We start from the raw sequence: 63,794 nt of genomic DNA, 5'->3' as shown, positions 1-63,794 counted from the left end.
TGCCATAACCTGGTGAGTACCATTCAGCTGTAGGCCCTGGTTGCTATCTTTGATTTTCCTTATAGTGTATTCCAGGACAAAGTTGAATAATAATGGCGACATCGCATCTTGTTTCATTCCATTCTCGACGTGAAAGCTCGTGGACAAGAAGTTTCCTAGCCAGGCTTTACTTTGAGATTCATTTAAACATATTTTAATTCCTTTGGGCTACTACTACTACTACTACTACTACTACTACTACTAATAATAATAATAATAATAATAATAATAATAATAATAATAATAATAATAATAATAATAATAATAAATGAAATGAAATCTTTCAGTTTTACGTCCCACGATTATCCGGTTAGGCTAAAGGAGACGGTGATGATGAGAAATGAATGAAATGATGGAGTGAAGAAAGTGGTAGGAAATGGGAGAACCCCAAGAAAACCCACGAGCACGGTGTTTGTCCACCATAAAGTCCACACGGCGCGAGCTGGGATCGAACCAGGAACCTCAAGCACTGGAGGCGAACGCTGAGCCACCGCACCCCCTAATAATAATAATAATAATAATAATAATAATAATAATAATAATAATAATAATAATAATAATAATAATAATAATAATAATAAAGACTACGGCTAGACCAGCGATCTTCAAATCTACACATTTTGTTGTATAGTGTTTTATTTTCAACCCAAATAAATAAGATTTACCAAACACGCTTTGTCAAAAATCTTGCTTTGTTTTGTTTGAGTACTATTTATTAACTCAACCTCGCCTTACAAACTAGATACAATCTTTCTAACATTATGTAAAGATCAATACATTATCATCATCATAGGTATTCTGCAATTATTGGCAGGTCACTTTGCCGCAACTGAGAAGCTTCCATGCTCCACAGTCTTCCGATAACCTCTTCATCTTCACGTACGATTTCTCTGTTTTGATATCATCCATCAATTGTAGCCTCATTCACCCTCTCTCTCTCTTTCCTACCACCATACCCTCTAGCACGTCCCTCATGATACCATTCCTTGTCTCAACCAGTTTCTCTTTCTCTTTTTAATAATACCTAAAATGTTCTTTTATCCCCCACCATTTCCAACATCCTATCATTCGTTTCCCGCTCCACCCAGCTAATTCTCTCAATTCTTTTCCACACCCACATTTCGGAAGTTTCCAGTCCTTTTTCATCATTTTTGCGTAATGTCCATGTTTCTGCCACATACAGTACAATATTGCATACGAATCATTTGCTGCTTTCGTCATAATTTCAAGGTTTATTTCTGCCAGTAGATTGCATTTCCTTGCTTATCTTTCACGCAGGCACGTAGCCAGGATTCCGTGAAGGGGGGGGGGGCCGTGACATGAAATACTGTGGTCACCACACCAGGGGCTCGACCATTCTAAACTATTTTACTGGAACATATATTGGTTATTTTAGCCAGGATTTCGTAACGGGCGGGGGGGGGGGGAGGAAGCGTGACATGAAATTCTGAAGGCCCAGGAGCTCGATCACTCTAAACTATTAACATATATTGGTTTGTTAGGACAATAAAATGAGGATATGTTGCTGAATATTTTAATAACAGACTATGAAGAAATCTCGAGTGAAAGAATAGAAAAACGTATTGAAAAAGATTTTACAATATTTAAGTTGTTCCTCTGTTCATTCAAATATAATAATTGTCCTTTCATTATGACCTGAACTATTATGAAAAGTACATACTCAATAATGTCTTGTGAAATATTTTACAATATCTGCGTTCCTTTCTGTGTTGAATCAAATGTTAACAGAACTTTCTTTCCACATAATTTTTTGTTTTTATTATTCCGTCAACTACTGTCTGTTCCAAATGACAGGTTAAAGGAGCAGTTGAAAATTGTTTTTGAAATAACGTGTTTAATACTGCAAGGATGCGATGACGAAAAATTATGATTAAAAAATGTCCACGCTGTTACACGACGGCACTATGCTTTCGGACGCTTGAAATCTCCCTTACTAGTACCAGAAATTATGAGAATTCTGTAACTTTTCAAGAAATTTCAAATTCCCTGACTCTTCTAGAATATCTCGCTCACCTCGCTACCATGTATTTCAAATAATACAAATCTCCTCATAAGAAAGAGTAACCAAAAGCTTTCTGTATTTATTATTTTTTTTTTTAATTTTTAACGCTGATCTTCCTTTTTATCATTTCATGTAGTTTCATCCTTTCTTAATTTTTTCATTTCTGGTATCGAAGGTGAGGGTCCGAATCCCCTGGACTCTTCTCTTGGCTACGTGCCTGTTTCACGCTTCCCTCTCCCCAGGGTGTCTCTAGATTGGGAACCACTAGGCAAATCACTACATTCACCACAATCAGTGTTTCTTTCAGAAAAAAATGTTCTGGGGATACATTATTTTGATACAGCACTATTCTATTTATTATTATGTTATAGACATATTATTTTGGTCTCCTCCGTGGGGCATTCTCAGAGCTCCGAGGGGCAGTGTATCCCCAAAATATGTCTGGAAGAAACACTGATCACAATCTATATTATAAAATAGAAAATCACTATGTTTGTGACTCTTATTCTCTTGAACCACCCGACCGATCTCGGTCAAATTTTCAACATAAATAAGGTTCGGATCTGGGATGGTTTCGATAATTTCACTTTGACGGTGTAACTTAGGAGAAAGGGAGGGAAAGATACCCATATTCGTATCCATAGTTTTTGTGGTCTCTGAGACAAAAAGTGACAGTTCCGATGCCGTTTAAATCCAAATTCAACCCTTTATGTCCAAATTGAAACGGATTCTCTCCGTGCGAAGAACGGACAATCTGTTAGTACTTTATAAAAGGAAAAAAAGAAATTATACAGTTCAAATGGGTCTAAAGCAGCAACAGTAATTTCCCCACGTTTACTTGGAATGAAAACATGTACATTATATTAAAGCTAATTTAATATTAATACATTCTTGAAGCTTTACTTTGTAGCCAACAAGAATAAAGTGGATCAAATGTAGCAAATAGATTTCGTTTGTAAACATTGTTGTGAATAGGAAAAAAAAGGTTTTCTGCAATCGGTTCAAGAGATATTTTTCTTTCTATTTCAATAAACACCATTTACAGCGTTTCAGAAACATTTCTCAGGTGTGTAAACAAGTTGTCATTGTATGGTATTTCGATCTGTTTAAACGACAGCCTGGCACGGCTAATGTTCTTCTTTGCTTTTTAGATGGTCAATGGAGATTATAAACGCAAGGGCGAGGTTGTTGATTATTTGCTTTTCATGAATCGCGACTTAGTGCGTCACTATCTTCTTAAGAGGCATTTTAACTCAGAAAATTTCACCCTCTATTCATGTTACTTATTGTAGTTATCTTGTTTTTATTTACTCAATAAAAATTCAGTTCAATATTCAACACATAATTTCATTTTATTCCATAGTGCAGGTTGCCAGTGCGTTGTCAAAAAATTCAGCTAATACTCACTTAATTCAAAGAGTTTATGCAATTATGCAATCCCTATCGAAGATCCCTGTATACGTGGACACAAGCAAATTAGGCTGTGATAACAAATGCTTCAGTTTTTTCTCCCTCGCTTCTTCGTCGCATTGCACTATGACCTTCCTTATTACTTGTCTAGCTTCGCTGTGTATAGTTTGCCCTCTCTTACGCTGTGAAGCCATTGTCAAATGAATAATAAGCAACAAAACCGCAACCACAACAGCATACAACAAATAACCATCTCACACTAACTCTTCAGAATGACATTCATGTGACAAATTTTTAACCCTGGCAACGCTGACATATAAAAGGAGGGTAAGGGAGTATTGCAAGAGTATTGTTGAAATTTTTCCCCCTTTACCTCAGCCCCCGCTGGTAAACAAGCTAGCTCCCTATAATACCTAGAGGTCACCACCCGTCCCGAATTTGTCCGAACAGTCCCGATTTTGGAGAAAATGTCCCACATCCCGAAGTGGTTCTGTTGGGACTTGAACCATTTCAGTCTTTACGTCCATCAGTGTTGTCAGGTCTGCAGTCTTTTATAATCGGTGAATTTATCTAGAAAATATTATTTTAATAAAAATACTGATTTTCACAGATATTATCATTTATTAATCTCAAAACGCTCATGTCACATTGTTTATCATGCTATGTTCTCATTTTTATTAGCAAATATTTCAGCTAAGAACATCTGGTATCATAGATGGACACTAGATGATGCTGTGAATAAGGTAAATTGACTGGTATCATTCACATCGCTTTTAACTCCCTCAAATGTAATATATATATATATATATATATATATATATATATATATATATATATATATATATATATATATATATATATATATATATATATATATATATATATATTTGTTAACACCTAAAAGGAAATCAGGTTTGAAAGTGTTAAAAATGCCCCGACTTCCATGCATATTTATGTTGCTGACTATTATTATTACTTTATTAGTTCCATGTTATTATATAGAGCCTTAAAAAATAAAAGGAAACCTTAAAACAGTGGCAAGCAGGTGTTAAACATGTAGTATTAAATGATACAACGCCTAGATGATTTCAGTTGCCTTATTTCTCAAGTACATTTGAGCTCCTGTTCAGGCTCGTATCCATGGGGGTTCTAGGGGGGCCGCCCCACTAAATTTTTGCTGTGCCCCCTAAAATTTTCACTTAAGGCTTGGAAATGAACTACAATATTGTGAAGATATGTGTATTTGGACACACAATGAAGCATTTATTTCGGACTTCGGGACATTTTATTTTAAAATTCTATGCAGTGAAAAGCATCATCGTTTATTTAATGTTGAGTCACTTTTCATTTTTTCTATATTTCTTTACTTTTCCTACAAGGAAATTTTCTTGCTGTCTGTTTATTCCTTCTACACATGTAATTTCTTAATCAATAAAACCGACAGATTGTTTCCCTGTCAGCATTCCTATCATCACCTCACCTCTGGTTAATCTATGAGTATGCACTTTTTCACGTCACTGGAGAAACAGTCAACGATCCAGGATATGAACCCGGAAGAGACATCGAACAAAACCATGCAAATACTTTTGGAAGAGGTAGTCCGGATTGTATTGAGACGAATCAACATGTAAGAACGCGAGCTACAATTTCGAGCTTATGCGATAAGCTTTACCTTTCTCTAGCATAGAGAACACTTTGTCTTAGCTAACGTTATAGCTGTCGACCACGATGGATAGTTCGCTAAAGATCAATTTCGATTTTGATTGAATTTACTGTCTTCGCAATTCTGGTTTTCCTGTTCGGATTTCGATGATACTTAATTTGCGACTACTTGGACGCCCAGCAGACCAGAGAGAAACTGGTGAACGGACATCAATCCATTGGAAGGGTCATCGAAGAGGAAACACCGAGATTTGCCAGTAAGTGCGAGTAGATTAACCTGTCTCGAAAGTCATTCTTTTCTCACCCTCTTCAACCCCTTTAACATCACATTCTGTTTCTTTTCTACATGCTCGATTTAATTTATATGCAACCCAGGTCAAATCCCGTACTTCATGCTCTATCAAATTCAATGTTTACAAAATCCTGGGCGCTACTTGTCAGTTCTGACATCCCCATTGCACAATTAGCTAACAAGTTATCTGAGCTTTCAGACTGACAAGGAGAGGCTGCAAATGGCGGAGACAGTGACGACGCCAGAGGGGGGGCAAGGGGGGCGAGCGCCCCCCTAGTAGCTACTTCTGCCCCCCTGACTGCCACCTAGACTGCCCCCCCAGACACCTACAATCTTTAAATATTCTACATGTAGTATTTTATATCAGTATCATAACCAATCTCTTGTCAAATTGTAGTCTACTTCCCATGCATTTACTATGTGGTAGATTAGTCCTCAAACTTTCTTCTTTGAGGGTCTGGGTAGGCACGCATATTTCTGTTTTTTTATTTAGCGCCTTTTGAGGTAAATTTTAGTTATACTTCTTTCTTGTGATTTTTAATTATTGTGCCTAGCGAACAATAGTAGATTTGGATCTTTGGATAACTTGTTTTCTTCTCATTGGATCACCTTCGATTGGAAACAAAAGAAAGGTAAAACAAGTTACGTAACTTGTTTGTATTTATCCAGGTTTGAAGTTTTCAGTTCCATATTTTGTTTCAATTAAAGGTTCTATACTTCTTTTTTATGAAACATTATTCTCGGCTTTCAATATTCAGAGAATGTGCTTATAACAGCTTAGTTTGCAACTACCAGGCCTTAATTTTTTTGAAGGGGATAAAAAGAGTTGTCTTTTCCCTTCCTGCAAATGATAATAATAAATTTATGGAATTAAATTGATTCCCAATAAAACGTATTGTCACAGTGCTGATCTTTAGTTAGTAATTGGTTTATACTAGTGCTCCCTTACTTATTTTGTTTCAAAGTACTGACATGACGTCTACCGTATTGACTAGGAACTGCTGAAAAATTCGTAGCTCACCCCAGAAGTTTTACTTCTACACTTCCCCCGAGAGTCAATATACTACCTTGTACACTGCTCCAGTTTTTGCAGAAAAGTTAAAAAAAATCTGAAGATTTCCTCGCACCACTGTAAACTGTTTGTAGTACTACCCCTATCAGATCTAAAATGGCGTCCTTTCAAGTTTTGTTTAAGTTTGGAAAATAAGTACACGTAATAGTTACACTGAGCTAAATCTGCGGAATAAGAATGGTGATCTAGATATTGAAATCCTAGATTATGCAATATCAGTTGTGTTCGCAGGGGCTCTATGGACAGGTGTATTCTCCTGAAGGAACAGAATTCCTTTCTTTTCATTTTCCGCGGCATTGAACTTTGAATTTTTCTTTCAGTTTTGTGAGTAATGTAGAGATTCTGGATTAAATATCAGACCTTTGCGGAGGTAGTCTATGAGTACCACTCCATACTTATCCCAGAAGAATGTTGCAAAAAGTTTCTCAACCTTCTTCTGTATTTTGAATTTCTTGTGACGATGGAGAAATGAGTGCTACTACTCCATTGACTGTTGTTTCGACGCTTCGACTCAGGATCATAGTGGTACAACCATATTTTATCTATGGTTACTATTCGTGAGCGAAATTGATCAGCATTACGGTCAAATTGGAAGAAGATTTCTCTTAATGCTGTCACTCTTTTATTCTCCTGACACATTTTTTGGGAACCCATTATGTCGAGAGCATACCCAAATCAATCTGAATTATGCTACCGAGTTCCAAAGAAATACTCAGAATCTCTGACACAAGTTTTGCTGAGAAGGTAAAAACCGAGAAAGCGGGGTGCAGCCAGACTCCAGACTATAATAAGTATATTGTGAGTTTACTATACAGTTTAAAAACTATATAAATAATAGCTTAAATTATTTTTGTCACTCAAAAACTGGGGTGGCCTAGGCCCTCCGGCCCCGGGCTATATCCACCACTGGCTGAAATGCTGCAATTTTCAAGAATAATGTCACAAATTGCATCCGTGATTTCGGGAAGAGTCACTGCTTTTAATCATCCTAGATGTAAAGCATAATTTGTTGAGAAATCGACATGTTTATACTAAGCCACTTCCTTCTCCACCACTGTATATAACGGAGGAGAGTCCCGTGGTGTTTCACTGATTTCCTAATTAATTTACTTCGGTGACTTTCCTTGGTGGAACAAAAATGTTATAACAGTTAGGATCTGGATGTTCGTGAAATTATCTGTTTGGTCACACATAATCACTTCAGAGGCCTGATAAACAATAAGAATTTCATTATTAATATGAAAATTTGTATTTGTACATACAGAGATATGTTTTTCTAAACTACGGTTTCATTTTTCTACCTAATACCTACACTCCTTCTGGATTGGACTACGACATTTTCAGCAGTTCCTCGTAAATTCTCTCTCTCTCCCTGTCTGTCTCTCTCTCTCTCTCTCTCTCTCTCTCTCTCTCTCTATATATATATATATATATATATATATATATATATATATATATATATATATATATATATATATATATATAGCATATAGTACTAGACGAATGTGTTACTTTAGCATACGCGAAAGTAATTCAATTTATGTTTAGGCTTCAAAAGTTTCATTGAAAAATATTTCATATGCAGACGTTACTAATTTGTTAGTTACCAATTTTACTTGAAATAAGTTTAATTTATAATCATATAGGTCTAATATAAAACAGCAACGAAATACACAATGCAATGTAAAATAAATCAAACGTAATAAATATGTCATTTTTGGTATGGCAAATAGCCGCCCCCCTGAAAATGTATGTGCCCCTCCTTTGCCCCCCTAAGAACTTAAAGCTGGCGTCGTCACTGGGCGGAGATGTGGTTTTAACCCTTAATCTTGTGCACTGCACATACGGTGAGGCATGAAGTGATAAAACTATTACATGGTTGGATCGGACTCCCCCTAACTTCTACCAGTCTCCCTACATTTTTGGGCTGGCTACCGGCCTGTCCCTCTTCATTGAAAGATTTCTTGGTCACCTGCTTTTCTTTTCTTCTTCTTCTTTTTTTAAGGACCGCCTTGGTTAACCCGAATCTCGAATAATCAGGCCCTACTGTAATACTATTGTTAGCGTTACCGTGTTCCGAAAAGCTAATATGGAGATATTTATATTTGGAATATATTGTCCCCTTATTTTTCTGATATGCTCGCTTGAAAGCATATTATAAACACAATAAAATGAAAAATTATATCATGGAATGTGTAGATTAAACGGTTTAAAATTTTAAATATGTCAATTTATTCTCAAAATATTAGCACTGCAAAATACGTGGTCGGAAATCACTACCCTCAAAATGGAGACATGCTGTCATAAATGTTTACGTATGATAACCATTAACAGGAGTGCGAGGCAAAATGGCGTCAGGATGGAAACAACTGTCTCTAGCTCCAGTTTAGTGCAATATTTTGTTGGTAATTTTTGTTAACACTTGTTTATTTTGGATACAAATTTTAAAAAGTGTGGACATTCCTTGAGTCACTATTTTTCATATTCACGATAATTTAACTGTATAACCAACCATATTGTTTAACACAGGCAATTTAGGGGCTGTATGCCTGCATCATTTTCGTTATAGCTTGAGTTCTGACCAAGACGATTGTTAGTGTAATTAGTTTAATTTTGTTTGATACAATTTTATAGCAATTACTTTATAGCAATTTATAGTGTAATAGTTGACATGGTTAATGGCTGCGACCAGTGGCGTATTTACGATTTTGTTTCGGGTTCTTTGCTAACTTTCGCGGGGGCGCTTTGATTGAAAATGTGCAAATTCTGGTATTTCATATATTTCAGATATTTCATATATTTCATATATTTTACTATAGTAATTAAAATTTCGGGGGTCTTAAGCCCGGAAGCCCCCCCTAAATACGCCACTGGCTGCGACACTTGTTTTATAGATCTAAATGCCACAAAGTGGTTATAAGAATAAGAACCATTAATATTGGAGAGTTTTTACTTAGCTAAAAAAGAGAGAACAAATAACGAAAGCGAAAAATAAATTCTTAAAATTACTTTCTGACAAGAAGAAAATCATAAAACATTTAAAATAAACATGCAACAGAGCAAGAACAAAAGAGCTTAGTGTTAAGTTGTACATTTTTTATTGGTTTTTGAATGACATAGCAGCGAAGACAGCAAATCCATTCTTTTGTACTAATTTCTGTCACTGTTACGATTTCTCTTATTATGTCAATGGCACTAAAAGTTGAAAAAAGAAGAAGAAGAAGAGGGAAAGCTATTAACAGAAAAGAAGACTATAAAAGTTGTCACGTAAAAAGCTGTCAGAAGAAGAAGAAGAAAACTCGCTCAAGTGTTAATAATGTTTCCACCTCTCACGAGCACAGTATATTGATCTTCAAATGTATTTTAGCAGGTAGATACTTATTGATTAACGTCTACACACTGTATATATGTATGATCAATGGGTATTTCTCTGACATTGAGGCTTTGTTGTGTTCATGTCAATGTTTATGCATGCCTAGGAGAGCGAGCGGCGGAACGTCTCACGGAGGGAATTATCTCCTCCTTAAGTCTTGTTCCCCGTTTAATCCAGTTCGGGAGCATATGCGTAAAGGCCACTGAGGGGCAGTGGCGGATCCAGGGGGTGATCTGGGCAATTTCCCCCTCCAGAAGAGGAAACTTTCTTATTTTATCTATAAAGAAAACCCATTCCAGAGTTTGGAGCTCTTAAAAGTAGTTCTAAATAGCAGTATAAAAGCCCACCGCGCCCCCCTCCCCCAGAATTCCGTCCTGAATCTGCCTGTTAGTGAGGGAAGGTCACTCGGGAACCTTTCATGAGTACTTAGTATTCGAAATATAATAATTATAACTAGGCTTAAAACTTGTGTGTCTATATACACTAATCTAATAGGGACTGCTATTGGTCCCGGAAAGTCCGGGACAGTCACGGAATCTAGATTTGTGTTCCGGCGTCCCGAAAATTTTTCTCGGAACGCTTAAATGCACCGGATTTCAGCGAAGAAGAAAGGAAAGGAATATATATATATATATACAGGATTGAGGATTGGGTGTATAAATAAAAATTAGAACTTTGCTTTACACTGTCAAAAGTTGAAAAAAAAACTCATGCTGACATAAGCATACATGCGAATTATTGAGTTATTAGTTTGTTAAGAATAACATAAATAAAGTGTAAATGAACGAAAGAAATTCTTTGAAGATAAGAAACGCTGCCAGAACATATTGCTAGTGAATTAACCGTTCTTACAAAGAAGAAGAAGATGATGATACAGTGATACAGCACGGACAAAACAGGTGAAAGGAAATATCATTCCTTGAATGAGCTAAAACAGACTCTGAAAGACACGAAACATAACAGATCCTGGGAAATTTTAAAAAAAAAAAAAAAAATACCGAGGGGAAGGGTAAATCATCTGCTTACGCTTGCTTAACTAGGGAGAAGGTCTACTAAAATGACTAAAAATGTGATTACATAGTACTTGAACAACTCTATCTAATGAAAGAAAGTAAATTAGTAGGCCTACATAACACTCCTTTTCATTTTAAGCATTTCAAAAATTCACGTAATTTGGTGGCGTCCCGGATTTTCAGTTTTGAAATATGGCAATCCTAAATATGAATAGTGTCGTATTGAAAAATAGCTAGCCACATTTATTATTATTATTATTATTATTATTATTATTATTATTATTATTATTATTATTATTATTATTATTATTATTATTATTATTATTTTCTCCACAGAACAAGCGATTTGGCACCAAATATTTTGAGTGACTAGTTACGCAGATTTGTATATACTGGTACATATTAAAGTTGGTAAGAGTTAATAAATAAAAGTTGTAATTTTAAGAAAAGTAATTCACCATAGTTACCTCGGTTTCAATGAACACCAGAGCCGCGGTGACTCAGTGGGGTAGAGCGTTCACCTCTGGTACCTGGGGTCCCTGGTTCGATCCCAGCTCGCGTTAAGTGAACTTTGTGGCAGACAAACACCGTCAGCGTGGGTTTTCTCTGGGTTCTCCCGTTTCTTCCCACTTTCTTCATTCCGCCATTTCACTCATTATTTCATCATCACCGTCCCCCTTTAGCCTAGCCGGCATAATCATGGGACATAATACTCAAAGATTTCATTTCATTTCATTTCCACGAACGGTATCACTGACGCACCACAGTTTGTAGACCTCGACAGAGGCGGATTAGCTCGAGGCCGGGGACCACGGCCCCCTAGTTTTTTTCAGTTATTAAAATAATTGAAGCTATTACTTATATTTTTTTGAAAGTTTATAGTAAACTCATTATATATACTTATCATAGTCTGGGTTCTGGTTAACCCCCTCCAGTTTTTACTTTCTAGATCCGCCTCTGGGAGGACCTGGATGACTCACCTGAAAAAAAAAAACAAAGAACTGAAAAGCAAAACATTATATATATATATCGGATGTTGCAAAATAAGTGTTACAACTCTTGGGAGGTGAATCCTGCCACTGAGACAAGAAAAAAAGTTCTCTTGTACTTTCGGCTATCGGACATAGTTTCAGATTTACAAGGTGCCGAAAGCGTGGGAAAATGACTTTCGGACGCCAATAGTTCGGAAACCATCCAACGTAAAGAGGGCGGGTAAAAAATTCACTGAAGAAGTCATACCTGCTGTATTGAATTTTGCATGTTTCACAATCCTACCATGCACGCGCAAGGGATTCCCCAAAGGAACGTAGGGAGTCCCGAATAATCTGCTAAATGAAAGTTGGTCTAAATGGATATGAATTGATGGGGTTTCTACCAGGTAACAATAATTCGTTTGTATTAAGTCGATATCTGGAACAAATACAAAATGGCGAACACTTTCATGCTCGTTGTGTGGGGTTGCATAATCGCCAGGTACGGATGCTAGTAGTGTTGTAAATAGAAAAAAAAACATTCGTTTTTTTCAGAAATGTACGTTTTTTTTAGAAAAAAAACATTGCCTCTCGTTTTTTTCTAAATTTCGTTTTTTTTTCAAATTGTCATTTGTAATGTATCTTACGTCATTTAAGTCTGAAGTATTTTTATGTAGGTGTAATTAGCATAAAATGCAACATAAATTAAACACTAGAAACTGATGCGGTACAAATATTTTACAATTTATATGAGTAGTGTACCTACTAAGAATCCGGGTTTCTGTATTGTTTCACCAATATCAACGAAGAAATAAAAGTAGAAATGAACATTTGTTTTGTTTTTTTTTTTTTTTTTTTTTCGTGAAAGTAGGCCTTTAATAAGTACGAAAATAATATAACGAACAGTATAAAACGCAAATAACTTGTCTAAAGGTAAAAACTAAAACTAATTTGCCTACTAATATTTTTCTGAATATCATATAAATAATTTGTCGACTTGATATATGATTTGCATTGCTGGCTCTATCACATTTGCAACACGTGCATTTCCACGGGGCTGCAATATCTGTCATAAGTATTTTATTTAAAATAAATATTTCTTGTTGGAGACAGACTTCATGATCATGGTAGCTAAATTTACTAAGCTGACCTTCTATTTGAATACTACATTCATAAATTATGTTTAGGTCTCATTAGTTTAACTCTCATGATCAGTGCTAAAGCAAATGGTAAAATAAATCCCAGAATAAACTGCTTGATTGTTGTCAAATACAGGAACTCAATTCTCGAATGCCTGCCCCCTTTGGTTAGTTAGCAGAGCTTCTCTTGTCTTTGTCGCAAATAGGATCGTTATCATTGAAGGTGGAAACACTTAAAAAAAAAAAAATAACAGATGTAGAAGGAAAATCAAGAAATAAAGGTAAAAGAGCTAGTTGCACTATAATTGAAAAACTGATATGTTGAGATTGAAACTTGATATTGAATTCTATAAAATGGATTACCATCTTTCAGATGTATTTGCTTTATCTTTCACTAACATAATAGATTAATATTTAAAGAAAAAAACAGACACAACAATATTGTATTTGTAGTAAGTATATAAGCCTTTCTGAGTGCGAGTGTAGTTTTCCTCCCTTTCGTTGTTCATGCTGGAGTAGTATACTTAAAATCGTGACTTTTAAGATTTGTTCTTTCTGGAGAAAGAGGGAGGCGGCAAATTACGTCATTGCGCGGGCGAAAAATTGCCTTGGGCCGGCCCGATGATATCTACACTCATGTCCAAAATGATTGTCGCATATCTATAACTGTCTTCTTGTAAGAATATAATATGATAATGATTTTTCAGGGTACTTTTAATACTGATGCTGTGTGTATAATCTAAAAATGTATATTTATGGTAAATTTCAAAGGAAAAGAATTATAAATACAAAAATGAGAAAGAGTAAAAGAAAATGTTGTTAAATGGACAAGAAAGTTTCGTTTTCGTTTTATTGTTCTTATTTACTGCTGTTTTGACATGAAATTTTCCACATACATGTCTTTGCCGATTATACACACACTAACATTATAAGAAATACCAGGCGGATTCGTTATCAAATTATATTCCTAGAACAACATATTTATAGACATGGAACAATAATTTTGGACATGAGTGTACATACAAGACATGAATATAGAATGACATAATTTGAAGTAATGCAGGGTGTTTCAAAATGAATATTAGGGTTTTGAAACTTTGTAGTATCTATTACAATTAACTTACAATTATAAGCATTATCAAATGAAAGAATGACTCAAACAGTTTTGAACACACGCATGCCATGCATTGTTTCCTCTGTCTGCCGTTAGAAAGAGCAAGTAGCAAAGATGGAGACTAGAGACCAGAAAGCTTTGTGTGTTTTAATTTTGCAAAGACTGAATCTGTAGTTACAGTGCAACCGTCTGTATGAATTGAATGTTTTGTGCCATATGGCGGAAAGTTTATGGACCTTTCTCGCCTATTGACTCAGTGTGTGCCATGTGACGAATGAAGCTCACATCGAACACTTGAAGCAAAAACTGTTTGAGGTGTTCTTTTATTTGATGTATTGTTTATAATTGTGCGTAAAATGTAATAAGTACTACGAAGACTTAATTCCCCGATATTCATTTTGAAACACCCTGCATTTCTCAGCATCAGTATTGGAACTTAGATGTGAAAAGGAGAGATTATGATTGTTTACAACAACGATATTATTATTAGTCAAGACTATAATTACTACAACAACACAAGTTAGTAGTCAAAAAAATGTAATTAAATGTACACTCGTAACCCTTTCGGACCCACATGGCCAAAGTGGCACATACGCGTGTGTCACTTTTTTAATCCGCTCCTGTATGGTCACTAATTAAGATATCGGTATATATTTTTTTGCCAAATATGGTTGGTCCATAGTTTATCATTTTAGTTTCTTCTTCTTCTGTGTGTCGAATTTCCTTCTCAAATTTCACCCGTCAAAAATTCAAGAATTTTCGAATTTTCTTTATTACTTTTCTCCTGTAGCTTCATTCGTTGTAGGGAGACCTCCTTAAGACTTGTCAGGTAGATACGTCGGATGGATACCTAATTGTTGACATCAATTGGATGGGCTCGCGCGCAGTGTTGCCAACTACGGAAATTAAAATCTCCTTAAATTTGGGCAAAAAATTCGAAATTTTTGTTATAAACCTACTTATACGTCCCAATGCAAGTCAACTTACACCAGTCGAACATTTGTTCTTACTGAACAAACTCGGGTACATATCGTTACAGTGGAGTAATTAGGGGACGCACGAAAAATTCGGATTTAGGTTCTAACTCTTGATTTTCCCTACTTTTCTGTTTATCGAAATATATTTTTGGTAATTAAAAGCATTGTTTCTTAAATATCGCCATGATACTTGTAGGATATATTAGTAATGTACCAGTGATTATTTTAAGATAGTTTTCGTCTGTCTGGTAGCAGTGTTGCCAGCTACGGAAAATTTTAATTCAAGATGTTAGGGAAAATTACGTGTTTTGTCTGTTATATCCCTCTTGTTGACTACATAGGAACAAAAGTACCAGTATCTCAAAGTCTTGTCTTTGCCCTTCACAACGCACTATAGAAAGTTTCAATACGATAGTTAGGGGAAGTACAGTTGAGGCTTACAGTAGACCTTGTTCTCTAGGTGGAAAGATAATTGATTTTTTTACGTAGACTGAAATATTTTTTAATGATCTGCTTACTTTATTAGATATCGTCACAATACTTGTAGGGTATATAATAGGGATACCAAAGCTTCTTTTAAGATAGTTTGTGTGAGTCTGCTAGCACTGTTGCCAGCTACAGAAAATTTTAATTTCCGATTTTAGGAGGAAATTTTGGAAAAATTCCCTTTTTGTCTCTATTATTTCCCTCTTGTTGGGTACATTCGAACAAACGTACCACTGTCTGAAAGCCTCGTCCTTAGCCGACACAGCGCACGATAAAAAGTTTCGGTAGAATAATTAGGGGAAGTACAGTTGTGGCTTATAATAAACCATGTTCTGTAAATGGTAAGAAAATTGTGCATTTCTGAGTTAGAATGAGATTTTTTTTTTTTTAATTTCATGTTTACTTTGTTAGATATCGCAATGATACTTGTAAGATACATTCTTATGGTACCAATTTTTACTTTCAGATAGTTTACGTATGTTTTATGGCAATATTTCCAGCCAAAACAATTAATTCCCGATTTTAAGTGAAAAATTCGGCAAATTTCCCTTTCCCCTCTATTATTTCCCTCTTGCTCGCTACGTTGGAACAAATGTACCACTACCTGAAAGCCTTCTCTTTAGCCTACAGAACACACCATAAAAAGTTTCAAATAGGATAATTAGAGAAGCTGTAGCGTCGGCATATCTGTTGATTTTTGCTTTTGAGGCGTAAAAAGTGTCAAAATTTCATGTGTATGGAAACAATTTTTTTTCTTTCTCTCTTTCAATGGAAGTCAGCGACTTCAGGATTTCACTGTATCTTGTCAACGCACCAAAGAATCTTTTTAGGTGACTTAGACCCATATGGCAACAGTGGTGCTAGATACAAAAAATCTTGAATTTTGGTTAGGGATTTCTTGTAAATTTTCACCCCTACATTTCCCTCAGTAATTTCCCACCCGCTCGCAACACTGCAATGTAACGTACACCAAAAAATAGCCACATTCCTTTTCTAAAAAACAAGGTCTTAACCATATCAATAGGGTAAATGGTTTTTGAGGAATACGTCACTAACTGACAAAGTAGGAAAACGCCAAAAATGATCTGGGTCCGAAAGGAATAATCACACGATTTTGCTCGTATATGTACAAGAAAACAAACGATTTGTAAGTTACGAGGGCTTCGACTCAAGTTCTATTGATTATTTCAATAATCTTCAACATACATCAATAAATAATAGCTGCCAGAAAAAAAAACAGACATTTGAAAAAAAACATGAAAAAGAACGATGTTTTTTATTGAAAAAAAACTTCACAGAAAAAAACCGTTTTTTTACAACACTAGATGCTAGCTAACAGTGAGGTTCTGAATATTAAGTGTAGCGAATTTGTACTCAAATGCTCTAGAAACACATCTGGAGTGTCGGTAGAGCACAACAGATGAAGCAGGGTGATTCACATGTATGGAACACGTAACGAAAAATGCCCAGAAATGCACTCATACTCAGTAAACGTGAGTTCAAAACATCGGAAATGTAAGGATTAGCGTCAAGAACATGAAAGTCAATTCACCAATAATATTCCCTCAAACCGACGCAATATGATGTACAGGTTGCATACCAATAAGGATGCAACAACTGAGGACAAGTTGAAATTGTGCAAGGAAACTCACTAAGAAACTGGGTAAACTAAATGAATGTCTCTAGTGGGATCACATGATCGATATTGAAATGCGGACAATTTTTGTTTTGATATCGATATGTAGCTAGTGGCGAAATGTCAACATGTGCCACTACTGCTGGGACACCGTCCCACGTGGGAAAAATAGGAAAATAACTACTCGGGTCTTGAATCTGAGGCCGTGGGCTCCCAGTAGGATTGGAAACTGCGGCCACGCGAGCGAAAGCGAGCGCTCTAGCCCTGAGGCTCGAGGGAGCCTGACTTTCTCTGTAGACATTTCTTTGAGGAGTACCCACTTTGTTTCGCAAGCGCTCTTGTACAGCCTCCCGAAATGCTTGTGTGTTTCATTTTCTTGCTCCTACTGCACAGTTGTAAACAATCAGAGATTTAAGACGTTTCTTCCTATTTCACATGTCGTTTTATTTTCCATATGTATGGTGTTCCAGCTGTAGTGTTACATGTACCAAATTGGTTCATTTTCGTCTTTGTCTTGGCATGTGTACTGTGTGTAAGATACATATTTCTGGAGGTATTTTGATGTCGAGTACGTCATATGTCCCAGAAGACGTGAGACATGATACAAGTTTGTTATTTTCACGCTCTTTCTCAATTTGGACCATGGATTAAGAGATTTCTTTTCATATGTGTCGACTTTGGGAAAATGTCCCAAACGAAGTGGGACATTGATACAATCGTGTTCTAGTTACGTTCTACCAAAAAGTGCACCAGATGTAATAGCAGAATGTACAACGTTATTTTCCTAGTTTTCGCATGTGAGACGGTGTCCCAGCAGTAGTGGGACATGTTGACATTTGTCCATTAGCTACATGTCGATATCAACACTCACATTGGCCACATTTCAATATCGATCATGCGATCCCACTAGAGACACCCAGTTTCTTAGTGAGTCCCTTTGCACAATTTGAACTTGGCCTCAGTTGTTGCATCCTTATTGGTATGCAACCTGTACATCATATTGCGTCGGTTTGAGGGAATATTATTGGTGAATTGGTTTTCATGTTCTTGACGCTAATCCTTACATTTCCGATGTTTTGAACTCACGTTTACTGAGTATGAGTGCATTTCTGGGCATTTTTCGTTACGTGTTCCATACATGTGAATCACCCTGCTTCATCTGTTGTGCTCTACCGACACTCCAGATGTGTTTCTAGAGCATTTGAGTACAAATTCGCTACACTTAATATTCAGAACCTCACTGTTAGCTAGCATCCGTACCTGGTGATTATGCAACCCCACACAACGAGCATGAAAGTGTTCGCCATTTTGTATTTGTTCCAGATATCGACTTAATACAAACGAATTATTGTTACCTGGTAGAAACCCCATCAATTCATATCCATTTAGACCAACTTTCATTTAGCAGATTATTCGGGACTCCCTACGTTCCTTTGGGGAATCCCTTGCGCGTGCATGGTAGGATTGTGAAACATGCAAAATTCAATACAGCAGGTATGACTTCTTCAGTGAATTTTTTACCCGCCCTCTTTACGTTGGATAGTTTCCGAACTATTGGCGTCCGAAAGTCATTTTCCCACGCTTTCGGCACCTTGTAGATACGAAACTATGTCCGATAGCCGAAAGTTCAAGAGAACTTTTTTTTTTCTTGTCTCAGTGGGTGGCAGGATTCACCTCCCAAGAGTTGTAACACTTATTTTGCAACCACCCGATATATATATATAACCTAATTATGTTATGCTTAACCTAATAAAGTAATTAACGCGACATAACGCTCAGTATGCTGTGCTTATTACGTAAAAAAAAAAAAAAAAAAAAAAACGAAACCTGATTTAGGGGCAGTTCAAAAATTTTCTGGCTCCTGATTCAAAAACTAATCGTTGGTCAAGATCACAATCTTTTGATGCATTTTTCTTTTATCATTCCTAAAATTGTTGTTTAATGAACTACTACATGAAGTATGTATTACGTTTGCTTTTCTTCCTGAAGAAAAGCAGGCGCTTCGGTTAGCTGCACATGAAATATTAATTCATTCGTCACGTACAGGTAAGCAGCTTATAAGTAATGCGTGTCTCACTGTTAGGAGATATCAAACAACAATGCATGCAAGTGTAACTTAGCAGTGTATATTTTTCATATAGGGTATATAGACTATAAATAAATAAATAAACTCTTGCAGCAGAATAAAAAATGAAAATGAATAAATATATCAAGTCTAACGATCCATGATTATGCTGTTGTAGGCTAAGGGAAGCGAGTGAATGATGGCGGAAGGACTGGTGGAATGGGAAAGTGGGAGGAAACTGGAGTACCCCTTTAAAAACCCCACGGACACGATGTTCCCGTGGTCTGACAAAGTTAATTGGGCAGGGATCGAACCAGGGACCCAACGCACCAGAGGCAATAAGCATGAAATTGTTTCACATCGTACGGATCTTCCATAACGAGCTTAGCTTACACGTTCCACTAGGACTTCCTAATGAAATGTTGAACATAAAATGAGGATTCGAAGAATGAATTGTATTGGTAGCTATTTCGGATATAAACAAATTACACAAACGTTAACATATTCGACATATTTTTAAATATATAGAACAAATCAATCACAAGTATTAATCGGTTGGCTACCAATTACAACTTACATAGCAAGTACGCGGTTTATCGGGTCATTAATATTCAATTTCAGAAAATCAATGTAGAAAGTTTCATATTTGAACAAAGTGTTTTTTCTGCTAACAGAAGATTTCTCCATTGTGCATTATCGTGAGCTAAGTAAATCGTTAGCTTTGTAGTACTCGATTCATGCAATTAACTACTTCAGGTAGCTCGTAGTATTCACAATGTGGCCAGTGATTTGGGCACAAAACCTCGCGGACCAAAATCTAGCTTTGCCAAACCTCGCCGTCTAAAACCAAATCTCACCTTATCCAAAATCTCTCCTTGCCAAAACCTCGCGTTCGTAAATCTCGCGACACAGAATCTCGCCTGCTCTAATAATCTTTTCGACCAAAACCAAAGGAGTCGTTTTTCTTGTATTGAGGTCCTGAACACGTAAACTATGTGAAGTTTAACGATTGTTTTATTGAGTGTAGGCACCCTATGACGAACTCCACTAATTACCTTTAATTAATCCTATCTTCATAATTAAGCCTTTCCGACCAAAGTCAAAGGTAAGTGTTCTTCTTGGTTTAGGTCCCCAACACGTATTGTGAACTTTGTTCGTTATTTTATTCAGTGTAGTCACCCAAGACTTCAAATCCAAGAATTGGAGATTATGGGTTTATTTTACATGTATATGTCCACTCATTTTAAACCCGTCAATATTTTTACACTTCTAATCTCTAAACTAAATATGTTACTTAAGTCTCTTCTCGTTGTTGTTGTTGTTTTTCTTCTTCTTCTTCTTCTTCTTCTTCTTATTCTTATTCTTATTCTTATTATTATTATTATTATTATTATTATTATTATTATTATTATTATTATTATTATTATTATTATTATTGTAATACGGAATTGAATCTCATAGGGTAAATTCTATGGAGAGGTTTCAGCCAGCAAGGTTTTGGCCAAGTGAGATTTTGGTCGGCCAGATTTTCGCCCACGAAGTTTCGAAGTTTTGACTAGGCGAGATTTTGGCCCGCAGTGTTTTGGGCGACGGGGTTTTGCACACGCGAAATTTTGGGTGGTGAGATTTTGAGCACGCGAGTTTTTGGCCAGGCGAGGTTTTGACCCGGCGAGATTTTGGCCCACGAGCATTTGGGAGGTGAGATTTTGGCCACGTGAGGTTTTGGCTCGCTAGATTTTGAGAGGCAATTTTTCGGCTGCGAAATTTCGTCCTATCCCACTGAGTTAAGTGATAGTTTGGTTTTGGCTACACTATATGAAGTTCTCCAGATAGATATAACGCCTACAAGAAAAAATTTGATTGAAATATATTGGATCTGTTGATGCATTTTTGGATCAGGGGACACAAAATTTTGAACGGTTCCTAAATCGAATTTTAGTTTTTTTTTTTTTTTTTTTTTAATAAGCACATTATACTAAGTTTAGTGATAGTTTGGGTTTGGCTACACTTCAGATATAAGGTCTACGAAAAAAAATTGACTAAAATATAATAGAACTTTCGATCAAAAAATTTTGGCTACATAATAAATGATCAGCGTAGGCCGTTCATTTATAATGTAGCAAAAATTAACTGGTGAAATCCTCACACTAAACAATAAAAAAAAAGTCCATATGAACTTAAGGCGAAAAGCGCGTTGTTTCAAAGTTACGAGATGTTCACAACGTAAGTGAATGAAGCCACTGTTTGAAATGGGGACTGGCCATCGACATATGAGCGTAAAATACAGTAACTTCATTCACTTATGTTGTGGGTCCAGGTAAATGGTAACGTTGCATTTCCATGTAACATTGGGCATATAAGAGTGTACAATCTAAATGACTCGTCCGATCCTTCACTTTAGATTGAAAACATCATATTTGAAGACGGTTTTCCTTCTTACATTTTGTTGTTACTCTGATAATAGAGTTACCCTAAGTCAGAGGAGTTTTGAGACACCCTGCTTATTGCTTTATAAAGAGAATTATTGAAAATTTCATACTCATCTTAGGCCCACTCCAAGGATTAAAAATTTGGCACCATTCATATCCAATTCGAAGTTGACCAAGGTTTCCTGAGTGTCACATTTCCGAAGTAGATCGGACGCGTGGGACTATTTGAATTGCCGCCTGTTCGGGTGCATTAATACCACACAATTACTGCTTTGTGAGGAATTGTTAAGGATACTGTATTCTCGTTATAGATGAAAAACTTACGTGTATACCTTGAAAGGATCTCTATGTGTCCTTATTGATGGAAAACTTAAATCGTATCGTATTACTAGGCTATTGTTAACCGGCATTTGCAGCTTGTGGCTAGCAACGAGTAGCAATTTCTCTATAACAAATGAGTGATAGTTCACTCATCTCTAGTATGTGGGGTCTCAGGTTCGATCTCAGTTGGCTCGAAATGAGTTTTGCGGTGGACAAACACCACGGCATGGATTTTCTCGGAGTTCTCCCGTTTCCTTCCACAATCTTCATTCCATCATTGCATTCATTATCATCATCAGCGTCTCGTTGAGTCTAACTGTGGGACTCAAAACTAAATATTAGATGTTGACAATAATGAATACAATGTTGATAGACAAAATCACATGAGTAAGGGGAAAGAAAACCAGATTGTTTGTTGTCGTGCGTACACCAGCAACGAATCATACTCCATTACTGCCAAATTTAATTGACAAAAGGCAACTACAAAGCAAAACGGGATACTTGTAAACCTGGACAATCAGTTTCTTAAGGTGTTCATCGTTCAGGACAGGATCCTGAACACGATGTTCATCGAAAAACATCGAAATATTTATTCAAAATTGTAAAATGCTATATGCAATAGTTCTTGAAATATTCGTGACCAAATTTCGTATTATTTTTATTTTATTTTATTTTATTTTATTTTATTTATTTATATAGATAGGGAGAGACTAAGATGAGATATGAGATACTCTGTATGTGGATTCGTGTTTGGGAAAAATCAGCGGAAAAGTCAACCAAGAAGAGCAACGTATCAGAAATCATAATTTCTTACTTCCCTACTCAAGCATGGATTTGTAAGTTAACCTACAGACAGTGGCGATTGTTCAGATGAGTCACATTGGTCACGAGCAGAGGCGGATCCAGGATATGATCAAGGGAGGGGCTAAACCACAGTTTGCAGCTTTATCCAGTGTAAAGCAGGATTGAAGACCATTTTATCCAGTGTATACCTGAGCGTCAAAGAGGGTGCTAAAACCTCTACAGCCCCCCTTGGATCCGCGCTCGGTCACGAGGACTAAGCTCATTGGGACTCTTACCGATCGGAATGAGGATCTGGCTCACAACCCACTTATGTGGCTCGTATTCAATTATTGAACTCGATCTCGATCAGTAATGCCGACAAACCGGGTTTTAGAATACCGGTTGCACGCATGAGAATACGTAGCGGGGAACATAATTTTTCATTGTAAATTCTGTACAATCAAATTTTAAAAAGGTAAGTTTGTTGTGGGCGAAGAAATGTACATAGTGGGGGCAGAACGATAAATTTAGGGAAGCAAGGTATATTTGGTGGAGAATGGTAAATTTGGGGAAGGAACTGGCAAATTTGGAGGGGGTAGGAATTATAAATCTAGGAGGATTAATGGTAAATTTAGGAGGTTACAGACAGGGCGATGGACTCTCCTGAGCCCGATTGAGCAAGAAAACGAAGTCGCGAGTTTTGATATCTCTTCCACAGCGCAAAGTTACCCATGTTCGGGTAATAATGTCTCTGAATCAAAGGTAAAATCGAAAATCCATGAATTCAAAGTACAGTTATGTTTCATTGGAACGTAATAAGATAGAATAGTAACAACTGAAGTCATTTATTTTTGCCAGATCGGAAAGCTTACAGAAATTTACATTTTAAGTTAAACTATGAATACGCACGATGAATTTTACTTTTTAACCCAAATATCCATATCCAAGTCCGTATCCACCAAGTCCATAACCACCAAGGCCGTATCCACCAAGTCCATAACCTCCTAGACCATATCCGCCAAGACCATAACCACCGTATCCAAGACCATAACCAAGGACTGGGTAATGGACGTTGGTACGTTGAACTTGGCTCACTCCAGTGGTACCTCCTAAATTTAAATTAAAAGAAAAAAAGAGTGTTAGTAATGTATAGTTTCTTTATGGTAAGTAAACAAAAGAATGCAACAACTAGAAACAAAAACTCTATCATCATATGCATTGAAGACGACTTGGTACTCAACACAGATTTTAATTTCAAATAGAAATCTGCTATAAATGCTGCGGCACCAAAAGTAATAAGATCTCTTGTAGTGAATTAATTAATTTGTTTTTATTAAATAAAATTAAATTCGTGAAGTTCTATCATGAAACCTGAAAATGACCAAACAATGTTAAAAGTATTCTACTGGAGTGCAGCATCGTCGATTTCTATGTGACTTTCGAGGAACCGTTTAGATATATCTATGTTTTTCATTGTTACATATCCAGATCTAAGACACCTAAGCTCTCTTGGGTGTCAGCGTCAGGGAGTGTAAAGGCACGGTAGTGAGTGAAAGTAGATGACTACCCCGCAGTTACTTAGGCGCCGAGGATCACCTGCCACTGGATTTGGATACCTTTGCTAGGATCTTTGTTTAGATAACTAACATGAAACATACGTACTATAACGCTTCCCCCTCTTCACTGTTATATATAAATTGGCATCTCTCTTACGAGTGTTATTCATATTGTTGATTGTTGTTACCGTAAAGTAAAGATAGACTTCCTAAAATAATAGAAAATATTGTAGCGATACAACAAAACTGACTAACTTAAGGTCTATGGAACCCGAAGGTTCAATACCGCGTTCACAAAAGTTCTCCTCTCACTTCTGTCCTTTGCCAACTGAATCCAGTTTCTATTTTGTATTCCTATTTCTGCGAGATCCATCTTAATATTGCCCTTCTATCTGCGTCTAGGTCTTCCTAATGGTCGTTTTCCATTTGGATTTCCAGTTAAAACTTTAAAAGCGTTCCTACTTTCTTCAATTCTGGTTATATGACCAGTGCACCTTCGCCTACTAGACTTGATGACCTTAACAATGTTTTTTAACTGGTATAAATTATGCAGTTCTTCGTTATTAACTTTCCAAAATTCCCCATTTCCGTTCCTCTTGGGTATGAATATTCGTCCAAGGATTTTGTTCTCAAATACTTTCAGTCTGCGTTCTTCCCGCAGAGAAAGTGACTATGTTCTGCAACCAAGTCAACAGGCATGATTATATTTTTAAATATTTTAAGCTTTAAATTTCTCGACAGAATTCGTGACGATAAAAGGTTTTGAACTGAATACTAACACAAATTTCATGCTTTCAGTCGACATTTAATTTCTTCGTGATTATAGTTTTGGTCTGTTAATATTGATCCTAGATATTTGAAAGTATCTACTTTGTCGAAAGTATTATTTGTAGTACAAAAAGTTTATGTTTATTCGCTACTATTAATATATATACTTTTGACTTTCACTACTCAACTTTGTAAGAAAATTTTCCGAATCTTGGTGCTGCTAGACTTAATCTTCATTTTATAAGTAAGAGTCCATCTTGGAAGAAGCTTGTAAACCCAACCAATCAGAAAGAAGAAGAAACAGACCAGAGTAAATGAAAGTTCTGTACGACATAGTAGCCATCCTGAAAGTATTTCGGAATTTCTTCGGACACCTTGATTGGCTAATTGTCTATTTCGGCATTGTTCATTTGTCCTGCAAATCTCAGTTAGTAAATGGGTTGGTATCAGTCGTACAACTTCAATTTATTTTGAAAGAGACAAGAGATTAGCGCCCTCTACTGTTTTCCTGTTTTTTTCTCTCTTTCTCTGATAATAATATTTCATTTACAAACCTTCGTAGCAATTTAATACATTTCTAAATATTGAATTTAATTTTATCCGCTCCCGAGCAAACGGTAAGATACACATGTATATATTAACATGATGTTCAGAGCAATAGTGATAAATAACTCACCAATGAGTCCAATAGCTTGGGTGCTGGCAACAAAAGCCAGAACAGCAAAGAGAACGATCTGTAAAGAAGAAAAGAAACTTTTGTGAACAATAATTTAATTATCTTTTCAAGTTAATTTCCATAAATATCTCACATATGAACAAATAAAAGATCTACAGCAAACATATTGACTAACTATAATCAATAATACTTCAGAAATATTCACGAAAGTTGGCAAACGTAACCTATAATTTCTTCAGAGTTCATACAAGTGTCAATCGTGTCGTTTCTGTGCTGCCTCAATTCATTGTATCCTTCATATTCGTATATTCATTGTGACAGTTAGAATCGCACCAGCAATTATGCTTTGACCTATGGGGCCTACACTGAGAGTATGGAACAGATACTACAAATAAGTCACCCATCAAGTTACTGCACGATATATTCCAGGAGACGCGTAGTCCAGGAAGTGCCGCAAGATTTAAGAAAGTACGAACTTTCCGTTGGTAATGCACCCACGACCTTGCGCAAGGGCTTGATATTGCACCTCTATGAAGTTAAAATCCTTCTGGAGAGGTGTTTCTAGTACGACTAATCTGAAAAGGAGTATGGCTACCATGATCAACAGATTTATTGCTTATAAACTTTATGTATGATTATCTTAAATATTCCATCTACGTTACTCATCCACACAATATTGCAGAATTGAAAGATTATATTTGTTTCTGTGTTGGTAACATCTTACAGATAACATTGAAAAGTGTTTTCAGCAACACAGTTCGTCTTTTCCATTCCCAATACTTAAATATAGAAAATGCACAAAATAATGAGAAATAATAAAAAATGTTTTCCCATAAGGTTACAAAACTTTTCTCTGATCACTATGTATAAATTAATGGTTGGCACAAAAACAGCATTTTCGGTTTTCGGTTTTTAGGAAAACCGAAACCGGTTTTTGAACATCTTTAAACAACGGCTTTTCACCGAAACCGGTTTCGCTTTTCTCCAAAACCGGTTCCGGTTTCTTGAAAAATTGGTTCTATTTGTGACCAGAATAGTGTTTCGTTGTTCTCCGGAAACCGATTTCGTTTCCACAGAAATAGTTTTAGGTGTTTTCTAAAAGTTCTCACCGAAACCAGTTTTGAGGAAAACCGAAACCAGTTTTGGAGAAAACTGAAACCGGTTTTGGTGAAAGCCCGAACCGGTTTTGGAGTAAACAGAAATGTCGGTTTTTCGGATTTCGTTCTTTCTAGGAAATGGTTTCCGGTTTTTGTAAAAACCGGTTTTGCTCATCCCTAATATAAATGTGTACTTTAGTCTATTATTTAAACTAATAACTTTTAGGTTAATGTTACTTCAATTAATGTTGAGCGATAACAGTTCATTAATAGATGCTTGAGCCTTACTTCTGGTACTCTACTTGGGGTTTCGTCTTCTATCACCGGCCAAATAAGTTTGTTGTGGACAATATCGTGTCCATGGGCTTTCTCGGTACTTTCGGTTCTTCCCATTTTCTCAATCCATCATCATTCACTTGCTTTAATTATTGTCTCTATTAGCCTTAAGGGCATAATTATGGTACGTTAAACTGAAAAATCTCATTTCATTTAAAAGATGTTTGTTCATGGCAATGTAAAAGAAGAAAAAAGGACAATGCACGATGTGCTTGATGTATATGATGGGAGATTGGCAATGGAAAGAACGCTAGGAAACAACATAGCGCTTTGTCAACATACGTATATTGAAACAACTCTACTTTTAAAATCAATTTTTACTTAGACACATTTTACATTTTGAAAAGTAATTTTATTTTAAGTGTGCTTTTACATCATGATATCTAACGCCAGAATGTTAGTGTACGAACAATAATTTACAAAAAGAAAATTAAATATAGAAACAAGCGATGTCAGCTAAGGCTGTACCATTTTCTGATGCTGAAAAACTGCAACTTGTGTTAAAAAAAAAAAAAAAAAAGCTAAATAACAAGCGAATTGGTATGTGGTCGATATAGCCATAGTCATGCGACCGTAGTCAATATAAACCGATTAATTTTGAGAATAGAACAAATGGAAATATCGATATCTTTAGACAGATCCTACTTTTTATTCGTATCAAATAAATCTAAATTGACGAAACCCAAGTTAAAAACAGATATACTAAATATAACCTGTTTGTTTGTTTGTTAGACTTTAACACGGTGTCCAAAACTGAGTTTTAGCCCGCAGGTTGCACCCATGAGAATATTTTAAGATAAATAATTTTTCATTGAAAGGGATAAAACTGAAGAATGGTGAATTTAGGGGAAGAAAGACACATTTGAGGGCAAAAATAGTAAATTTGGTTGTTGCACCGAAGTCTTTGGGGAATACGCACCCCTGGAGTTTAACGTCTCTTTTTAACTTCAAAACAATATGGAACGGAATTCTACCAGTTAACTTAAGCCGTAGCACTTGGAGTTGCATCGGAAATTGAACTAAATCAAACACGAATACATGGACACTGAAATTACACGAAACTAATTATTTCACTTATTGTGTTCTAACATTCATAAAACATTATAAAAGATAGTAAATACAGTATGAAATCTAGTCAAAAGTATTCAGATTTACTTACAGATTTCTGGAAAGCCATTTTAGTTTATAGTCCAGTAAGGATAACTAACTGATGCAGAAGCTACTCTGAACAGTCTTTATATATCCAAAGATTTCCCTCAATATCCTTCCGATATTCTATTAAATAACATAGGAAAAAGTGAAAATTCAACTTTCCTTCCCCAGTTTAATTACATTGTTTCCTCGGAAGGACATTAATTTAAAAGAGTAGCTGATATGTACTTGTGAAACTTAACGAAGTTGATATTTCCTGTATTTCTTGTACGTATTTACTCTATTGAATTAAGCTGATACGAAAATAATGATCTAATATCTCTGATTGGAATGTTTCATTATAGTTTATTAGTAATTAATTAAAAACTATTGCTACAGGTGGAAAGTAACATATGGAGTTCAGGTGGTGTTCAGACTTATGGTTGTTATGCTATAGGACTATTTGGACATGAAATATTATTACAGGGTTTAAGAGAATCCTACAAATGAAAACAAAGAAAAAATCCGTCACACATAGTGAATTCGGTGTCATGACGGAGTTACAAGTTGTGGCAAATGTTGGAAAATGGCATATGTGACATTGCATTGCGGACAAAATGAAATATGTGACAAGAAGTGGTCCTGAACATTTTTGAATAAGTAATAACTGAATGACTTAATGTTTTCAGAAGCAGAGTGTTAGAGAATGGAGCAAAAAGTTTCATAAATCTAGGACACGGGTCCTGAGCATGTGTGACCCTGACTTGGACAGTTTGACATGATTTGCAAGAACTGGACAGAGAAAGGCCGACAAGCGGCGAATCATGCATCTCGAGCACATAACGATCATACCCGATCCGCGGTGCTACTAGAGAAGACAAGGAGCATTCCATGTCAATGCCATTTTCAATTATGAGTGTCTATGCCACTTTCAATTATATCTTATGAGCGTATTTTTCGCCATAAGCATGCCTGTGTGGCCCCGCCAAAAATAGTCGCTAATGCTCTTGCCTTTGATGCAAGCGGTGCAGGTTCGATTCCCGGCGGGGACACTCGGTCGTAAAGGTGTAACACCTTTTACAGACCAGCCGTCCTGAGTAAGGTTTTCCCTGGGTTTTTCTCATTCACACCAGCCAAATGCCGGGATTGTATCTAAGATACCAGTCCAAGCCCACTTCCTTCCCTTCCCCTATCCCGGAATAGTGTGCTCGTAAGGGGCATCATTTCTCATACATGATGAGCTTAACATCGCAGATGCCGGTAAGCCCAGAAATATCTATAAATAAATAAGTAAATAAAAAGAACCCGTCTGTGAGCATTTTGCAACTTAGATAAATATGAAATTGCAGTATTATGATGAGGAATCCTTTAGTTTCCGAGTTACTGATCATCAAATTTGGATTTTTGTCTATTATATCAAGAAATTCATAAAGCTAATTCGATTCTGACCAAACTCAATATAATTGTAGATTTCTACCTGCTCAGTAAATGTGTGCAATGTTAATTATTGACAACCGTTCAATAAATCATATAACATAAACAATGTACAGAGATAATCTAAACGATAAAGAGGTATATTGAACTTAGATGAACTTCTAGTTACCTTGTGGAGATCGTCCACCAAACTGTATCTACAGGTAGGAAATAGTAAACTTTTACATGTATGGAAACTGTGTGTATTTATGATTCTTCTGTTGTATTGTTTGTTCAATATAGTTTTACAATAATAATCAATGGCATAATGAATTACTTTGTATTAATTTCTGTCACTGTTACGATTTCCTTTAATATGTCAATGACGCTAAAAGTTGAAAGAAGAAGAAGTAGAAGTAGAAAAGGTAGTCAATTAACAGAAAAAAAGGAAAAAAGGAGTTGATGGTACATAAAACCTGTCAGAAAAAAAGAATAAGTAGGAGAAAGACTCGCCTAAGTGTTAAAATGTCTACACCTTGCACGATCACATTGTATTGATCCCCAAATGTATCTTAGTCAGTAGAACTTATACACTGTATTTCTGTATATATGTATAATCAATGCGTACTTCTTTGACATTGAGGTTTTGTTGTATGAAATCAATGTTTATGCTCAAGTAAAATAGTGGCGTCGGTCGGAGGGGTATATTGTGCCCTCCTTAACCTAGTTTAGTAGCATATACTTACATGTAACAGTGATGGAATGGGTCAAGAACTTCCTGATCTGTGACATGCAAACCCCAGAGGCTGCCAAATCCATGGCTCACCAGCAGCGCCGTAGCTAGAGGAGGCGAGCGGGATGGTTACCTCAGGCTCTTGTATAGCAAGAGGGCACCGAAGGAGCAAGAAGAGAGAAAAAACGTTGTAAATGAGTGAATGGCGCGTTGCCCCGAAAAAGTATTGGCGCCCTATTAAATCAATATTGTCGGTTTGCAAAAAATAGATTTCTTAAAAAAATTCTTTCTCGCTCCAGTTGCAAACCATTGTTTTAAGAGGGTGCGGTGACTCTGTGGTAGAGCGTTCACCACCGATACTTGGGGTCCCTGGTTCGATTCCAGCTCGCGCCGTGTGGATTTTGTGGTGAACAAACACCATGCTTGTGTTTTTTCTCGGGGTTCTCCCTCTTTTTCATTCCACTATTTCATTCATTTCTCATCATCATCATCTCCTTTAGCCTAACCGGCATAACTATAGGACGTAAAACTGAAAGATTTTATTTTCATTTTTCCAAACGTTTCAGTAAGAGTCACGAGTTTCGTACATATGATTTTGTTAATGACGATGTGATATACAAGGTGCTTATGTAGTGACTTTTAGTTTACTTAAAAGCGTTTTCAGAATGAGAAACGGTCAAATTTTGAAATACGTGTTCGGCGTTTCGATATGATGAGTTTACTTAGATAATCACGCTTTTCTACCCGATCAAATTAATCATGGCGGAGAGAATAAAGGCTTTGAGAAATTCTCAAAGAAGGCTCCTGAATTTCCGTTATAGGCCTATTTTACAAACTGTTTTCACCGTAAAAGAATTGAGATGAAAATGCTTTTTGTGTGGTCACATATAGAATAAAATTACAAAAATTTACAATTACATTATTAATGGAAATTAATGCTGTTACTCATTTTGAACATTTCGAAAGCACATAGTTTCTATCGTATTAAAATTTCATTTCTTATCGATAGTACGAAATGTTATAAATAGCTGTAAATTTCCAAAACTGTTCTCCAAGGGTATTCAACTAAAGGTAGTTTGTCAAGCTTAATAAAAAGTCCAAAATAAGCCTCTTGGAAACAGCTCTTGTTTGTAAAAGAATACATAATTATTGGTTTTGGTTGTTGCAATGGTCTACACAAGCAGCTAGATAAAACAAGCGTAGCATAGCAACAAAAACCGCTTCTCTTATATGTGAAAAAAAGAAAAGAAAAAGAAAAAAAAGAAAAAGGATATGCTTTTTAAGCTGAGTGTAGGGGCGCCGAATTCCACTTCGCCCCGGGCGCCGAAATCTGTAGCTACGACTCTGCTCAGCAGGTCCACCCATGACGTAGAGAGAGCTGGTAACCCGAATTGAACCATGACCAAGAGTGACCTGTGGGACCTGGAGACGAAATATTTTCACACATATGGGAAAAAATGAAAATGAAATCTTTAAGTTTCACGTCCCACGGTTATGCCGGTTAGGCAAAAGGAGACGGTGATAATGAGAAATGAGTGAAAATGGTGGAATGAGGAAAGTGGGAGGAAACGGGAGAACTCCGGGAAAACCCACGAGCAGGGTGTTTGTCTACCACAAAGTTCACACGGCGCGAGCTGGGATCGAACCAGGGACTGCCAAGCACCGAAGGTGAACGCTCTACCACTGAACCACCACGCATCCTCACACATGTGGAGAGTATGAGTGAAACTACTAATATAATACTAATAAACATGATTCTTTTCTCTCACATTGCCTTTTCACTAAATATAATTTTCTTTTTTGCAGATTGTTTGCGTGTGTGTGTCAAGAACTGCACTGAAATATAACTACAGGTCTATCAGAGTACAAACTCGTCAAAATCACAGAACTGATAAGCTATATGTTTCTCTCATGAGAAATAATCAAAGTTTAATCAACCTGCAAAAGTTGTCGTTTCGAATATAAAATGAACTGCTGAGGTTAAACAAATCTTTGTTCAAAAACAACAAACAAAGATGAATAAACGTGAATATATGAAGACGAATGAATGAAAGTGAAATTGCTGTATCTTAATTAAGATATGTTATGCTTAGAATCAAACAAATGAATGTTGTAGCTCAAACAGTGAACATTATTAATGAACTATAAAGTTCTGCAGATGATTTTTCGGTCTGTTCGGATCACCGGATCTGTTCGAGTGTCCGAATCATATTGGATCTTAGAAACGAGACCCAGATCCGGATGACTCGAACGAAAGTCGAGATCCAAGTGACCCATGATCTATTTTATTTCTAAAATCTGTAAGGGCCAATGAGGAGATTGCATTTGAGAACTATTTTATGAATAATTAGGATTCGAAATATCAGAAACATAAATAAGCTTAGAATCTTGGAGCACACCCATAGAGAATAGATGGCTCAGTGGTAGAGTGCTTGTTTACCTCTGGTGCGTGTAGTTGCTCATTCGATCCCCGGCCAAGTAAGTTTGTGCTGGACAACATCGTGTTCGTGAGTTTTCTCGGGGTACTTCCGTTTCCTCCCACTTTCTTGTATCACCAATTTTTCCATCATTATTAACTTGCCTCAGTCATCATATCCCTTAGCCCAAAAGTCATAATCAATAGACTTTTAACTAAAATATTTCATTTCTTTCGTTTCTCTTTTGATATTTTCGTTTCTTTCATTCATTTATTCGGTTGTTCATTATTTTATTTTACCATAGCACAATTTTCGTTTCTTAAGGGTCTTCACTACAACGAGATTAAACTTCCGCTAATTTTAAGGTTTCTCTGTAATATCTTCAAAACAAACAAAAATATTCGAAAAGCAGAAACGTAGTGAACTAGACAATAAGTTTTTACATCTGATGCCTCTACCACAATTTACCTATCTGCTTTTGATATGCCGCTATTTACAGAACCCGCAAAAAAAAAAAAAATGCTAAATCTATCTACAGTTGCAAATCGAAAGCAGATATAGAGTACAACGTGGTAACGTCTCGTCGGTCCTTGGCACTTTACCTCCTCCAAGGGAACTGGATGAGGTATTTCTACTCTGATGAGAATAGTTTTATATATATTAATTAATCCCTGGACAATAGTTTTTCTTTGGCCTTATAATTATATATTTAAATTGTAATTTATATGAATGCAATGCAATTATGTCATTTCGGTTAATAATCTTATAATTGTAAGTTTTATTGTGACTTATTGTAATAGCTTACTAGAAGAAATCTTCGATAAAAATTAAATAAATTTGTTTTTTAAACATTTACCGTTTCATTTTAAAATTTTATATTTGAACTGTTTCTATTAATATATATACACAATCACAATTATTATCATTTATCTCTTTCTTTTTTTCTTCTTGTTCCCAAATATCAATTTAATTCCAAAATATCCGTGAAATTTTATTCTTTCTGACAACGAAAGAATAATAATAAAAAAATAACTGGACGAGATTTTTCTTCTGCAACCCACAATAAGATAGAAGTAGAGATATCATAAAAGACTGACAACCACATGACGATGTTCCGAAGAATATATTGAATCCAGGAATCCAGGAAAGGATTTTTTTTTTTTTTTTTGAATCAGAAGATCCAATGTATTTCAGGCAAAAATTTTCTTGTAGGCCTTATATCTCGACAACTACATATGGTGTAGCCAAACCAAAACTATCGCTTAACTCAGTATCATGTGCTTATTCCGCGAAAAATAGGAAAACTCGATTTAGGGGCTGTTCAAAAATTTTGTGGCTCCTGATCCAGAAACTAATAATTGGCCAATATCGCAATCTTTTGATGCATTTTGTTATTCACTCCTAAAATTCTTAGTCAAGATCACAATCTTTTGATCCAGTTTTTGGATCATTCGTAAAATTCTTAGTCAAGATCACAGTCTTTTGATCCAGTTTTTGGATCATTCCTAAAATTCTTAGTCAAGATCACAATCTTTTGATCCAGTTTTTGGATCATTCCTAACATTCTTCGTCAAGATCACAATCTTTTGATCCAGTTTTTGGATCATTCCTAACATTCTTCGTCAAGATCACAATCTTTTGATCCAGTTTTTGGATCATTCCTAAAATTCTTCGTCAAGATCACAATCTTTTGATCCAGTTTTTGGATCATTCCTAAAATTCTTAGTCAAGATCACAATCTTTTGATCCAGTTTTTGGATCATTCCTAAATTCTTGCTTATTTACTGGCGAAATATAAATTTATTTGTTATTGTTTAAAACTAGGAAATAAAGACTGTATATTTTAAGTTTCAATGCAAAATAAAAATGAAGATTAATTGCGAACTTTATTATAATATAAAATTTTAAAATTAAACGGTAAATTATAACAATATCTTATTGTTATATTAAAAATTAAAAATTATATAATGGGCAACAATTGGAATTGTATGTAAATGATTTAATAATATGACGTCTCTATTACCTACATTAATATGAACATACATATTAAACTCTGAGAAAGATAACGTTACGTTATGGAAACTGTGACGAAATAATTTAATTTTAATAAAGAAGTACATACTCTGGTCAGAAAAATGTTAATTATTTTTAAGATTATTTTTTCAGAAGAGAGAAAGAGAATTTTCGTTTACAATAGCAGTACATATGCGATATCTCACGAAATTCACAAACACCAACGAAACTTCTTTAGCTATGTTAATCTCTTGTTTGGTGATTCGCTCATGTGAGAACATAATGTTCGAGATAATTGATCATGAATAAATCTGAAATTATTGATAATTATCAAATTCTTATTAAGGATTTTCTTTATTATTAAAAAAAATGCATGTTAATGCGTAAGTAGTTAATAAAATGACTTTATCATATATGGTTCTCAAAAATCAGCATCAAGAAATGAATAAATACTGCTCTCAGGCACGCAGCCAAGGAGGGGGGTTCGGACCCCCCCCCCCCTTCGAGACCAGAAATGAAAAAATTAGGGAAGGATGAAACAAAATGAAATGAGAAAAAGAAGGATCAGCGTTAAAAATAAACTACAGGAAGCTTTTGGTTACTCTTTCTTATGTGGAAATTTGTATTACTTGCAATACATGGTTGTTGAGTGATATATTCTGGAAGAGTCAGGGAATTTGAAATTTCTACAAAAGTTGCGGATTTCTCAGAATTTCTGCTACTAGTCAGGCTGATTTTAAGCTTCCGAAAGCATAGTGCCGTTGAGTAACAGCGTGGACATTTTTTATCATAATTTTTCGTCATCGCATCCTTGCAGTATCAAACATGTTATTTCAAAAACAATTTTCTACTGCTCATTTAACCTGTCATTTGAAACAAACAGTAGTTGACGGAATAATAAAAACAAAATTATATATGTAAAGGAAGTTCTGTTAACATTTGATTCAACAGAAAAAGGAATGCAGATATTGCAAAATATTTTACAAAACATTATTGAGTATGTACTTTTTATAATAGTGAATAATAATGTACTTTTTATAATAGTTGAGATCATAATGAAAGGAAAATTGTTATATTTGAATAAACAGAGGAAGGATGTAAATATTGTATAATCTTTTTCAATACGTTTTTTTATTATTATTATTTTACTCGAGATTTCTTCATAGTTTATTAAAATATTTACCAACATATCCTCACAAACCAATATATGTTCATAGTAAAGTAGTTTAGATTGATCGAGCTCCTGGGCCTTCGGAATTTCATGTCACCATCCCCACCCCGTTACGAAATCCTGACTAAACGAACCAATATCTGTTCCAGTAAAATTGTTTAGACTGATCGAGGCCCTGGTGTGATGACCACAGTATTTCATGTCACGGACCCACCCCCTTCACGAAATCCTGGGTACGTGCCTGCTGCTCTAATAATGAAAAAGAAAGAGGAACAAAGAAGTAAAATACCAAGCGAGAAAGTGTCAACTGAAATAACTGAAGAACAAAGCTTTTTAAACATATTTTGCGTTCAGTAGAAGGTGATACTGTTTACTGGGATATTGAGAGTTTTCCAAGTGAAGTACGAAATTTTGTAATTAGTAGTCTATAGCATGGGAAATTAAAAGGGAAACTGCGAATTTGAGCTCGTCAAGGAAGGATTTTATAACGCTTCAGATTAACATCACTAGTTTGCTTGTCTGTCGTCCGTGCAAACAGCACCCAACCATAATAGGGCCTACATTGTTGTAGCATTTAATTCACCAAAGTCAACTACCAAATCAGCACACGTAACTCCAACACTGTAACACTACACTTCACTCTTATGTTTAGTGATAATAGTGCATTTTAAATCTGTGCACACGTGTATCTGGTGCTATTTCAAACAAAATATTTTATGCTGAGTTGGAAACACTGCTTTTCTTACGGCAACACTGTTTATGGTTTTCGATAGAGCATTTTGTTCTCATTATATTGTGCAACTTTCGTTTCGATTGCTTTAATGATTTTCAAGATGTTTAATTTAAACTTACATAATTCCATGATATAATTTTTTGGATATTCAAATGTTGAAGCCCCGTAGCTTCTATCCTTCGGGTCCATAGCACCTTAAATTTTGCTCAGTTTCATTTCTCATAATACTCTATCAGATGTGAGCGTCTACGTGGCAATCAGATTTGAGCGACAACTTATGGGATCTTCCTGTGTCTGTACGTGCTGTGGTGGTGACCATTCACACATACTATGCCGTGCCGTGTCGTCCCGCTAATGCTTTCTACACTAGTTCCCAAAATGGATTGCGATTGCAAGGAGGAAAACTTCGTGTCGTTTCGTGTACTCCGAAGAAAGTCGAAGGATTGTGACCGACGAGCTACGACCGGACTGGTTTCTCTTGAAGGCAGCCTCTGCGTACACGGCACGTCATGTCAAAGCATAGATGTTCATTTTACTTCGACCTCACTCACCCTCGCCCTCGCAGTAGCAGTTGGCCCTCGCCCTCGTTCACCCTCGCCCTCGCTGTCGAAACTTGTCCTCGCCCTCGCGCACCCTCGCCCTCGCCATCGAAGCTTGTCCTCACTCTCGCGCACCCTCGCCCTCGCGGCCAAAACTTGTCCTCGCACTCGCGCACCCTCGCCCTCGCCATCGAACCTTGTCCTCGCCCTCGCGCACCCTCACCCTCGCCGTCGAAGCTTTTCCTCGCCCTCGCGCGCCCTCGCCCTCGCCGTCGAAGCTTTTCCTCGCCCTCGCGCACCCTCACCCTCGCCATCGAAGTTTGTCCTCGCCCTCGCGCACCCTCGCCCTCGCGATAGGAGTTGTCCATTATCCTCGCTCGCCCTCGCCTTAGTGCTCAAAACTTTTCCTCGCCCTCGCGCACCCTCGCCCTCATATCATTGAGGGCGAGGGTAATTGAGGGTGAGGAGGCCTCGAGAGGGCCTCCTTCGTGAGGATCAGAGCATCAATTATTCAACCTATTTGTTGAATTATTTCCTTATCGTCAGTGGCGGATTCAGGGGGGGCGATCGGGGCGATCGCTCCCCCCCAGAAGAGGAAACTTCTTTATTTTATATATACAAATAAAACGCATCCCAGAGTTTGGAGCTCTTAAAAGTAGCTCTAAGTAGCAGTGTTACAACCCACCACCCCCACCAGAAGTCCGTCCTGGATTCCCCCTTGCTTAACATACGTCCTAAAGAAAGGAAACTAAACATATCATCGTATAACTTACTGTGGAACACCTAAAATGGAACAACTGTTACAATGGAGAACTCGCTCGATAGTGACGTTTACATCATTTATCAACAGTATCCAATGCCTTTACTTCAAAATGTTCCTTGAACTACGATGCAAGCATAAGTATTCAGCCACACAAGGGCGGCTCTCATGAGGGTGAGGGTGAAATAAAGGTTTGATGAGTGGCGGTAGAGTGACTGCCGCGGACTATCTGTCAGAATTTGACAGTCAACACGTTGGCCATCCCTGATGTATGTAGCGTAACTGAGGAATTTGAACAAATTCAAAGGGAAAGATCTAAAGAGCTTAATTTTGAAACTCCGTCAGCAAACAAATAAAATACTTCAGAACACTATTGTTGAATTATCACTCGGAAATATATACCCACTCTAACCTATAACATGAATGACTTCATTGATTTGAATGTGAATCTAAGTTAATTGGTACAGTGGCGTAGGGAAGGGGGGCCCGGAGGGGCCGCCTCCGCCCAAAGAGGCCCGACAATGTACTTTGGTACTTTGATGTTCGTAATTTTTTGTATACGTTTATATATTTTTTTGCTTGTAATTTTTCTATATGTACCTATAACAGCACTTGCCCCCCCCCCCAAACACACATCCTGGCTACGCTACTGAATTGGTATTTTAAAATATAAACTGAAATGTGTCAATGTGCTTGTAAGGTTAATTTCGATGCCCAAATATTGTTAATATTCACTACTAATAGAGATACATTTGTCCTACCTTAATAATGTTAAAATTTTTAATTTTTTTCAATAATTGCCATAAATATGAAACTTTGTCTTAAGAAACTACCCTAGGGGCCAATTTGTGCACTTTATCACTTTGGTCTCGGTTCATTTTTGGCAGCTATCATTGTTGGAAAGTTTATTTTCAGTAATTCCCACAATTATGAAATGATATCTTTCAAACTGTCTCAAGGATTCATTACACTACAAACACGTAAAGGCAAATGAAAAATGAAATCTTTAGTTTAAAATCCCACAATTATGCAAGCTAAATGCTAAAGGAGACAGAAGTGAATGATGAAAGAAATAGTTGAATGAGAATGTGGTAGGAAACTGGAGAATCCCCAGAAAACCCATGAACACGATGTCCTCCACCACGAACTTACTTGGACGGGAATCGAACATGCGACCCTTCGAACAAAGGTAATTTCTCTATCGCTGAGCCACCGTTCCTTCCTAAATGGCACGCTCAGAGCTTAGCGCTTCCAGGGGCCTTGGGAAGATTATCGAGCCTAAAATGATTTAGCACTGACTTTTATAAATCCACCAATTCAACAATTAATAATGTCGTGCAAACTTTAAGATTGTAGTAATGAAAGAAAAGATGAAATCTTTAGTTTAGCGCCCCAGAGTTATGTAACTGCTAAAGGAGATGGATGAAATTGCAAGTGAATGATGATGAAAGAAATGGTGGAACGGGAAAGTAAGAGAACAAACCTTTATTTTCTTTAGCACAAATAATTAAATGTGTAGATTAACTGATTTCCAGAAATTTTATTATAATTAGCAATTAAAAACTGAAAGGGCGATCACAAACTTTTCTTGCCCAGGACCTCGCAACAATTTGTTACACGCTGCCATACATCATTAAAACAGGAGTAGAGTGACTGAATTATTTTGCTCTGTGGTTGAAAAGTAATAATGCAAAACAGACAATTATGACTTGAAGAGATAGGATAGTTTAAAAATTCTGACTGGGGAATAAAATCTTCATTTTTACGTCCTACGATTATCGCAGTCTTGTAGCCAACCTGGAACGAAAGAGATTCAGCCCACTGAAGATTCTTTGCGAATATCATTTCAATGTGAATTTCGAACAAAGATCTAAGCTTACCTTCATGCTTACGTTACATCAAACAACTAACATACAAGGTGGAAATTATTCAACTTTTTTTTTCATAAGATGTAATCCAGCTGACTAATTAAAATTTTATAAGCTTTATATGTTATATGTTGATTGATTAAATGTTGCACCTGATAATATGTAGTCGTTACTGCTTGTTACATAGTATTAGCGTGTGTAATGGTTGTATGGGGGAGAGGAGTATTTAAACGCTAATATTCTAAAGTGAAATATTTACATAAAAATTAGGATAATTAAACAATTTCAATAACTCCCTCTTAGACTTCGACTCTGGTTATAGGTCGATTACCGGTGATTACTGAAAGTTAATGATATTGAAATATACAAAGGAAGTTAGTATAGTGTCTAGCAAGCATGTCTGCTTTGCAGCAAGTCTCAGGTTCGATTCCCTTGAGTGAAGTTTGAACGCATTATGGTGGTTCGGATCCTACCATAAACTATAGATTCACGTACCATTTAGCATCGGCATCGGTGATGAATTATAAAGGGACATTAACTCTAATACGTCAGAATACAGACAGATCGACTGATTCCCAGATATTCATAAGTAAAACTTATATTTTCCAAAACAGCAAATTACGTTAGTAGAGTGCTATTTTTTTCTAAATATAGATCATGAATGGTTTGAAATTATGTTTATTCTGTTGTGTGAGAACGTTTTTCTATAGTTAGAATTGAGGACATCTTCGAAAGTTCCCCTTCGGGAGGATGAACACTAAGAATCATGAAATTATAGGTGTAAACCTGAATGCAGTTTTACCCACTTATCTCAATAGTAATCTATGTAAATGTAAGGTCACTTGACAGGTCCAAATGTAAGGTCACTTGACCAAAGGCTTAGATAATGTCCCCACAACGTCCACGATGCGGGGCCACCAACTCCAGGGATGTAAAATATATAGAAAATGTTTAGAAAGTAGAGGCGAATAACTAGGGGCTGCAGCGGGCAGGGGCTGTGTTGCAATAATAGACTATCAAAAACTTCCTGCTCAAGTCCTAAAATTTCACACGGCGTACACCATAGTCTTAAAATTTTCACAGAGTATACGCTAGTCTTAAAAATTTCACAGGTTATATATGCCAGTTTTGAATATAGTACTACACGCCTTGAAGCAGAAAGTATGCGCAAATGACTAAGATTGAGCAATACATCTTCGCATACTCTCGACTACACCCCTGAATATATGCTTTTATTTTCTTAGTTTGCTTACATACGTGTGAAGAAAATCTGTGAGGAACGCGACCACCCAAGCCCCTCGTTACGACGCCCATGATTAGATGAACCATAGTCGAATACTTCAGGTAGTTTTGCTTCTTTATTTCTAAGTTTTTCTATGCTTTGCTGACTAAATATCAGTTGTCAGGGAGCTTCAAAATTTGCGATATAGAACCAAATCATTCTATTTTAATATCCTATTTAACGAAATAATAATAATAATAAAAACGTCGATAATGAAGGTAACAGATCATAGAAAGAAGCCTATTGGACGCCCAAAATAGTCTCCCTTTTCAAGACTGTGCGCTGCATATTCTTACACTATATTAAAAACGCTTTCAAAGATACCAATCTTAAAAACAATAAATAAATAAAATAAAATAAATACATCTTTAGTTTAACATCCAACGGTTATGCCATCGATGGCTAAAGGAGACTGATGGAATTGCAAGTGAATGATGATGAAAGAATAGGTGGAATGAGAAAACGAGAAAATCCTGAGTCCCTCGCTCCCGCAGTAACACTTGGCCCTCACCCTCGTTCACCCTCGCCCTCTTCGTCGAAGCTTTTCCTCGCCCTCGCGCACCCTCACCCCCGCCATCGAGATTGTTCCTCGCCCTCGCGCATCCTCACCCTCGCTGCCGAAACTTGTCCTCGCCCTCGCGCACCCTCGCCCTCTTCGTCGAAGCTTTTCCTCGCCCTCGCGTACCCTCACCCTCGCCATCGAAGCTTGTCCTCGCCCTCGCGCACCCTCACCCTCTTCGTCGAAGCTTTTCCTCGCCCTCGCGCACCCTCACCCTGGCCATCGAAGCTTGTCCTCGCCCTCGCGCACCCTCGCCCTCGCGGCCAAAACTTGTCCTCGCCCTCGCGCACCCTCGCCGCCAAAACTTGTCCTCACCCTCGCGCTCCCTCGCCCTCGCGTCACTGTGGGCGAGGGAACTTGAGGGTGAGGATGCCCTCGAGAGGGCCACCCTCGCGAGGGTGAACATCTCTGTGTCAAAGGCAAAAGGACAACGCATTGAATTTTCAATTTCAAAGTCTCCAAAGAAACATTGTAAAACACGGCACGGACAGGGCATGGGATGGGAACGACACACTACGTGTGGGTTAACCTTTACGCTTTTGAAAAGCTGTGCCAATCTTTGTTCTTATGCTATTGATATTATAAAAAATATATATATATAAGCAACTAGGATTTTAATTCTTTGATTTTGCCATTAATGTGGATTTATGGATTAAATCGGTTAAGCGTGGATTTAATGGATTAATCTAGTGGTTCTCAACCGAAGTGTTGCAACACACTGTTGTATCATGCAGTCTCATAGGGTATGTTGCGAATTTTGGAAGTTAAACGAGTGCAAGAGTGCAACCTTGAGGAACTCCAGAAAACATGATATACATATTAAAATCATGAGGTAGTAAGTAATTACCAGGTAGATAAAATCAATTTTGAAATAGTTCGTACTAGTCAATGCCTTTAGTGAAAGCAACAGTGCTCAGTACCACATACGGTGACCACTATATACAAAATTACTAGTCAAATAAGTATATCGCGATCTCTTTATGTTCAGTAAAGCCTGGCGTCAGTCAGAAAAGGTGTGAAACGATCAATGACACTAACGTTACAAGTAACGGGAATGTAACATTTCTTTTGGAGACGAAGCGCAGTATATTAGAATACCATCCACAGGAGAAATTTTTAACGTTCGGACAATGTCACCCTTGTTACGAAATCAAGATGTAAAATTCAAAACTCTTGCATTCAAATTACTCTTATATTTTACTGAAAACAAATGAGATGGAACAGTAATATTTTAAGAATTTTATTTTTGCTAGATTGAGAAGCGTACAGAAATTTACATTTTAAGTTTAAACTATGAATAGGCACGATACATTTGACTTTTTAACCCAAATATCCATATCCAAGTCCGTATCCACCAAGTCCATAACCTCCAAGACCGTATCCGCCAAGACCATAACCTCCAAGACCGTATCCGCCAAGACCATAACCACCGTATCCAAGACCATAACCAAGGACTGGGTAATGGACGTTAGTACGTTGAACTTGGCTCACTCCAGTAGTACCTCCTAAATTTAAATTTGATAAAAGAAAAAGTGTTATTAGTGTATAGTTTATTTTTATACTTTATAAGTAAACAAAAGAATGTAACTACTAGAAGCAAAAGACTATCATCAGTAGACGACTAGGTACTCAGCTTAGATTTTAATTCCCATATAGAAATCTGTTATAAATGCTGCGGCACCGAAAGTAGTAAGACCTGTTGTATTGAATTCATTAATTTGTTTTTATTAAATAAAACGAAATTCCTGAATTCTATTATGAAACCTTAAAATTACCAAACAATGTTAAAAATATTCCATTGGGGGGAGCACGGTTGATTTCTATATAACTTTTGAGAGGCCTTTTTAGGTATATGTGTTTCATTGTCATATATCCAAGATCCTAAGTAGCTAACTCTTCGGCGTCTATGTCTAGGAGTATAGGAGCACAAGAGCGAGTGAACGCAGATTACTAGTGCAGTTAGTTAGGGCGCCGAACATCATTTTCCCCCTGGATCTGGCTATATTTGCTAGGATCTTTGTTTAGATATCTGGCATGAAACACGCGTACTACAACGGTCCCTCCTCTTCAAAATTATACAGAAATCAGCGTCGTGTGTCTGATCAGAGTGTTGTTCGTATTCTTGGTAAAGTAAAGGTAGATTTTTAAAATAATAGAAAATATTGTAGCGATACAACAAAACTATCTAACTAAATTAACTCTATGGCCTATGGATCCCAAAGGTTCAATACTGCGTTCACAAAAGCTCTCCGCTTAGCTAACCAGATCCAGTTTCTACTTTGTATTCGTATTTCTGTGATATGCATCTTAATATTGTCCTCCCGTCTGCGCCTAGTCTTCCTAATGGTCGTTTTCTGATTGGATTTCCAGTTAAAACTTTAAAAGCGTTCCCAGTTTCCTCAATTCTGGCTACATGATATGCGCACCTTCACCTCCTAGACTTGATGATCTTAACAATGTTTGGTAACGTATAAATTATGCACTTCCTCGCAATGAAGTTTCCGCCATTCCTGTTCCTCTTGGGTTTAAATATTCGTCCAAGGATGTTGTTCTCAAATACGTTCACTTTACGTTCTTCCCTCGGAGTAAGTGACTATGTTTCGCAGCCATACAAGTCAACAGGCATGATTACCTTTCTATATATTTTAAGCTTTAAATTTCTTGACAGAATTCGTGACGACAAAAGATTTCGAAATGAATAATAACACGAATTTCCTACTTTCAGTCGACATTTAATTTCTTCGTGGTTATGGTTTTGGTCTGTTGATAATGATCCTAGACATTTGAAAGTATCTACTTTGTCGAAAGCATTATTTGTAGTACAACAAGTATATGCTGAGTGTCTGCTACTTTAAAAGATGTATCAATATTCCAACAGGCATAGTCGTAATAGGAATGTTTAAGACCCCTAGAGATTACCTATATTTAGTAAAAAAAACAACAACAATAAAAAAAAACGACTGCTAATAGAATACGAGTTTCCAAAACATGAATGACTTTTATTTGTAGACAATCTTGTGCTGGTTTCGCTAAATTTCACCTGTACCAGTAGCAAAAGGTTGTAATGTAATGGTGTCCTGTGAAAATCTTTGGCAAAGGGGTACAGAGATCATTAATGACAAATTTACGTTTTAACATCCTTTTTACTGGATTCAACGTATTGCTTTAGGAATCTAAGTTTACATTTAACTTTATGTTTTGTAATATTAATATAACGTTTAGCTCTGTTCCAGCAACAATTTATTTCTTACGTCTTCCGATACTTATTATTCAACTTTATCAGTAATATTTCCAAATCTTGGTGCTGCTATACTTAATCTTCACCTTATAAATAATAGTTCACCTTGAAAGAAGTTTAGAAACATAAACCAACTCGAAAGGAGAAGACACAGACCAGAGTAAATGAAAGTTCTGTACGACATAGCATTCATTGCGAATTCCTTCCGACATCTTGATTGGCTAATTGTCTGCTTTGGGCAAGGATATTATAAATAGAGGATCTCCCCATATGTATCTTCATCCTATTAAATCGATGAAGCCAAAAACCAACCGAGCATCGGCACGCCTGATTGGCTACTCTCGTTTCCGACATCGTATGATTGGCTACTTTCGTTTCCGCCATGTTTGTTGGCTCAAAACATTGCAATCCTATTGGGCGGAGTGGGCAGAGTAGGGGTGGCGAAACTGTGACGTATGGCTTCAAGATTTTATTGTAAGGGTAGATCCTCTATTTATAAGATCCTTGGTTTTGGCATTGTTTATTGGCGCTGCAAATCTCGATTGGTAAATGGTTTGACATTAGTCCTACAACTTCAGTTTACTTTGAAAGAGATAAGAGCCCTCTATTGCTTTCGTGTTTCTTATCACTCTCATCATGACATTTCATTTACAAACTTCCGTAGCAAACTATTTAGAACATTTCTAAGCAGAGTATTTAATTTTATCCGTACCCGAGCAAACAGTAAGGTGTATAATGTTAACATGATGTTGAGAATAATAGTAATAAATAACTCACCAATGAGTCCAATAGCTTGGGCGCTGGCAACAAAAGCCAGAACAGCGAAGAGAATGATCTGGAAAGGGAAAAAAAAGCAATATTTGTAAACAATAATTTCATATTTTTTTTGGGAGTTAATTTGCATAAATATCTCACATATTAACAAATAAAAGATCTACAGCAATCACATTGTCTATTATCTATTATTTCAGAAATATTTATCAAACTTGGTAAACATAATATATGATTATTTCATAGTTCATACTACTGTCAATCGTGTCGTTGCTAAAAGAAATGAAGTGAAATCTTTAAGTTTTACGTTCTACGGTTATGCCGGTTAGGCTAAAGGAGACGGTGATGATATGAAATGGATGAAATGGGGAATGAAGAAAGTGGGAAGAAACGGGAGAACCCGAGAAAACCCACCAGCATGGTGTGTGTCTACCAGAAAGTCCACAAGGGGCGAGCTAGGATCGAACCAGGGACCCCAAGCACCAGAGGTGAACGCTCTACCACTGAGCCACCGCCCCCTGCCGTTGCTAATCTAACTTGATGTGTGATGATCATATAAAAGTGCATTATATTACTGCCCATAAAAGATAAGAGCACAGCGTGTTTTGTTCGTGTTTCAATAAAATAATAATAATAATGATAAAAGTTTTCGATAAGGTTGTATAACTTTTCCTTCGAAAACCCTGTATAAATCTATACTTCTGTCTATTATTTAAGCTAATAACTTTCACGCTTAATATTATTTTTATTAATGTTGGGCGATGACAGTTTATTAATAGGAGTCTGGTCATGGCAATGTGAAGAACTGGAATAAAAGGAAATAAAACTACATTCGTGATGTGTGATGGCTGATGAGTAGTGGAAAAAATATTAGAAAATAACATGGCGTTGTCAACACATATTGAACTAACTTCGTTTTTAAGATCAATATTTACTCGAAAACATTTTATATTTTGAATCATTTATTTCTGAAGTGATTTTATTTTTGATGTGCTTTTATATCATGACATTCAGCACCAGAATATTAGTGTACAATTTACTGATAGAAAATTTAATATAAAACATGCGTTTTCAACTTAGCCTGCGCCATTTTGTGATACAGTAAAACTGCAACTTGAAAAATGAAATGAAATATTTGAGTTTTACGTCCCACGATTTTGTGCCGTAACAAGAAATTTTGCTAAATAATATCTAGTGATGTGGTTGATAAATCCATAATGCGCCTACCGTAGTTACTATTGTTCTATTAAATTTGAGAACAGAACAGATGTGAAGCTGCGATGTGAAGTATGGATACCTTTAGACAGATGATCCTACTTTGTAATCGTCTCAAGTGTTAATATATTTATTTTTGTAGTAGTTTTTGTGGGAAAGAGAATGAAATTAGAGTACTTATCTTGTAATGTCCATTTGGTAATGATTCGTTGCAAGTGCAGTGTGTGTGTGTACCGGTATAGTACGCTCGGATAATGTTTAGATGTAATTAAACCCAACCCTTAAATCTGACCTCATACAGAAAGTTACTGTTTTAGGACCTACAATAGCACACTCACTAATGAATCATCACTCGCATTATTCTAACAAATAACAATAATAAACCAAAATGCGACTTTCCTTAGGGCTCCTTCATTGTTACGAGATCCCATCAATAAATACTTTTTTTATCGTACGCAGGAAAGAAAGATTGTTGAAACAAGGTTGTATGATGAAAACGGATCAGCCCTGATTGTTGGACACAAGTAGAAGCTGAGTTCTTTCGTGACTACGCAGGTTGCGTACGCGTCTTTGGCGTTGGAGACCCGGGCTCGATTCCCGGCAGGAGCTCATGTGGTTCGGACCCCATGTGAAGCTGTAGGTTTGTATCTCATCAAGCCTTCTGTTGAAAGGGACGCTGAACTGAGAAACAAATAGTCAAAAATTGAAGCTCGCTTGCGTATGCGTCTGTGCACACGATAGCAGTTTCCCACTTGCCTACATACGAAATGAAGTCGATTCGAGACGAGCAATACTACTCGCTCTCACGTGTGGAACTTTCTTTCCGATATTGTGACTGCAGAAACATTGAATGCTTCCCACGTCTTCCATACTCCTCTGACTTAGGTCCCTGTGACTAAAGGAGTTAAGAGAGATGCGTTTTGGTTCTTCGGAGGCCATCGTGAAAAAGGCTCAGGTTGTTTTCAAGATGTCAAAGGAGAGTTTCCAGTACGTACTCCAGAACTGGTATACACATTAGGCAAAGTGCATTCAAGTCAACGGAAATTACTTTCAAGAACACCACATCAATCTGGCCCAGTATTGTGTATTTCATGAGTAAAAAACAAGATTATAAGTATTTTTTGATTAGCCCTCGATTCGTGGTAGAAGCTTACTAGCAGCATGGACAGTATGCCCACTGAATAATTATAAGCTATCCTACTGCCAATGTTGGCCTTATACATAACAAATATCTATCTGTTCGAGCGTTTCGCAACCAATTCCATTGTCAACATAATAGGCCTACTTACGAAAGAAGTAGAATTTTAAAAAAATGTAATTGCGAATGCGAGATCAAAAATGTTGGATAAATAACAGGTTGGCCAATATACACTTTACCGACGGTGGGCCAACGCATTTTATATATTTTATTTAGTTGCATTTACCATTTCTCAACTTTTAGTCTATTTAGCGCCAAACAGTTACTAGGGAATGTGGTTTGAGTAGGAAGTACCTCTGTGGGTACCCACGTCATAATCCTGCTAACTGAAAAGGTAGTTGAGCCCAAACAGTAATGCCAACCAGTGAGGAAAATTCCATGTTGTGGGATTTTTGACAATTTATCGAAAATGGGATAAACGAAATTTTCGTATAAATTGGCAGGATTGATGGGATTTTTCATATATCATTCCACTGACGTCTATGGGCTAGAACTACACAAATGAATCTCCAATAAACTTGAAATTAGTGCTAAATTGTCAAATCTTGTTAAAATGCGTTAAAGTGATCTATGCAGTGATTTGTGAATCTTATTTAAAAAAAAAAGCGCCAAAGAACGTTAAACGTTAATTGCACTCTGGTATTAGAAAAGAAAAATGAGAGAAACAACAGAATTAACGGAAGAAAATAAAAATAGAAACGTCCAACTTCTAAATCTTTCCATACGAAATGACTAAAGAATAAAGATTAGTTAGGTTTATTAGCCTACGATTAGAGGATTATGACACAAACGCGTGATGTGGAAATAATAAACTAACAACAAAATGTACATATTTTCGTCAACATTTTCAATTGTCTTTTTCAATTAAGGAAAATACTTGTTCATAAACTGTTTGATGAACGTAGATGATCGGAATTTTTGAAACACTCACTCATAAACGAAGAAAAATGAATGTTATACACTAATCTAACTTTTCATGTTTAGAAAAATGTGTTATTAGTACAGTGTGGGAAATTCAAGAGCAACATGGGACCTTCTGCCTCTCGAGAAAGAATTTTATAACGTTTCAGGTTGACATCACTGATTCCAAATCAACCAACAATAGATCTATTAAATATAACCTCTTTGTTTGTAAGAGTTTAACACGGTGTCCACAAGCGACTTTTAGTTGACAATTGCAGCCATGAAAATATTTGGGGAAACAATTTTTCATTGAAAATGAAGGGCTACAATCAAACTGAAGAATAGAAAATTAGGGGGAGAAAGGTATATTTGGGGGGACGAAAATAGTAAATTTGGAGTTTTACCCAAGTCCTTGGAGAAGTAGGCATCCCTGGAATTTAACGACTCTTTTCAACAGCAAGACAATATGGGACGGAAATGTAGAACTTGACGTAAGCCGTAGCACATGAAATGAAATGAAATCTTTAAGTATTACGTCCCACGATTATGCTGGCTAGGCTAAAGAAAACAGTGATAATGAGAAATGAACGAAATGATAAAACGAAGAAAGTGGGGGGAAACGGAAGAACCCCGATGAAACCTACGCGCACGGTGTTTATCCACCACAAAGCTCACTTGGTGCGAGCTGGGACCGAACCAAGGACCCCAGAGGGGACGCCCTACCACTGAACCAATGCGCAGTAGTACATGAACTTGCATCGGAAATTGAACACGCGCTTCTCAAATCATAGATGAGTACATGAACATTGGAGTTACATGAAATCAATTAGTTTAGTTACTGTGTTCTTATATTCATAAAGCATTAGAAAACATAGTAAATACTGTATGAAATCTAGTCAAAAGTATTCAGTTTTACTTACGGATTTTTGGAAAGCCATTTTGGTTTTGGTTTCTAGTCCAGTAAGAATTACTAACTGATACAGAAGCTACTCTGAATCGTCTTTATATACACAAAGATTTCGCTAAATAACCTTCTGATATTTTATTGAAACAACATAGGAATTAGTGAAATTGAACTTTTCTTCCCCAGTTTAATAATATTGTTTCCTCGGAAGGATGAAATTTCTTTAATTCATTAATTTGAAACAGTAGCTGATATATACTTGTGAAACTTTACAAAGCCAATATGATTTCCTGGATTTCTTTTACGTGCTGATGAGAGTATAATGGTCTAATATTTCATTGATTGGAATGTTCCATTATAGTTTATAAGTTATTCATTAAAAACTACTGTTACAGACGGAAAATAAAATTTAGTGTTCAAAGCTTTGGTTCCTTCGTTATTGCCCAAATTTACACATGGACTTTTTGGATTGATATATTCCAGGGTCTAACAGAATACACAGTGGTTGTGAGAAGATTCTACCCATGAAAACAAAGACAATGTTAATAATACACATAATGAAATTCGGCATCATGAGCGAGTTACAAGACGCAAATATTGGAAAATGACATGTGATATTCCACTGGGTTAAACGAATTGGTCCTAAACAATGTCCTAATGTGACAAGAAGTGGTTCTAAACATCATTGAAGAAGCAATACTTGAATAACTTAATGTAGTTGGATGCAGAGTGATAGGGACGCGGCGCAAGGAATTTCAAAAGGGATTACACGACTCCGGAGTTGTTTGTATGCCCTGACGTGGTTACAGTGACATGCGAGAAGTGAACAGAGAAAAGCCGATAAACGGTGAATCATGCATGTGGAGTACATAACGACCATACGTGATCAGTGGAGCTACTACGGAAGCCAATGAGCAATCCACGTCAATGTCATTTTCAATGAAAAATTATGTCCCTCCAGAAAAAAATCGTCTTATGAGCGCAATCTTTGTTATGGGCACGCCTCTTTGGCTCCGCCCTCGCCTTTGGTGCAAGCAGTGCCAGGTTCGATTCCCTGTAGGGACAGTCAGTCAGTCGTAAAGGCGTAACAGCGTTTTGAGGACTACCATGAAGAGTGAGATTTACCCTAGGTTTTTCTCATTCATACCAGCCAAATTTTGGGATTGTACCTAAGTCAGGTTTCAGGCCGCTTTCTTCTTTCCCCATCTTTTTTTTTCTTTGCCCTTTTCCCCGGATAGTGTGCTTGCGAGGAACGTCATTTCTCATATGTGTTAGGCTTAAGACCGCAGATGCCGTTAAGCTCAGAAATATCTATAAATAAGTAAATAAATAAAACCGTCTTTGGGCACCCTTAGCCCTTAGATTAACATGCATTTGCAGTATTATAATGTGGAAACCTTTGGTTTCTGATTTATTGCCCATCAAATTTAGATTTTTGACCCTGTAAAATCAAGAAATTAATAAAACCAATTCGATCTTGACCAAACACAACATAATTGTAAATTTCTATCTGCTCACTAAATATGTACAATCTTAATTATTGGACAACCATTCAATAAATCAAAATATAGTACATAAAGTACAGAGACGATCTAAACGATGAGAAGGAATATTGAACTAAAATAAACTTCCAATTCCTTGTAGAGATTGTCTACCAAACTGCATCTACAGTTAAGGAATAGTAGACTTTTACATGTAAAGAAACTGCGTGTATTTATGATTTTTCTGTTGTATTGTTTGTTCAATATGGTTTTCCGATAATAATCAGTGTCATAATGCAATACTTTGTATTAATTTTTGTTATAGTTATGATTTCTTCCAGTTCGATTTTTCTCCCTTACGGGAGATTTATATAGTCTCAGCCATATAGCCATATGGACTGCTACTAAGTTTGTTATGAATAAAATTATTTGAAATAAATATATGTATTGAAGTGGCACGTGCCAAAATGGCCGAATTTGCCTGTTTTAAATATACTTGTTTATCACACTATTGCTGTAACAAGGAAAGATAAGTGGCGCATAAAGATATTAAAATTGAAAGACATTGTCTTAAGATTGTACTAAACAGTAAATTGTCAAAAGTAACAACTTGTAAATATTTAAAATTGAATAAAAATTGACAGCGAATGCTCCCCAATACTTAGGTGTACAGCGCCATCTCTTATCCTCATGATATCTTTTAATAAATGGAAATTGGAAGAAGAAGAAGAAGAAGAAGAAGAAGAGGTAGTCAATTAACAGAATAGAAAAGGAAGAAAGAAAAGAGTTAAAGGTACACTCATGTCCAAAATGATTGTCGCATATCTATAACTGTTTTTTGTAAGAATATAATTTGATAATGATTTTGCAGGATACTTATAATACTGATGCTATGTGTATAATCGGGAAATCCCGTATATTTGTGGTAAATTTCATAGAAAAAGAATTATAAATACGAAAATTAGTATGAGCGAAACACAATGTTGCTAAATGGGCAAGAAAGTTTTATTTTCGTTTTATTGTTATTTACTGCTCTTTTCACATGAAATTTTCCACATACATATCTCTGCCGATTACACACATACTAATATCATAATATATACCGATTAAATTCGTTATCAAATTTTATTCCTACAACAACATATTTATAGACATGCGACAATAATTTTGGACATGAGTGTACATAAAACCTGTCAGAGAAAGAAGAATAAGAAGGGGAAAAAGTCGCCTAACTGTTAATAATGACTTCACCTTTCACGAACACATTGTATTGATCCCCAATCTGTATATATGTATGATCAACGCATATTTCTTTGACACTGAGGCTTTGTTGTGTTCAAGTCAATGTTTATGCTCAAGTAAAATAGTGGCGTCAGACGGAGGCGGAGTATGTGCTTTCCTATAGATCTTATTCCACCAACTCTTCCATTATGATTCATTTGCCTTAATCATCATCTCACTTGGCCTAAAGGGCATAAGCGTAGGACGTTAAACTAAAATATTTCAGTTCATTTCATTTGTTTCTCGTTTGATATTTTAGTCTTTCATTCATTTATTCGTTTGTACACTTTTTTATTTTTACCAGAGCACAATTTTCGTTTCTTCCGTTGATTTTTGACTATTACACATAGTGATGGGTAAATTTCCGGGAATTTATCTTTCGGGAATATTTCCTGGAAAAATTCCCCAAAATGGGAATTTATGTACAATCCCAAAGAAAATTGCATTATATTACTATTTTATGATTTCAAAGTTAAATTCATTATTTTTTAGCACAGTTTATTATTATTGTTGTCTCCAGAGGAGTCTTTAAAATATATTCTGAACGACATTATGCTATTTTATAAATATTTTATTATATTTAAAGAGTATGTACAAATGTATATTACAATATGTTCTATGCAAGTTAATATGTGGTAAAAATGGTATAGTAAGTTTATATACTTTTACACCGCTAAACAGTCTATGTTTATTTGATTTTCTAAGTTGATTTTCTAAACTTGACTTTACTACAGATATTAAAACATACTAAATTTTTAAATGTAATAAACAAATTAGGTTGGGTATCGGCCGGAAGACTTCCGCATACATATTTATGTTCAAAATATTTGCAAAATACTTACTCATCTTTATAATTTTGCACGTAACATTGCCACACACGACCTTTCTTCCTACCTTTTCCCCAAAATTTCATGCGTTAATTCACATGTAAGAGAATTGAATTGATTTTAGTTTAGCGTCCCTTTCAGCAGCGAGGCTATATGAGACGTGGGCCTACTGATTAACGTGGAATCCGAACCACATGAGCTCCCGCCGGGAATCGAACCCGGGTCTCCCACGCCAAAGGCGCGTAAGCTAACCGCTTAGCCACGGAGGAGCTCACATGTAAGAGAAGTCCGAGTACCTCTTCAGAAATTCGAGTCAGAGACAGAAGAGTTAAGTTGAGTTGATTTTGAGGTCAACGTTCCGTTCAGCAACGAGGCTATATGAGACGTCAGAGACAGAAGACAGACCGACGTCTGTTACTAACGGTGGTTCAGGGTGCATTGATAGTACTTCATCTCTATTTCTACATAATGTCTACATTACTTCACGAACTGTTTTTTTTTTATTATCATTTGTAAATTAGTAGACCTACTTTGTTACTCTTTAGTGCAAATGGAAATGGAACTTAAAAAATCATGTTATTGTTACATAAAGTCCAATCAACGATTTTTAATTGTTTAACCTCCAAATTATTTAAAAACTAGAAGTAAATCATAATAAATGAAAATAAAATAATTAGTCATATGGTTCTTATAATTTGGAAGATAAAGAAATGAAAATAAATTCTTTCCCTGGAATTTATATACCAGGGAAAAAACCGGGAATATTCCCATTTTTAATTTTCCTTTTCACCGGGAATATACCCACTGCCCATCACTAATCACGCATTCCACAAACTGCTACCGCAGTAGCATGAACTTTCGAGATAATAAAAAGTTAGAAAAAACATTAATTTCACTCTATTAGATCACTCGTTCTACCTATTTTTCGTCCCTAGAGAATGTTGTTGGAGTAGAATTTAGAAATACGAAAAATTCCGTATGTGTTGCAAATTTCGGCTACAAGTCTCTTTATCTTCTTTAAAAAATGTCAAAAAAATACCTAAAAATAAGATTTATTGTAGAAGGAATTATTGTTATTACACAACGAAAAAAAAAAAAAAAAACATTTGCTCGTTGTTGCCCATGCAACCAGGATGAACCATTATGTATTGTCGTGCCATTTATTTCACAAAACCAACTACAAAGGAAAACAGAAATATCCTTAAAATTGAACAACCAGTTTGTTGAGGTTAGTAATTAAAAGCATTTAGTAAAAAATGTAATGCGTTACATGGAATTGTTCTTAAAATATTCATGACGAAAGGAGTAACCATCATGCTTCTAGTACAAAAAGTCCCCAAGCTTGGAAAAAAATTCTAATTACGCTTTTTATAGTAATTTGAGAATGTTGAATCCAATAAAACTCTTTTCAAACATATTTCACGAGAAAGATTACTCAAAGTCATTATATTTATTAATTTATTAATATACCCCTTTCGGGATTCATGGTATAGGTCTATTTATATACACCATACCTGTGATTTGTTTTAAAGAGCTCATTTAACATCCAACACTGTTGGAATTTTTTCTTGTTCAATCGTATATGCATTCCAAAACAAATCACATGCGTTTTAAGAATGAGCTCGTCAAGGTAGTGTGGGTCATGACGTTACCTGTTTGACCTTCCATAGACAAAGCGAAAGGCATATTTTGTTCTGTCTCAAATGCTGCTTAAAAGTTTTTATGGGGTTCAAGAACACACATCTATAAGTCGTCGACATGATCATCAGATAAAGTACACTTGATAAGACATGTGTGATTTTGAGATCTGTACTTAAACACAGGGCCGTTCCAAATGGGGCTAAACTTTTGAAAAAGGGATCTTTTTCAGAAAAATCCCCATTTTTCTCGAATTCCCTTTTCAGATATATGACACGAACATACAAATGATACCGTTTGGAAGGTTCCTTTATTCTGAAGAAAATGACGTACGAGTCAAAATCCTAGGATAAGCAGTGATGATGCAGTAAGTGCTTTACTGGAAGTCTAAAATTTTCCTCAAAAATACCAAAATCCCAACAGGCATATACAACATTTTCTAGGGATTCATGTTTAAAAATAGTCTCGTGAAATCAGCTATATCATTTTTCTAGGAATCCCATGTTTAAAAATAGTTCCATGTATAAAAAGCGTAATTAGAAATTTATCTAAGCTCTCGTGAAATCTCTTGAATACATTTTACTAGGGTGTGTTCATTACCTCTTCTAAATGTTTTAGTCAGGGCGAGATTTAGACCGATCCCACCGTTTGTAAATGCACTCTTGTATAGAAGAAATTCGTGGATTGCCACTCACCTAAGAACAACTTCTCTGAAATCACTTCCCTATTTAAGGCTGATTCACACATAAGGTCCTATGCGGGCTGTATGATCCAGGTCTGGAACCGTTTCCTAAGATTCGGTTCTGGATCCGGATTTTCAGATCCAGGTCCGGAATCGGTTCCTAAGATACGGTTCTGGAACTGGGTTTTCGGATCCAGGTGTGGAACCGGTCCCTAAGATCTGGTTCTGGAAAATGGCTTCCGGATCCAGGTCTGGAACCGGTTCCTAAGATCCGGTTCTGGAACCGGTTCTGAAAATCGGATCTCCAAGAACCGGTTCCGCCGGAACCGAAACTTTGTGGAAATCCCTAGTAATTTATTCAAGGTTTCCCAATAAAAGCTCATACACTTGAAAGGTTAATATGGTTAAAGGTTAATATCAAAGTACTGGATATAGACACGTACCTGTTTAGTATAAAATGATTTTGAAAACATTTTGTAATTATTCTGTTCTATTATTCTATTGTGTGTTAAAATCACACAGAATTGCAATACAATTATTGTAAATAACACCCAATAAAAACATCCACTTTTTTATTGTTTGTAGCGTTTTAAGTGGAGGGGCAAGATGAGTAGGGGGTCGTCGCTTCCGCTCATTTCTCCATCCGTTATTGTTTGGCTAGAAGCTCATCGCTCTTACGCAGTCGAAATGTTTTGTCAACAGCAATTCTGTGATTACAATACAAAGAACTTAAGGTTTGATATTCTGCGTGGTAAAAATGTTACTGATCGGCAGTGGCGGATCTAGAAGTTTTAAACTGGGGGTGCCAGCCGGACCCCAGACTATGATACATATATCATGAGTTTACTACAAACTTTCAAGAATATATAAATAATAGCTTCAATTATTTTATTCATTCAAAAAACTGGGGGGGGCTAGGATCCCCGGGCCCCGGGCTAGATCCGCCACTGCTGATCGGAAGAGTATCTTCTACTGGGTGGAGAACTTCCGAACATCAGGTTCAGCGTTGGGATATCGAGGCTTTGAGACAGTCTATCTGCTATACCTTTTGTTTTATTCACCTTTCAAATGTGAGGGTTCTTTTGGGTCATCCTGTATTATTATTATTATTATTATTATTATTATTATTATTATTATTATTATTATTATTATTATTATTATTATTATTATTATTATTATTATTATTATTATTAACAAAAATCAAACAAGTGCGTAGCTATGTCGTAGAGGTTCAGTAAAGTCAAAAATCGTTGAAAACCAATGAATTAAACTATAGGTACTGAGAATTGTTTGTAAACGGAGCGAAATGTTGGAATACCATCCACAGTGAAAATTACCATTCACGTTCGGGCAATGTCACTCGTGGTAGTTAATCAAGGTGTAAAATTCAAAACTCTTGTATTCAAATTTCAGTGAAAAGAAATTAGATGGAACAGTAATATTTCAAGAATTTTATTTTTGCTAGATTGAGAAGCTTACAGAAATTTACATTTTAAGTTTAAACTATGAATAGACACAATAAATTTTACTTTTTAACCCAAATATCCATATCCAAGTCCGTATCCACCAAGACCATAACCTCCAAGACCGTATCCGCCAAGACCATATCCGCCAAGACCATAACCACCGTATCCAAGACCATAACCAAGGACTGGGTAATGGACGTTGGTACGTTGAACTTGGCTTACTCCAGTGGTACCACCTAAATTTAAATTAAAAGAAAAAAAGAAATAGTGTTAGTAATGTATAATTTCTTTATGGTAAATAAACAAAAGAATGTATCTACTAGAAATAAAAACACTATCATCATTACGGATTGACGTTACAAATACTGCGGCATCGGATGTTATAAGATCTGTTATACTCAATGCATTAATATGCTTTTATTAAATAAAACCAACTTCGGGACGCTCTACCATGAAAGCTGAAAAGTACCAAACAATGATAAAATATTCACTAGGGTGCAACACCGTCGATTTCTGTGTAATCTTGGAGGGACCCATTTAAATATACAGATTGTTTCAAAACAATACCGATAACAAGACAAGACGAAAGGTATAGACCAGCCTGGATGCACAAATACTTCCTTTCGGAGTTATAGGCTGCCGAAAACACGAAAAAATGAACTTTAAAGGTCTATAGTTTCAAATCTATAGGATATACGATAGTCTATTGTCTCTATATCCTTTTGTCTTATTTTCACTTTTTTTTCATTTTTGTTCTGAAGAAGGGGGATCCAGAACTCCCAGACCCACCCCTTGGCTACGTGCCTGCTTTAGGAATAATCTAAGTTTACATTTCATTTTCTGTTTCCTAATATTAATATAACGTTTAGCTCTGTTCCAGAAACAATTTATTTTTTGTGTCTTACGATGCCTACCGCACAACTTTAACAGTAAATTTTATGAATCTTGTTGCTGCTAAACTTAAATTTCACCTAATAAATAACAATGCAGTTTGGAAGAAGCTTGTAATCATAACCAATCTGAAACAAGGAGAAACAGACCAGAGTAAACGGAAGTTTTGTACTATATTGTAGTCATTTTGAGGCTGTCTGGGTATTTATATCGGGCATCTTGTTTGGCCAATTGTCTGTTTATCGTTTGTTTATTAGACATACAAACCTGGATTAGTGAATGGGTTGGCATTAGTCGTACAACTTCAGTTTACTTTGAAAGAGATAAGAGATGAGCGCCCTCTAGAGACTCCTGTTTTTGTCTATCACTCTGTTAACAATAGTTCATTCACAAACCTTCGTAGCAAAACTGTAAAACATTTCTAAGTAGAGTATTTAATTATATCCGCTCCCGAGCAAACAGTAAGGTGTATAATGTTAACATGATGTTCAGAGCAATAGTAATAAATAACTCACCAATGAGTCCAATAGCTTGGGCGCTGGCGATAAAAGCCAGAACAGCAAAGAGAACGATCTGGAAAGGAGAAAAGTAAGTTTTGTAAACCATAATTTTATGATTTTTTAGAGTTAATTTGCATAAATTTCTCACATATTAACAAAAAAAAGATCTACAGTAAGCATATTGACTAATTATGATCAATATTTATTCAGAAATATTGATGAAACTTGATAAACGTAATAAAAGTAATATATGATTATTTCATAGTTCATACTACTGTCAATCGTGTCATTGTTGAGCTGCCTTGATGTGTGACGATCATATAACAGGTACGTTGTGCTACTGTCCATGAAAGATAACACCACAAAATTATTCTTGCTTCAATAATAATAATAATAATAATAATAATAATAATAATAATAATAATAATAATAATAATAATAATAATAATAATAATAATAATAATAATAATAATTTTCCCTAAGTTTCCATAACTTTACTCTAAACATTCTGCATAAATATGTACTTTTGTCTATTATTTACACTAATAACTTTCAGCTTAATATTACTTTTATTAGTGTTGGGCGATGACAGTTCATTAATTAGGCGCCTGCTCATGACAATGTGAAGAACAGAAATAAAAGGAGAAAAAACAACTACAGTGCATGATGTAAGATGGCTGATTAGTGGAAAAAAATACCAGAAAATAACATGACGCTGTGAACACATATCGAAACAACATTTTTAAAATCAATTTTCACTTGGAAACATTTTATATTTTCAATCATTTATTTACGAAGTGATTTTATTTTAGATATGCTTTTATATCATGACATTCGTCGTCCGAATATTAGTGTTAAAACAATTATTTACTGACAAAACATTTAATATAAAAACAGTCATTTTTAACTTAGGCTGCGCCATTTTGTGATGCAGTAAAACTTGTGTCGTAAAACGAATTTTCCATAATAACAATTTCTAGTGATGCGGTCGATAAAGTCATAGTACGGCGACCATAGTTATTATTAATCCGTCAAATTTGGGAAGTGTGGATATCTTCAGGCAGATCTTACTTTGTAGTCGTAATGTATAGGTTTTATTCAAGACGGTGGCAACCTATCTGCGTCATATATGACGCAACAGTGAAGTGAAGTTGTCGTAATGTATGGACTAATATTTCTGTTTTAGTAGCGTGTTTTTGGTAACAATGGAATTAGAGTACTCATCTTGTAATGCCCATCTTCTTAATGATTTGTTGAAAGTGCAGTGTGTATATAGGCCTAGTAGTACATAAATAGGATAATGTTTAGATGTAATTAAACGAAACTATTAAGTCGAAAGTCATGTAGCAAATTACTTTTTTTTTTTTTTTTTTTTTTTTTTTTTTAGGACCTCCAGGAGCAAACTCAATAAGGAATCTTCACATTATTTTAAGAAATAATAATAATAGACCAGCTTTTGACATTCCATATAGTTTCCTCATTGTTGCGAGACCCCATCAACGAAAACTTTGGAGTTTTTATTATCGTACACAGTGAAGCAACATTGTTGATAAAAGCTTATCAGCCCTGATTGTTGGACAAAAGTAAAAGCTGAGCTCCCTCATGAATAAGCAGTTAGCGTACGTGCCTTTGGTGTTGGAAATCCGGGTTTGATTCCCGGAGGGATCTCGTGTGGTTCAGACCCACATTTAGCTGTAGTTCTATGTCTCATATAGCCTCGCTGTTGAAAGGGACACTGAACTGAAAATAAAAACTTCAAAAATAGCAGCTCATTTGCGTATCTGTCCGTGCACACGATACCAGTTTGCCAGTTGCCTACATACGAAATGGAATCTATTCGTGGAGAGCAACACTATTCTTTCTCACGTATGCAACTTCCTTATCCAATATTGTGACCATAAAAACATTCAATGTGTCACATCTTCTACATTTCTCAGACTTAGCTCCCTTTGATTTTTTTATCTTCTTCTGACTAAAAAAAAAAGCTACGAGAGAATAATTTTGGTTCTTCGGAGGCCATCGTGAAAGGCTCAGGCTGTTTTCAAGATGTCAAAGGACGGTTTCCAGCAAGTACTCCAGGACTGGCAGATACATGAGGCAAAGAACATTCAAGTCAACGGAAATTAGTTTCAAAAAGATCACATTAATCTGGGCCCAGTATTGAGTATTACATGAGTAAAATACAAGATTATAAGTCTTTTTTGATTAGCCATGCCCACTGGATAATAAGCTATCCGACTGCCAATATTGGCCTTTTACATAACAAATATCTACACGTATCTGTTCGAGCGTTTCGCAACCAAGTCCATTGTCTACATAATACTTACGAAAGAAGTAGAATTTGTAAAAAATGTGATTGTGATTGCGAGATCAAAACTGTTGGATAAATAACAGGTTGGCCAATATACACCTTACCGACGATGGGCCACCGCATTTTACAACTTTACTTTTGTTGCAATTACCATTTCCAGACGTTTACTCTACGTAGCGCCAAATAAGTGCGATACTAGGTTACGTGATTTGCATAGCATCTCACTCTGTAGTTACAAGTCGCATAATTCTGGGAACTGAAAACATAATTGAACATCAAATCAACCAATAATGTTTGTTGAAGTTTTTACATGGTGCCACAAAAGGGTTTTTGGGCCGCAGGTTGCACTCATGAGAATATTTGGGGGAACATAATTATACATTGAAAATAGTAGAATCAAACTGAAGAAAGTAATTTAGGGAAGATAAATGTACGTTTGGGGGCGAAAATAGTAAATTTGGGGTTTGCACCCAAGTCTTTGAGAAGATGGGTTTCCTTGGAGTTTAACCCTTTTCAACTTCGAATGAATGAGACATGAATCTACGACCTAACGTAAGCTGTAGTATATGGACATCCATCGGAAATCGAAACCTCACTTCTCTAATCAAAGACGAGGACACGCACGTTGGAGTTGCATAAAATCAAGTAGTTTAGTTACTCAGTTCTAATATTCATAAAGCATTAGAAAAGATAGTAAATACTGTATGAAATCTAGTTAAAAGTATTCAGTTTTACTTACGGATTTTTGGAAAGCCATTTTGTTTGTAGTCCAGTAAGAATTACTAACTGATACAGAAGCTGCTCTTAACAATCTTTATATATGCAAAGATTTCGCTCAATATCCTTCCGATATTTTATCGAAACAACATAAGAATGAGTGAAAACTCAACTTTCCTTCCCAGCTTAATTCCATTATTTCCTCGGAAGGATGAAATTTCTTTAATTCATTAATTTAAAAGAGTAGCTGATATGTATTTGTGAAACTTTACAAAGGTCATATGATTTCCTGCATTTCTTGTACGTATTTACTATATTGAATTAGGCTTATACGAAAATAATGATCTAATATCTCTGACTGGAATGTTCCATTATAGTTTATTAGTAATTAACTAGAAACTATTGCTACAGATGGAAAGTGACATATAACTTAGTACATTCAGACCTTTAGTTCCTATGTTATGGGACTCAAATTTACATTGGACTTATTGAAATAATATTGTTACGGGGTCTAACAGAATACTTGTTACAATGGTTGAGAGATTATCTCTACACATGAAAACAAAGACAAAAGTCCATGCAGACATATAGTGAAATTCGACGTCATGACCGAATTACAAGTTGTCGCAAATGAAGGAAACTCGTATGTGACGTCGCATTGTAGATAAATGTGTGACAAGAAGTGGTCCTAAATGTAATTGAGGAAGTAATATCTGAATGCCTGATGTTGACCGAAACAGAGTGATAGGGAAGGGGAGCAAGAAGTTTCATAAAGAAAAGACATGGGTTCGGAGGACAGCTTTCTCAGCCCTGCTATTAAGAGTGAGATTTTCCGTGGTATTTTCTTTTTCACACCAGGCAAATGTCTCGATTGTACCTAATATAGAGATCTCAGGCCTTTTCTTTCCCTTCCATCCGCCTTCCTCGGAAAATGCGCTTGCGAGGTACGTCATTTCTCATGCAAATACATGACGGATTTAAGGCGGAAGATGCCGGTAAACTCAAAAATATAAATAAATAAAACCGTCTTTGCTCACCCTTGGTATTTAGTTTGACATGAACTTGCAATATTATTATGTGCAAATATTTGGTTTCCGAGTTACTGCCTATCAAATTTGGAATTTTGACTCTGTAAAGTCAAGAAATTCATAAAACTAATTCAATCTCGTCAAAACTTAACATAATTGTACATCTCTACTTGCTCAATAAATACGTGGTATCCTAATTATTGACAGGCATTCAATAAATCAGGATATGTATCATAAACAATACAGAGACGATCTAAACGATGAGAAGGTATATTGAACCAAAATCATCTTCTAATTCTTTGTGGAGACAGTCTACCAAACTGCAATCTCAGGTAGGAAATAGTAAATTTTTACATGTATGGAAACTGCGTATATTTGTGATCCTTCTGTTGTATTGTATAATCAATATAGTTTTACGATAATAATCAATGACATAATGCATTACTTTATATTAATTTCTGTCACTGTTACGATTTCCTTTAATATGTCAATCGCGCTAAAAGTTGAAAAAAGGAGAAGAAAAAGATTGTCAATTAACAGAATAGAGAGGGATAAAAAAAAAAAGGTTGGACACATAAAAACTATCAGAGAACGAAGAATCAGAAGAAAAAGAATTCGCCCAAGTGTTAACAATGTCTCTACCTTCCAGGAACACATATATTGATCCTCAAATATATTTTATTCAGTAGAACTTAAACACTGTATATAGCCTATGTATGATCAATGCGTATTTCTGTGACATTGAGGTTTAATTGTGTTCAAGCCAATATTTCTTTGACATTGAGGCTTTGTTGTATGAAATCAGTGTTTATGCTCAAGTAAAATAGTGGCGTCGGCTGGATGGGAACGTTGTACCCTCCTATAGATCCTGTTCCACTTTAACCTA

At 36.1% G+C, this 63,794-nt stretch overlaps 1 long non-coding RNA gene across 1 annotated transcript; it reads right to left on the bottom strand.

The window, feature by feature from the left end:
• Positions 1-23,647: 23,647 nt before the first annotated feature.
• LOC145670578 (uncharacterized) lies at positions 23,648-28,498 on the bottom strand. Its single transcript, XR_014128344.1, has 3 exons — positions 28,398-28,498; positions 25,806-25,863; positions 23,648-23,914 (listed from the first exon to the last, which is right to left on the bottom strand). It is a non-coding gene; the product is annotated as an uncharacterized LOC145670578 (long non-coding RNA).
• Between the last annotated feature and the right edge of the window lie 35,296 nt (positions 28,499-63,794).

This window comes from Thermobia domestica, chromosome 14 (genome assembly GCF_964235325.1).
Source record: "Thermobia domestica chromosome 14, izTheDome1.hap1.1, whole genome shotgun sequence".
NCBI lineage: Eukaryota > Metazoa > Arthropoda > Insecta > Zygentoma > Lepismatidae > Thermobia > Thermobia domestica.
The sequence above is the reverse complement of the archived record's forward strand: the minus strand, read 5'-3'. Positions and strand labels throughout refer to the sequence as shown.